Raw genomic sequence first — 60948 nt, 5'->3', positions numbered from 1 at the left:
GTTAGATGCTAGTGCTACAAAATTTTAGCTAAATCTCTGTAAGTCAAAAATACATCAGTGTTATGATAAAAGAGACCTTTTTTGTCAAAGATTTTATTTGCAGAAACTTTGGTTTGGCTGGTTTGTATTTTGTTTGTCAATTTGTTGCTTTGATGGTTACTTTACCAATGCCAATATACAGGATTGAAGGTAAACATATATGCATTCGTATGATTATGAATAGGGTTGTGTGTGTGTACATGTGTGTGTGAGTGTGTGCATTTGTCCGAGTGTTTGCATTTGTATGTATGTATAATATGTGTGTTTGTTTGTGTGTGGGTGTGTGCATGTGTGTATGCATGTGTGTGTGTGTGTGTGTGGGGGGGGGGGGGAGTATGTGTAGGTGAGAGTGTGTATATGTGTACATGTTTATGTACTTGTCTGAGTTAGTGTGTGTATGCACATATGTATGTGTCTGTAGATATGCTTGCTTCAACCATTCCTGTTTGAACATGTATGATGATGTAGTGATAATAACCAAAGTTTCAAATCTTGTTCTCTATTAACATTTTGAAACACTTACAAAGAGACAAAATTGTTTTCAATACACCAGAAAGGATTACAATGATGTACAAACAAACAAACAAACAAATTGACTTTTCTATTTTAATACAATGTTCTACATTTTCAACAAATTATCTATCAATGCCCTGAAAACATAGTTCTCATTTCCCCGGTACTTCATATCAGAAAATGATTACACATCTTCCAAGCGTTCACTTTTGACCAATTTCTTGCTGGTAATAAAGTGTATCTACTGTCTTTATGTGCTTGGTTTGTAAATCATTCAAAAGTAAACTAATACGTATTTCATGACATGTACGACAAGAGTGCCATGAGATACTACTCAAATCTTCACTGAAAATATTAAAATGAGTAAATTTTCCTAAAAATATAGTGATTGGAGGCACGAACTACAATCAAAGAATTCTTTGAGCTAAAATTTATACAAAAAAAACTACATAGTGTAGTTTGTAAATGGTGAAAAATGACAATGCAAAGTGACATTAATACACTGTAAAAAAGATCAAGGAAGAGCATTGTCAGAGACTTTGAAATCCCAAGGACCTTGATAGTTCTTAGAAGATTTCGTTGTCAAATTTCCATAATCAACATCATTTTGGCATATTTTTGTTGGACAAACACATCAGCTATTTGAATATGAGGCCCTTATCATCAATTTTCCTATATCACTGTATCAGAAATTTCAATCAATTTATCCAATATGAAAAGTTATTGCATTCCACACCCATAGTGTCTGTGGGTACACAATAAGCTGAAGAAATCCACAACTTTTCCTATGAGACACTGGTTGAAATACTGGTCCCAGATAACTTGGATGCTTTAGTAAACTTTAAGGGCATTGTTAAAGTAAATAAAACGTACTTTGGGAACATTTCTCATTTCTGTACAGTTATGTATAAGATGATGAACAGGGCATACAATGTCAGGATATTTTGGTCAAGATCTCTTCCAAGTGAGCAGCTACATTTTATCTGGTGTTATCATTAAGTCTGTCAAAATCACATAGTTTTTCATGGAGATATGATGATTTTTCTGATTGTGGACTGAAAGACTTGTCACTGTAGACACTCCTTATCACTTTGTGTAATGAGAAGTGCCAACAACAGTGAATCTTTCACGCTACACGAATTGGGGAATTTTCACAAATCTCTTACAACCAGGTAGTCTCAATGCCAGACTCGTGACTATCATCCCTTAGCTTTGTAAGGCACACAAAGCTGCAAGAAATGCGGGACTAGTCCCTCTCTTCCCACAGCTAAGCCACTCGGCATAAATACAAAGATTAGGGACGATAGTCACGAGTCTGGCAGCGAGACTAACAACCAGGTAACATCTCAATAGGTGAATGGGTGAAGTTTTGTTTCAAGGGCCCAGGAATTCGATCTCAGGTTCTCACACTAGTGCTATCTTTTCAATACAGACACAAGGATTACATAGGATTATTTTTATGTTCTGGACCAACTTTCTCTATAGGTCAATGAGACACCTGTTTTCTTCTCAACTGAATTTACCTCCTAATCTAAACTGACATTATATTCCCCGTCTTTTACAAACGTGATTTACAACAGACAGTTTAGCATTTAACATTTTGACATAGTCGTACAGAAATGAGAAACATTAATACACAAGAATAAATTTCCATTCTCCTTCATTTCATTTTAATACTTTACCTTTATCATGAGGAGTCTCTGATCATTCTACCAACAACACAATTATACGGTGGTGTAACATTTGGCCAATTGACCCGGTCATCTACCCAGCCAGACTTCTCAGATTCCAGTTTCCATATTCTGTTTTCAACTTCTTCATCTCCTGTTTCTCCACTCATGCAATATAAGGCACTGCTGTAGGTGACCATCTGGCAGTTACATCTTCCTTCTGGTAACTCTGGGCCAAATCTCCACTCGTTCTTACTTGGGTTGTAGATTTCCACCGATTTCAGCATGTTGTCAGGTATCTTGTCACTCATCAACCCAACTGTACCCCCTACCACGTAGATCTCTTGGTTGAAGACAGCAACGCCAGCACTGCATCTTGGGAGTATCATATTTGCTGTATTGGACCAGGCATCAGTCCTTGGGTTGTAGCACAGGGAGGAATCCAGTATTGTGTCTTCACACTCTCCACCTAAGACATATAACTGCCCACTAAATGCAACAACACAATGCCCTCGTAAAGCATGTGGTAATGGTGCTATTAGACGCCAGGAATTCGTCTGTGGCGTATAAACTTCAACACTGGATAACACCCCATCGGCACCCATCCCTCCTACTGCATATATCAGACCATCGATAGCCACAAGTCGGAAGTGCGTGCGAGCATATGACATGGGAGCACGAGACAGCCACTTCTTCTCAAACAGGTCATACTGGTATAGACCTCCCCCTCTACGTGTGTGCATGCGACGGGTGCTGAAATCCAAATGCTGCTTCCCTGCAGCAAAGATCTGATTTTCTCCCATGACAACAGTTTCTGGATGCTCTAGGAAATCTGGCAGTGTTCTCAGGCGATAGTTATCATTACCAATAGAAAAGTCTGATATCTCGTTTCTTGTCATGAACATCACCATATCTCTGAATGGCATTCCTCGTCGTGTGTTTGTGTTCATGTTGCTCAGTAGTTTGAGATTGGGGCGTCGATCTTTCAGTAGGTGATACTGGAGTGCTTCTTCAAAAAGCTGCTGGCAGGGTTTGTGGGAGTATATGAGGCGCTCTCGTTCCAGACAATCATGGATGAAGTATGGACTCAGTAATGCAAACCGCACATGCTTTATCACATCCATCAGGTCATCTTTTCTGGCTTCCAATTCACGTTTCACCCACGTCATGACTGCTTCATACACTACTTCTTCTCTATCCACATTGATTTCATCTCTTGATATAAGATCAATCAACTTTTCTTTGCCCAGATTGTAGAACTCTTCTTCTTTGCAGACGTCATTGAACTTGTCATAGATGAGTTTCCTCGCAAGATCTTGTAGTTTGCCACATTCATGTGCAGACGCAAAGAAATAGATATTGATACAATTAGTCAGTGTGACATGGCGCTCCATGTACGCTGCACAGGCATCACGAAGATTCAGCAACTGAAACATGTTAGATGCTAACATCAAGCCTTGAACATTTTCAACGTTGATTTCTACTTCTGAAGTGTATGCGTACTGGATGATCAACCGCATTGATTCTGATTCAACCCCATTTATGCGAATTTGGTCTTTGCGACTCTCTGTAACATCATGAGTGAACATTGCCCTGAAGTATGGACTGCTGGCTGCAAGCACCACACGATGACAAGGGTACTCATCTCTATCTACTAACAGCTTGACATCGACTAAATCTTGATCTTCATACATTTCTTTAAGTCCTGACAAAACGTTAGGCAGATGCTGAACATCAATGAAATTGTGTACATCAGGGAAATAGTCGTAGACATTGTCGGACGTCTTTTTAGGATTTGTAGTTGATGATTTTGCAGGTGAAACAAACACCGATGGTGTGTTGTCTAATTTTTCTGTTGATAATTGTGAATACAAGGACCTATCTCTCTCTCTTGGTGTCTCACGGGATTCTCGTAACTCGCGCTCTGCTGTTCTCGCTATTTCTTGTTGTCGTAAATTCCAAGTTACGTAGGCATTAGTAGCACCACCACCATAATCTTCTAGATCACCAGGGTCTTGTGCAAAGTTGAAGTTGAGTGGTTTAGTAAGAGACTTCCTTTTCAACTTTGGACTATGCGAGGATGCAGCAATAAGCTCTTGTAACTCAGCTCGGTCTCGTTCTGCTTGGGACCGTCGCTTAATTACTTTTGGACTTGGGGGAGGTTCCCGGTTCTCCGATGGCTGGTCATCTCCATCACCACCGGAGCCTCCAAGTAGTCTTCTTACTGACCGAATTTTGACTGTTTCTGGATGACCAATGTTCCGGGAAACTTTGTATTTGATGATGGATGATGGTCGGTTATGGTACATCAACTTGTATGCTGTTGTTTACACTTTAAATCTGAGGAAATCAAAAAGAAATAAGTGGTTATAGAGGGACATTTTAAAGTCAATGAATATTTACATAAACCTTGGTATATTCATAGTTATGTTAATATGTGTTTTAAAATGAGTTTTCAAATGAGTGTAAAAGTCTTCATATAGCATTGATAGGTTAATGAGTATGTATTTCTCCACAGTCATAATGTCATTGTCAATTTTTGGATGCATCCAAATATTATGTAATCCTCATAGCATCATTCAGTTGGTTTGCCTAACCAACTGCAATGTTGCAGACATCACGGTTGTATGTGAAATTATGCACCTGTTCAGTTTTCTCGCGATATAACAAAATGCCCAGGGGTGCGCGAGTGGCACCCGTCAGATATGCTAACAGGACACCTTTCTGAGGTGGAATCTGCAAAAAAATATCATATAACTCACATTTCAAGGTTAACCCCCCAAAACCACCTCTGGCAACTGGACTATGGTACAGATGCCCCAAAGTGCATGGCAGGTGAACGACACATCCAACCAGGGTTAGTTTCTCTTACTAGGATTTAAGTGATAGGGCTTTAGCCAAGACATATCATACTTTGAACTGTAAATCTTTTAACCTTTTATTATTCAATTGTATCCTTTTCATCTGTGTGTATCCTGATTTTAGTCCTATGTGGTCAGTGAGGACGCACAGTACAAGCTAGGATACTTAGATGGTATTCCCCAATATTTGTCTTAGTTCAGCCAAGGAAAGTACGAGTGACCTACAGGGTCTTTGTAACTACAAGTTGATAGACAAGTAGTGACAACCCTTAATAGGTCATGAGTATTTTCTGGCTGAATGAAGGAAAATATTGGTGAATAACATATCTATACCAGTACCAGTAATATCAAAGGAAAATCGGGGTAAATAATGACAATTTTGAACATTTTGACTCATATTTCGAACACAGCAGAACCAGTGACATAGACATGCGTTGTCATCACTGACATAGAATGACCAGAGTACATGTATATATTCCATATTTTCTGTTCTAAATGGCTCGTGCATGGTATAAAGATAGAGTACAAGTACATGGTAGATATCGGTACATACAAAACAGTCAATTTCTGCTAATGACGCTCCCGAGGATGTGAAAGGGTCTACTCACATCTGTACTATTTTATGGGACTATGCCTGCTAGATCAAAAAATGTAAGCCTCACCTTGAACTTGTGATCAGAAGTTCAAACAGAGGTCATTATGTTGATTAAAATCAAACAGAGAGAATAGTTTCTGCTTCTGATAATAAGAAGGACTGTTGTTATGGTGATATACTTGTCAATTGTTAGGATACAATACCAGACTATGGCGGAAACTTGTGTAATATTATATGGCTGGTCTTATAAATCTACATTAGCAGCCCTATAGAGCTGAATAACATGACATATCTTACAGTCTACAAATACAGGAAACCAACTCTGTATTCAATTGTTAATATCTAAAATTCATTCTCTAGACTATAATAAAGGACAAAATTGAGTTTCAAAATTTCTTCAGAAGTTATTAATTTTTTAGAGAACAATTGTAGATTCACTACCAAATTCATGCAGGTTTTAAAGAATCTGTTGAATTCCAGTGATTGTTGTCTTATCATCTCATTTTTAACAATATGTTTTGGAATGTTTCACCAATAATCTTAAAGGTCAGAGTTTCAACACCAGATTCTCACATACAATAGTGTAATCTTATCAATAGATCACAAAAATGATAAGATAATGATCATTCTGGACCAATAGTTGATTTTCCGGTTCCAAGATGTATTGCGCGAGATGACATCACTTATGTTGTTACATTTTAATAGTCTTGTTTTGTATTTATTACCTTTGAAATAACATTTTCATCAGGAAATGATGGAAAACATGTTGACCTCTTTGATTATGAGTGATTTTATATAATCAAGACTAAACAATATCAATGACAGACAGTGATTTTACGGGTGAACCCAGGTACAGTCAGGTGACAAACATCCCCCTGAGTAGCACATGCAAACCCCTCAGCGCGTACTCAAATGCATGGCATTGTATGGGGAGACGCACAATGCAGCTTGGAACCGGCAACAGGTCTATCACTTTCTATAGCTATGCTATATGACTGCTTTCAACACCTACAAATTCAATCCTAATCAAAAGTAGGTCTTAAACAGCAAATAAGAAACTAGAATGATGCCAGAAGAAATCTTACTCCTTCTCATATAATACATTAATTCCTCACAGACATACAGTCTAAAGGTGAACTCAGATGACCCCAAATCACATATGTTTCTAATCTTAGCCATAGTTTGTAAATGGATGACATTCCTAACTAGCTGATGTATACTGTGCTAGTGGGTCTTTAAGAAGATGATAGAATGTAAGTTAAGTACTATTTAATCTTAACTACTGAATGTTCTGTTCAATCAATTTCCTAGCATTGATATGTGGATTCACTTCATTGTGCGTTCCTGTCAAAACCACTGTCACTTGTGAACTAATATTCCATTCCAGGATAGTGATTCAAGTCTATGATGATCATAATACAAAATATTGACGTTATTATAGGTATTTACGATATTCAAAAATAAAGTACCGTTATCAGTGTCTGTGGTGAATATCGTAAATACCCATAATAACATCATTATTTTGTATTATGATCATCATAGACTAGAATATCACCATCCTGGAATGGAATATTAGTTCACAAGTGACTGTGGTCAAAACTGTATTTCAGCATATTATCATTACATTGTTGTTTTCATACACAATTACTCTGTGGGAGATGGAAACTTTCATACTGCTTAATAGTTTTAGTAAGTTTATTTCAAATTTATCAATACAACCGTGGTTATACAGTTGTATAGCCAACAGCTTTGACATGGTCTTACTATCTCTAGCTATATTTTATGGTACATGTATTTATTTATTGCATCCCTTTTGTATCAGGGACTCACTAAGCATGTTAGGAGCAGCACAGAAAATTAAAATACATAGCTATATACAATTATAGCATATGTATAGCTATATATATAGCTAGTAACAGAAAATAACAAACATAACTAACAGAAAACTATAATACATAGCTATATACAAATATAGCATATATATAGCTATGTATGTAGCTATATACATATCTATATGCAAATAGCTATATACACGTAGCTTGGCACTGGTTTGGATAGCATAAAGATAAGACCTGACATATGTCTCTCTGTGAGGGCTAACAGTAATGTATGGTTTCCTTTGTTCAAATTTACAATAACATGATTCAGACTATCATATCAACTGCATTGTCCTGAATCCATGCTGTGTTTGGTGGTTTATACTTTGGGAAAATGACAACATGAATCTTGCACTATCAATTAAAATATAAATCAGTGATGTACAGAAACATGCTGAATTTAATGACCAAAATTTCACCTAGAATAGAACACAGTGACTTCAAATGAAATACGTCTGTGTTGGTAATTGAACGTATTAATTTACATTAATTTATTAAAAACTTTTGTTTCACACACAAAATTGAAAATTTTTAGTACCTGAAATTTTTCAACTGCATACTTCAGTCTTTGTTAAGTGACTGACCCATTATTCAGAACACATGACCTTACAGACACAGGAAACAATTTCAAGTTTGTGTTTGTGTTTGTGTTTGTGTTTGTGTTTGTGTTTGTGTTTGTGTTTGTGTTTGTTTGTTTGTCTGTGTGTTTGTGTTTGTGTCTGTCTGTCTGTGTGTCTGTCTGTGTGTGTGTTTGTGTTTGTGTTTGTGTTTGTGTTTGTGTTTGTGTTTGTGTTTGTGTTTGTGTTTGTGTTTGTTTGTGTCTGTCTGTGTGTCTGTCTGTCTGTGTGTTTGTGTTTGTGTCTGTGTCTGTGTTTGTGTTTGTGTTTGTGTTTGTGTTTGTGTCTGTGTCTGTGTCTGTGTCTGTGTCTGTGTCTGTGCTTGTGTTTGTGTTTGTGTTTGTGTTTGTGTTTGTGTTTGTGTTTGTGTTTGTGTTTGTGTTTGTGTTTGCGTTTGCGTTTGTGTTTGTGTTTGTGTTTGTGTTTGGAACAATGTAATACATTAGAGCACTGACTTGTGTGATAATTTAGTAAGATTATATATTGCTTTTTAAATAAAGTCAGTTCACATCTAACTTTATCAAAATAAGGCATGTGGGCTCTAAACCAATTAAGTCAAGATATTGTCAAGAGATTTTTTGTAAAACAGTCAAATTCTCCTGTAATGACTCCCCAGTGATTATAGCTGTCGCCATCCGAGTATGGTGCATTTGATACCAGAAAACTATTTCTCCATTTGCCTCACCACTGTACAGTAAACTTGAAAATAGTAGGTCAAATAATTATCCCACCAACAGCTAAATGTATGGTTCTAATTTAAAGGTAACATGAGTATTGAGTTCTCTCATAAATTCTAAGTGTCCTCTAGATTAAAGCAGAATTTAAAACCACTTACTGTCAAAATGATATTAAAATAGTAATAGTCACTCATAAACCTTTCACTTTGTTTTATTTCCCTACTATCTCCAGCTTCACTTTCGGGAGAGGTGCTCCTTTCCCAAGCCTAAAATCAGTGTTAAATGGTGTCTATTGCCCAAATTTGTGACTCTGCTACACTCATTCTTGTTATTTTCCTACTAGCTTCTGCTTCACTTTCAGGAGAAGTGCTCCTTTCCAAGCCTAAAAGCAATCTATAATAATGGTGACTTAGTGGCTAAATCTGTGACTCTGTTTCTCTTTTTTTTGTTATTATTTTCTTCAGGTGAGCAATAGAGCATATCATTCAAAGATTCAGTCAGTAGATAGACTTGTAAGTTTTCGGAATTAATTCCAACACAGATTTGACTTATTCAGCACTAGATTTTAGGTTTATAGTAAATGTGAAGGTTACACCAGATATCTATACAATTGTGCATTATGTCCTCACATTGTGGCATTTGCCTGACTATTATCTTTTCTAATTTAGCTTAGATCGATGAGTTCGAGTAATAATAATTTGTATATTTATAATTATTATCATTCTCATATTTCAAAAAGGCTGTCAAATTTGTAGACTGTACTTGGCTATACAATTTATGATGAAGTATTTTGAACTAAGAGTTCATTACACCATTAAGTTAGCTATGGAACTCAGAAATTAAGAATTACAAATCAATAGACACCTTAGAACAAATCTTTGCTTTTATCAGCTCTTCTTCTACTCGTACAAACAAACAAACAAACAAACAAACAAACAAATTAAGAAGTAATTTATACTAACATTTCTTTATGTAGATTTCTTAAATTTTTTAAGCTCCGTTTATTTCAGACTTGGTTGTCAGTTTTAGTGATTTTAAGTCAATTTAAAATTCTTTAAGAATATTCCTCTACATTCATTGAATTTGTAAAGGAAGTTCATTGACTTTAGCATGTTTTTTTAAATACAAAAACCATTTGTCATTAGTGTTTTTACATAATATTTGTCATTTTTGTATGTTTCAAAGCAGACATTTCAGTTTCTCCCACTAAGGGTAATGAAGGGTATTGTGTTGTGTTGTGTTGTGTTGTGTTGTGTTGTGGTATATGGTATTGTATGCATAATCCTCCTCATTAGGAAGAGTGGTTCATGTTTGTTATGTTGTTGTTGTTGTTGTTGTTGTTGTTGTTCTAAACATCACCATCAACACCAACAACCCCGACGATTATTGTGGGGAAAAGCGATAGGCTTACGATTTATATTTTTCTTGAATACCACACGTGGAGACACTTTTGGTACAAGTGACTCATAAGCCAATAACTTGGCTGGGGTTTCACATAATTACTACTTGTATATTACAAAGAATTTTCTCTTTGAGTACTGTATGTACGTGTATACTTTTGTATGTGAAACTGTGTCACTATAATAAATAATATCTATCTGTATTGTATTGTATTGTATTGTATTGTATTGTATTGTATTGTATTGTATTGTATTGTATTGTATTGTATTGTATTGTATTGTATTGTATTGTACTGTATTGTATTGTGTTGCGTTGTGTTGTATGGTATTGTATTGTGTTGTGTTGAGTTGTGTTGTATGGTATTGTATTGTATTGTGTTGCATTGCGTTGTGTTGCGTTGCGTTGGGTTGTGTTGTGTTGTGTTGTGTTGTGATGTGTTGTGATGTGTTGTATTGTATTGTATGGTATGGTATGGTATGGTATGGTATAGTTTTTCTTTTCACCGAGATGTAATTTGAAAGCCTGTTATCTCAACCCTTCTTTAGCCCATGATGAGTAAGTATGGTGACATTTAAACTAAATGTCAAAATGTCTTTCTTTAGATCTGGATGACATTTCATTTTGGCAGCCAGCTGTGATTTGTCAAAATATACAATACAAAAGTAAATCACAAGATAATGATTCAGTGAGTTGTGGCTCAATAGGAGATTTATACAAATACATGCAGTCATCTTTATGTCAATACCAGTTACAACAGCTGTTATCTACTGAGCTGTCTGGAAAAGTGAGTTCACTCAAATATCTTACACTGCAACAAAGTGACAGTATACCATACAAATTATAATGAACCCTAGTCATTTGAAACTTGAAAGATCATTCATCAAAATTATGAACATTTCTCTTTGTAAGTTGTCGACAGACATACAATCTAATCATACCTTAAATACCACCTAAAAATCCTAGCTGTGTCAAGGGATATCGCAAATTGTTCCCACTTTAAGAAGAAACAAATATTCTAGAATTGAATAATTATGTTATTTTGCAATATGTTGGAAAGGGAACTCAAAATGAGTGAAACGAACACACTAAAGTGAAACAAACATACTAGTTGGTAGTAAGTTCACGATCATGCAGTTAGTATGAAAACAAATCCTATACATGATCATAATTTAAAGTTTGATCATAACTGAAATTGATACTTTCATGAAGGAAATATTTCCTATAAATTACACAAAAGTTGAAGTGTACTCACTTTTTTTTGTATTTAATAACATTTTTATTGGACTTATTACAAAGATACAACTTTTTCATGAATGGAAATTTTTACATTTTGTATTCAAAAACTTTTCTTAAGTTATCAATTTCAAAAAACTGTCCCCATTTCTTAACATGTGCATTTAATTTACTTTTTCTAACCTCAATATGAAACTCTGAATATTTTGCAACTATAAAAGCTTACACACTGGCTATAAACTTCTATTACTGAGAACATTTAAAATCCACTGTCTAAGTTTTCCCTTTTTGATGGCCCCTTGTTTCAAACATGTACTACTACCCTATCATAGAAATTCTTCTCTGTAATTGTTTTGGCATCCACAAAGGTCAGCTGATTCTATCTCAATCTCTTGTACGAACTACATTTGTCATGAACACATCACTGACTTCTAAATATAAAGGCAGTGAAAGTTCAAAGCTGTATATTGTACCAATCATGTGATGCTCGTTTGGTGATATATTTTGGACTGAGTTTTTAAAAGTTTCTAATCTGGAGGTTGCATTCCATGGGCGTGAGATAAGGCAACATTCCATTTCTAACACAGCCTGGATATATGTTTGCAACGTGGTCTATCTTTAGCTGAGTTTCTTCAATGACACTGAGGTACTGAGCAGGGAATTCCCTCCTTCAGCTAGTTCATCATTTTGAGTGTATATCTTTATCAAATACTTTCCGGATGTAGTTGCTTGTAAAATGTAAACACAAAGGTACACAATTTATGATGATAAAGTCAGATATTTTTACTTCTACTTCCACTTTTTCTGTAGCTTTTACAGAATTATTTAAAATTAAAGCAAAGCATACTGAAATTTCTAAACATTAAGAATTAACTAACTAATATATTTATAATAATGTTGGTCAAAAGCTGTTGAATTTGTGATAGGAGAGACGTATTTCCTTTAAGTTTTAAACCAGTTTCTCATAAAAAATGACTTCACAGTTATTTAACCTCATAAATTGTAATGTATTTATTTAGTTTGAACTGCTAATACAAACCATCAAATGATGGTAAAGATTCGTCTATTTTAGGAAACATTTTATCAGTTTATTATGACACTGTAGGGGACTGGTGTAATTCAATGAGCAAGCTACCTAATTTAAAATAAGGTACAACAAATTTCAAAAAGGTATTTCTGGTGAATGTATTTTAAGTCTGTACATGCATGATACAGGGGTTGTAAATGGGTTTTTTCAAAAGTACTACTAGAGGTATTTTTAATATCAGTCACATTTCTTATAAAAGGTCATACAACCATGATGTACAAAACGTCCTTGAAACTTGACAAATTTATTCAGATAAATATTTCCAACTGAGAACCCTTTAACCCAATTTGTTTTGTCTTTCTTATAATTACTGTACTTATTCATCTATTTATATTTCATAAATACATGATTGCGAAATTGCGTCATCACATGATATTTACGTTCAGTATAAATGTCACATGTTTATGATCCTTTAGTCATAGAGAGAGAGAGAGAGAAAATAAGGTTGTAAATAGCATCTATATAAATAGTCATTCATGATGAATTGAGAGGACATCAATGCAAGCCTATCACTAGTATGTGAGAAGTAACGTTAGATGATAAGGTAGAACACATTTTCCTCCACTCAGAGTCATAAAGATGCCTTTTTAACGTAACATAATAAAAGTAACCCCCACTACCACCACCACCACCACCACCACCACTACAGTCATCACCACTACAACTGTTAACAAATCTATGCACCAACTACCTTTACTTGTGATTTTTAACTCAGTGTGTCATACTTGTTTCAGTGACATAAGTCTAATGTATATTGTAATGGATATTAAAAACAATGACATAAGAAAAAGTCATGAAATCTGTCATGAAAATAAACTATTATTAATAGTGTGACACAAATGTTGGATCTCACGGACTATTATTATTCAAAGTAACTTTGTTAAGTAAGTTGTGACTTTCTACCTTGGTTTATTTTTTGATAACCAAATTCAGACTTGTAATATAAAATGAGAATAAAGATTCTTTTTTAACAGGGACAAATATTGGTTTTGATGTAAGCGATACAAGTTAAATAGTGATCACTATGGACATGTGTAATGTCATCATCACTGTAATGAGAGTGTGACATTTACACTATTCATTTACACTGCAGTCACGTCCTATGACATTACCTCATGTCATGGATGACACACTGGCAAGATAAGCCCTTGAGTCACAGACAGATTATTGGATAGAGACCAGCTGACAACTTACAAGCTTCAATAATTATGGACTCTCATGACTGAAAAATCATAGTTTACTTACCACAGTTGATACAAGCTTTGATTTTTCAGGAGAATTTCTAGCAGTGGAGTTTGTTTGTTGAAAAACTCCACTTTGATGGTGACACTGCAAACATTCCAATCTTAATGATGTTACTCAGTCGTTTAGATTTTCTTCTTGAATTTCTTGTGTTCAGCATCTGCCTTCAGAGTCAGAAAAGAGGCAAATTAATGAGCGCTGACACAAATGTTGACTGTCCACATGATCCAGGATATGATGTAGACAGCAAATATGGCAGAACAGATGTTAAAAATTAAATAATTACGATGTCAGAAGATATTCAGTACTGTGGCATCTTCACTTAATCAATGATTCACTGTGACTGCTCAGATCTGTGGTGCAGTTACTTCTATTTCACAGTCTCTAAACTAATGTTTGGTTCTTAGCCAAATAGTTCTTAACTCTTGATAAACACGTCTTACCAAAAATTGTCAGTCAAGAATCAAAGTCTACAAAAGCAATTAATATGCCTCTTTTGTTTAAAATGTTGTATTTAAACTCTGAAAATGTGGAGAGAATTTTTCAGACGAGGATCCAAAGTTTGCTGACCAAAGCAAAAATATGGGTATGGCACAGTTGCAATGCTAGAAGTTGATGACGCATTAAAAAATGTTGAAACCTCAACTGCTTAAACACAAAAGTTCCTCTTCCATTCCATTCACATAAACATGTAATGTATTCAAATATACAGACCCGATACATTGCGATGACATCACATCAACAAACTGCTTCATTAGTTTATACAAAAGCCTACCTATTTCCGACAAGTTTCCTCCGATGTTTGACCAGTAATGATTTGCAGTGCGTTTGCTGTGACTATCTGAAAAGGTCAAGTACCAAACACACATATTCAGGTCTTAAACTAGGGAATGTCGTTGCACATGTCACTTGAACAAAACTATTTGGCCTTTGGACACCCCAGTATGACCATGAGGCCAGAGAGATAGTCCCAAGACCACCATAACAAGGAAGAAAATGACTGACCTGATGGTTGGCTGCAAATTCTCTCTGCCTGTATAGTCTAGCTGCCCTATCCATAGATGGTGAGATGGAAAATTGATACTCCAGTGAAAGGCCTGACGTCATTTGTTACTTGGAGGTCTTGAGAGGCTAGAAAAGGGTTGCGAATACATTGAAGCAAAACAGGGCACAGACACCACATAGTTTCACGTCTGACTCTGTTGGAGATACAGCTGGTGTGAAGTCTTGAATTGTATTTATCATAGATTCACAATACAAAGTAAACTAACTGCTGTAGATTTTCTCACAACTATTTGACATTGCAGTGAATGAAGATAAGATCTTAGATTAATTTTCTTTTTGACTCAAGTATGAAATTTCAAATTTGACAAGGAAACTACAGGTTAGATTTTTATAACTATAAGCCTAAATCTACAACATATAGTAAACTAAATTGTTAAGCTTAGTTGGACTCTTGATAAAGTCCTTTTCTTATACACATATAATTCTGTACTTATTTCAACATTAAAATACTGATTTACTTTTTAGAATGTCAATGCTACAACTGTAAACCCACAACTCTTGTATAAAAGCGTGAGAACTTCCGAGAGTTGCCATAAAGGTGGGAGATTCTAAAACACTTGACATGCACAGTATGTCATTGATAATAAACAGTAAATTTAGAAATTTACTGATGAACATTTATTTAAAATTGAGGATGTGATGTATTAGTATTTTGAGGACAACATCTAAGATTTTTGACATAATGAAATTGCCTTGGAAACCAGAAAATTATTGTTTATATGTGGGCTATGTAAATTTGATTGGAAGCTATATACTCAATAAGTTCCTGTTACAGATCAACTCTCGAGTTATCTAGTAATAGTGATGATAACAGAAAACATATGACCTAGAACGCCACTTCACAATGAACAAAACATGTACATCACCACTAGTCATAACAGACACACATAAATCATGCACATGGATTTGGTTCAGTGGTTCTCTTTTTGGAGAATTTGTTGGTCCTGAGAAGGACTGCACATGGTGTAGTAGGGAAGTCCTACTTACATATTACTTAGTGCATGTCCCATGTAAAGAATATCAGGTAAGTTCGGGTACAGATCACGGACAAGTACAAAACATAGTCTGGCATAATAATCTAACGCTTGGTCCCAATCAGGTCAAAATGTGATATAGCTATTTACTTCATTCGTTTATTGTCACCTTTGTTTTCAATATTATTGTTCCAGGAGTGATTGCCTGCTTTCCAGAAGATTTTCATCAGATTGGCTTGGTCCACAACGACAACATGTCTTCCTCCTTTTCAGCAGTATCATTTTCCTCTCAATGTACTCAATGTACTGTGAAAAGTTCCATATATATATTTATATGTAAATTTTCAAGAAGTATTAGTGGAAAAGCAACAAGGGAGGGGACTTTATAAACCCTAAGGATTAAAATTGATGTATGAAAGTTATGAAAAACAGTTGACTGGTAAAGATTTTGGAAAAGTTGGTCTTGCACAAAAGAATGATCGTACGCCACCTATGGCTTCACTGATAAGATAAGAGTAATACGAGATCCAGGTATTCAATCATGGGCCTTTAAAGTCTTATCAATGCCATAAATAATTTCATATATTATATACTGGCCAAGTCTACAGGTGTTTTAGTCCCTGTTACACCAGTACACACTAGTGCTTGAAAAAAATCTAGCAAGAATACTTTTTAGAACAAGAAACCAGTTCCTGAAAAAACCCTGCCAAATCTTGTATGTTGAAAGATGGAGTAAGTATATGACCACAGTGAAATAGCTTCAAAAGTTTCAGTTCCTGGTGATGTCTCAGTTGGAATGTTTCAATAGTCAATTCATTGATCTGTGAAACCAGTCATGCAACACATGAAAATAGCGCCAATGGCATTGTAGCTTGACTGTACAGTTTTTAAATTTATTTATCCACACGCTCATCCATGCTAGGTATAGGTGTTCATTTGCTGAATGATTAAGCAGTTGCCTATCCAGCTCTGTTGTTATCTTTGCAATATACATGATCATTTGGCTGTTGCTATGGGCGTGGTCATGTTGCTAGACATATTTGCATACATTTTTTGAATGTTCATTCACTCGTCTATGAGTCCCTGATGTTATCTGTTATCATTGCGATATACATCATCACATGGCTATTTCAATGGGTGTGGTCTTGTTGCTAAGTATATTTGCATACGTTTTTTGAATGCTAATTCATTAATCCCTGTTGTTATCTTTGCAATATATGTGATCATTTGGCTGTTGCTATGGGCATGGTCTTGTTGCTAGGTCATTTACATACATTTTTTTGAATGTTTACTCACACTTGCATACCAGATGTTATTTTAGCAATATATACTGGCATTTGGTTGTTGCTAAGGGCGTGGTCATGGTTGCTAGGGCCAGTTGTGTCAAAATGTTTTGAAAAAAAATTCTGCAGGATAACAATGCTAGAAACATCTCACCAAGTTTCAGTACCAAGTACTTTTTGAGATATATACTTTTGACCAAAATTCACATTTATACACCTAATTTGCATATCACTGATGAGATCATTAATGCTTAATATTTCTTCATCTATACACCCCCAAATGCATCCACATTAAATTTCATCCAATCTGATCAGTAGTTTTGGATTTAAAGATTTTTAACCAAAAAAGAATTTTTTTTAGCCCTAATTTGCATATTACTGATGGAATCATCATACATTGTCATATCATGAACAAATCTTAATCTACACACTCCTAAGAACGTTCCCACCAAATTTCAGACCAATCTGCCCAGTAGCTTTTGAGTTTAAGATTTCTGACCAAAAATGACATTTTTGACCCAAATCACACACCTGTGATGCGATCATTTTGCTTTGAATAATTTCCCAACTAGACACCAAAAGTAATGTCCCAAGGAAGTCCAAGGCAATCAGTCTGGTGGTTTTTGAGTTTAAGTTGCCCCCCCCCCACACACACACACACACACAGACGGACAGACACCGCACCATGCACTACTGAACCTTAGCAGTTCAGTTGTGCTAATAAAAAAGACATGGTGGTTAGTTAGTTCTTTACCTACAGCTGAAAAGTAGAGACATGCACAGCAACTAGTTTCAAATCCCAGAAGCAGACGACACTTTGGGTTTGACCTTTCACTTCTGTTGCATGATGGGGCAAAGTAGTTTGCAATAAAATTATGTACAAATCATCTAACGTGCTCTGTCAGGCAAAAAAATATTTCCAGAGGGGCCACACTTCGGCGAAATATTTTAGTTTTTTATAGTGATGATAGAATGAGTAAACAAGTAACGACCAAACAAAGTATAAATGATGACCTGACTTCAGATTTATATTGAGTAGTTACGAGGTGATCAGTTTGGATTGTGTTTGTAATGAAGACTTTGTAAGATTAAATTTCCACGATCCATAGTAATAGATAAAAACCTTTTTAATCAACTTCGTTGGACCGGGGATATTTTATTTTTCGAAATTTTCCCGTGTACCGTGTTCACGATGAGAAGCTGTTAAAGAACGAATCGCGTCCAAATTCTGAATTTGAATCTGAAACTGTGCCACGACGCATCGCTCATAATGCATCGTGTTCGTTTGACGTGAGCACAACAACAACGAAACTTTGGCGTTTTATGAGTTTATGTTATCACTTTCCCCCAGACACGTTATTTTGACACAAAGTTTCAGAGGTTTGTATGTCAATGATTTGTGATTTCTCCGTACATTATACACTACGGAATTATCGCCAGCCTAAATATGCTGTGGTAACGTGTTTCGCAACGTCACAAAACACGGCCATATGTGTAACGTTGCTGGTTTCGATGTACGACTATAGACTAGCGACTACGAGTACAATTTACTGTAGTATTTAGATATATTTTCGATATTGAACCGTTTTGTGTTTTATAACGGGTCTATGTAAATGAAACCATTCGCTCATTTCTTGTCATTATGATTTTGAACGCAGTAAATAATGAGATGTGATTATATCTAGAGAAATCGACCTATTTAAACTCGGCCAGCCTGTACTATAGTATTAGGCGTAAAAAAATGTGTGGTTTCGATTACATTCAATTTTAAAATAGGTGGGGTAGGTAGATTTTTTTTCTATTTTATTATATTTTATTATATTTTTTGTGTGTGAATGTCTAGTTCAGGTTTTCTATTGTTTTCCAAATGGTCTCTGTGTTGTTTATTTCTTCCTATCAGATGTACAGCCATTACAGATTGGAAGAATAGTTTTACATTGTCTTTTTAAGATGATATCAGTTTCCGCATCCACCATTTCTTGCGAGACTTCACGTGATTTTTGCAATTTTATTATTATTTTTTCCTCAAATATGTGGGGTAACCAGAACCAAACAACTTTTTTTATTTGGCCTAATACAGGAGAACTGGGTCACTAAGGAGAAGTGCTACAATGTTATGGTATTTTAGCATTAGTTCAATCATGGAGGTATAAAGGGATATCTCCCCTTATACCTCCATGGTTCAATGGAAATATAATAAGTATGTATGGGTAATGTCTTTACTGAAGGCAGGGTGTAAGTTCTGCTGTTTCTTATATATATAACACGTTTATGGTATCAGATTTTACATGTATGTACACACAGAACATACATTTGTAACAGAGGTTGCCATGGCACAGACAAGACACAGTGTAAGGCATTTGGTATTGTTTTACAGAAGGACAGTTTTGCTCAGTGACAAATTATCATTAGATGCACACTTGAGAGGGCTAATTTCATGAATTCTGGGTAATTGGAATTAATATCATTCATGTATTCAAGTTGGCTGATTTCATAACTGGTTGAGTTCACAACTGGAGTCAAGCTCACAACTGGGGTCGAGTTCTTGTGTACAACCAAGTTCACAACTGGCTGAGTTCTCTGGTATTCAATAACCAAATGTATGATAATACACCATTGTTGCATACAGAAGGCATCAAGTTACTCACTCAGATTGGTTGTCACCTGGTAGACAGAATTGTGACTTCATATTCTTCCATTACACAAATTTGTTGGTGTTCTAGAAGTTTTTTACTCAGAGTGCTGCAATTTCACTTCAACATTTTGTACCTCTTGTTCAAACATCAGTGTTATGTTTACTATTCCAAATAAGTCATCCAAGTGTCTAACTAACCTGGGACACCAAACAGTTCACATGACATTGTATATCTATGTGAGAAGCATGTACATATGAACAGTGGGTGATGTAGACAATGTGTGATATGAAGTAATGGAGCGCTGTAATGTGTGTTGTCATACCAAAACCTCAAAGAGAGTAGATTCATTCTTACAGACCTGCTATAAAGAAAATTTTTATTTTTATTTAACAAGTGTTATTGTTCACATCATACCAGTGAACTATTTTTCTGAGAAAGAGTAAGATCTTCAGCAATACAAACAAACAAACAAACAAACAAACAAACAGACTAGAAAATCAATCCAGTTCCAACTAAAGTATAGTGGATGTATTATGGTAGTAGAATGACATCTGCAAAGTGTACTTGTTAATTCATTCATTTTCACAAAATGTAATCATGGTTCTTCAACCCTGTTCATTTTTTATATCTGCATATTAAAATGTTTGTCATGACATCTCTACTAAATTCTCGACTACACCAACTTACATAAATTCCTCCTCTTTCTCGCCAGGGTCTAAACAATGGATCAGTTTCTTGTTGAAAACAGTTCCTCAATTGATGCCAGCCCTCCAGAAGTCAGTCCCAGATTTGATAGGGGAGAGTTCCAGAATAAAAAGCATGCTCAGCTACTAATGGAAGGACTACATGAATTATTTGAAAGCCAACAGTTTTTCGATGTGACTTTGGTTATTGAAAGCAGAAGATTTGCATGTCATCGTAACATCCTGTCTGCATGCAGTTCATACTTCAAAGCCATGTTTACAAATGACTTAGCTGAAAGTCGACAAAATCAAATTGTAATATGTAATGTGAATCCACAGGCAGTGCAGCTCATACTGAATTACATTTACTCATCGAAATTAAAAATTACTGAAGAAAATGTGCAGTCACTGCTCTCAGCAGCACATCTATTTCAGATACAGGCCATTGTTGATGCTTGCTGTAGATTCATGGAAAACCACCTCCATCCAACAAACTGTATCGGAGTCTATCACTTTGCCGATACTTATACCTGCAATGGTTTGAAAAACACTGCAAATTCATTCCTGAATGATAACTTTAAAGATGTCTGCAAACAGGATGAATTTATGCAGCTCTCTGGTGAAGAACTAATAGAGATCATTTCAAGAGAAGAACTCAATGTTATCACAGAAGAAGAAGTGTTTGAAGCTGCCATGACTTGGATTAAGTATGACATTGAGAATAGAAGTCAGTTTCTGTACCGCATTTTATGTAAAGTACGGCTTGCATTGATTGATAGCAATTATTTCCAGTGTAAAATTCAGTGCAACCAGTTGATAGCCAATAATGATGATTGTCAGTATCTAGTACAGAATGTAAGGAGGCTGCATCTCTCACCAGAAAAGAGTTCTCAGGATACAGATTTGAATGCCACACCTAGATCTGGTATGTGGACTGAGGAGATGATAGTATGCGTTGGAATGGATTGCGGTAATGAAAAGAGTCGCACTCAGGTTCGGTTATATGATCCAAGAACAAATCGGTGGCATGCTGTTCAGCCACTGCCAAATCCCCTTGGACTGCCTGCATGTACCAGTACATCTGATCATGTGATTTATGTGGCAGGAGGGATTCTATACCCATGGGAAGATCCAACAGAGCTGTGTTATTGCTATGATCACAAGCAAGATAAGTGGCTACAGAGAAGTCCACTGCATGAACCAAGGTCCTACTTCACATTGGCATCTGTCAAAGGACTTGTTTATGCCATTGGGGGTTTGAATACATTGAGTGATAACGGGAATGTTGTAGTATCATCAGTCGAATGCTATAATCCAGTACGAAATGAATGGCAGTTCGTATCGCCACTACCTGAACCTGTCTATGGCCACACCTCAGTTGTGCACAATGGACTGATCTATGTCATAGGTGGTGTCAGAACTGGAACTCTGATTACCCCAAAAGTCATGCGCTATGACCCCCAGAAGAATGTATGGAAGGAAATGGCACCTCTAAAGAATGCAAGGGCTCTTTGCAGTGCAACTGTAAGAGATGATACCATTTTGGTTGTAGGTGGGTTAGATCGAGTGTCAAGGTGGAACACTATCGAATCCCCTGCAATGTGCTTGTCTAGCTATGAAAGCTACAACATCAAAGACAATGTATGGACAGAACACCAACATATCAGTGGTGCCGGACTGTTCTTTCCAGTGGTTGTATCTGTAAATGGCAATACCTATGCATTTCAGAATGGTCTTGGAGCAGATGGCAATGATATAATGTTGGTATGGGATGATGAAAGCAGCACATGGGTTTACCATGACAGTGTCCTTCCCACAGAAGACTGTCGGTTTGGTGTCACTGTTTCCAGGTTCTTGAAACGACAAAAAGACACTGCATCAAGAAAGAAATTAAATATTTCACACTGACATTACCTCTACCTCTCAAGTCTTGAATAACAGTGTCTTTTTGAGTGGTAACATACAATGTACCAGGTCAACCAATTGAGTCAGTCAATGTGTGCAGTGCTTCTTGGCTCAATGGGTGTATATATAACATTAAATGCATTCCAAATATATACAAAATGATGAACAGTGTGCCCTCTAAGCCAATTTGACATGATTGACGTACACAATTTCTAGTGGTGCACCAAAATTTGGTGTTCTCCTATGTTTTATTATGGGGTGACTCACAAGAAATGCCAGTTTTTATCATTTTGAATCACAACAACAAAATTTGGCTATTATGAGAGGGCACGCTGGTGATGAAAACAGTGCTCTGTGTCCAGAGAGTACATGGACATCCATATTGAGGTGCCACCCTTCAGTTCAACACAAATTAAAACTACATTATGCATATTGTACCTGAAATATTGTCACCATGATGGCAACCAATAAAACAATATTATGTGAGTATCAGGCTGAAATGTAGCTGACACATCACCATATAGTACAAGAAAGACATTTACGCTATCATCTGAGGCAAGTAGACCTCATAAGGTTAGAATTCTTACCTATTGTTTTAAAGATTTGTTGAAATACTTCTAGTTTTATTTGAGGCATTATCACAGCAGTTGAGAATATTTGATAAAAAAAAAATTTATTTGTGAAGTTCTTCATGGCTGATTTCGATGTTTTATCTTAATAGTATCTCCATGGAATATATTTGCTCTGGTAGTGTATGAACCACACATCAGTGCAATGAGGGAGTCTTGTATCTCCATTTGTATAACAAATCAATGCAAGGCAGTGTTGCCGTTCTGTAATTCTTGTGTTTTATCTTAGTATCTCCATGGAATATATTTGCTCTGGTAGTTCGTAAACAACACTTCAATGCAATGGGGGAGTCTTGTATATTTATTTATATAACATACCAATGCAAGGCAGTGTTGCCGTTGTGATTCTTATGATATTATACATTTGTATACCAATATAAAAAATACAATGCGGCATTAAGGGCTTGAAATTAACTTTTTGTCTTGGTAGTCTAGTGGGCTACAAGTTTCAGAAAGTGGTAGCCCAAGGATGTGGACAATAGTTCTATATTTCTGAACTGAAAACAGAGTTCCTCTAGTAGAAATATGTGTGTTATTAAAATACTTTTATGATCATAAATCTTCCCTCCTTTAAATCATCACATAATCAGTGGTAGCCTGAGTTGGCTACTAGCTACAAATTATGGTAGCCCAATGACAAGAATTGGTAGTCTGTGGATATGGGACGACTGTTAATTTCAAGCCCTGGCATTACAGTGCTGTACAACATGAAAATAGTGCAGTACTGCAATGCTGCATTACAGTTCTGTACAAAATGAAAATAGTGCAGTACTGCAATGCTGCAATTACAGTGCTGTACAAAATGAAAATAGTACAGTACTGCAATGCTGCATTACAGTGCCAACACTTCAACATACAGAGTATACGGTCCTGTAAATTATTTAGCATTCACTGTATATTTTTAAAATTATTTTTCAAAGTGTTGTGATCATATATTTATTGCAGCCATGCTCTAGTATTATATATAACTATTTTGATCATAGTATATTTTTGTACGAGATCATATATTGAGAGCTGATGATATGAATATTTTTCTCATATTATGTGAATATTTCTGGCAAATATTAAACAAAAGAGTATTTAATAGTATAATTTTATATAAATAGTGTAGGTTTTAGTTTTAGTAGTTACATGTCTAGCCTGTTTACCGCGCTTACAATATGTTCCATTCAATCTCTCATACCTAAGCTTGCATGGAACTAGAATTGGGAACTTGCAAACCCGCCATGTTGAATGTTGCATCATGGGAAATGTGATAATAAATACTAATCAAATAGTATTGTAAACAATAATTTTACATTGTTTGTAACCACAAATGATCAATTCATAGTCACCCTGACCATTGTGGGAGGTTTATTTTATCAGTAGCTCCTGATTAAGTATTACGAAAACCATAGATAATCCCATAGTCCTTTGTATCTGAGCATGCTCAGTCTGGTTTGCAAGTTCCCTATTGCAAAGAGCTGTTAACACAGTTTGAAAATCTCAATGTATAATGCCCAATCAGCTTGTCATCACCATGGAGTATTCAAATATATGCAGATGAAAAACATGCAAATGAAGTGTATGCAGATGAAGACATCTCATCTGCATGTGTTCATCTCCCTACATAGTCTAGATGCCAACTGTGGTATAACCACAGTATAAATTGTAATGATACTGTATAGGAACTAGACTACTACCTATAAGGCAATTCATTTATTTCAGTGCCACTGCCCATTATACATATTATAATTACAAAGTAAATACATAGCGAGGTGGAGAGTGACTGAAAAGCATTTTGACAACTATACTAATGGTAAATAAATATACAAAATGATTAAAGTGCATGAATACAAGAAAATAAGATTAACAATATTAAACCCTTGTTACAACTTGAAGAGAATCTCTCTGTTTGAAGGCCTCTAATAAGTACATCAACATACACTTCATTTGTGTGTGATCTACATATATTTGAATACTCCATGGTAAAGATAAGCTGATTGGACAGTCATGTTTTGAGATTTTAAACTATATTAACAGCTCTTTGCAATTCTAGCTACAGGCTTAAGTATGAAGGAATGGGTTTGAACATTAACAGAATATACTATTAAGCACCATAAACAGACTACTGTATAACATGAATGTACATGCATTGATATGATTATCAATATTGTCAGTATTCACTTCATAGTGTGGTCATATTTCATGTCGGGTCTATAGTGTGATGAAGGTGGAAGGTCTGTCCAGGATGTAACTTGAAGCTCAAAAGTGGCAGTTCAGTTATTCTTTGTATAAGGAGTCAATCACTAGTGCACCGGTTTGAAATCAAACCATATGACTAAGGCAAGAATACATTACAGTGCAGGGTATGTTAGCAGTGTCACAAAGAATGCTGAGGGTGGAGAGGTGATATGTTAGCAGTGTCACAAAGAACGCTGAGGGTGGAGAGGTGATATGCTAGCAATGTCTCATAGAATGCTGTGGGGAAAGGGATGTGTTAACAATGTCTCCAGAATGCTGGGGAGGGAGGGAGGGGGATATATTAGCAATGTCTCTGCTGAGGGAGGGGGATATGTTAGTAATGTCTTGCAGAATGCTGAGGGGAAAGGGATATGTTAATGTTTCACAGAATGCTGGGGGAGGGAGGGAGGGAGGGGGATATATTAGCAATGTCTACTGAGGGAGGGGGATATGTTAGTAATGTCTTGCAGAATGCTGAGGGGAAAGGGATATGTTAATGTTTCACAGAATGCTGGGGGAGGGAGGGAGGGAGGGGGATATATTAGCAATGTCTCTGCTGAGGGAGGGGGATATGTTAGTAATGTCTTGCAGAATGCTGAGGGGAAAGGGATATGTTAATGTTTCACAATGCTGGGGGAGGGAGGTAGGGAGGGGGATATGTTAGCAATGTCTCAGAATGCTTGGAGCGGGAGGGAGGTGGATATGTTAGCAATGTCAGAATGCTGGGGGAAGGGACTATGTAAGCAATGTCTTAAATAATGCCTAGTGGTAGAACTACATGAATGGTACTCTTTTATTCACACCAAAAGTCACATGCTGTTTCAAATGATTTTAGTCTGAAGTGAAGGTGATGTAATGACTTATTTTGAATTATATTTATGGACTATTTTTTTATACAATATTCTATGTTTCTGTTCTGAATAGGTCAATGTAGGATTCAAAAACTAAATTCTTTTTAGTTTGGGTTGGGGTTATTTCAATCATTTTAGTTCTCATCAGAGAATAACATTTTTTACTTTTAATGGAATCTGCTTTGTACCTCTTAATACAAATATTTCTTTAAAAAAATGTCCAATCTAGAAATGTAAGAATTTTCCCTGTTGTAAATGCATGGCGCTAAAAATATATAAATGTGTCAATAAAAGCATTTTTCTTCATTGCTTTCGTCTATTTCTGTTTTGTCAAATGAGAAAAGTTTTCTGTCATATTTGAGGACATTCACCTAAACTGTTACAAAAATTCAATAGATAGCACAGTCGTGTGTGTGTGTGTGTGTGTGTGTGTGTGTGTGTGTGTGTGTGTGTGTGTGTGTGTGTGTGTAAATTTCTTGTCTGAAATAGCCCAGCCAATTGCAAGAATATGTGGTGGATATGTTATTCTGAGTGATATGCAATTGAGTAGAAAATTTGATAGTTTAAAAGGTGAATTCACTGTCATTGTATATTTGCATTGAAATACATGGTTCGTAACATGAGAGCACACAGTTAGTTTTCTGTGGGTTTGTGTATGCATGTTGTTGATATCGGCCTGATTAACTAACGAGAAATTATGATTTTCAACTAAGTGCAACACTGAATTTCTTTGACATGACATTTTAAGAGTTTGATGAATCAGGAAAAGTTGGGTGCTATAATCTTTTCATTAAAAAATCTATTAATTTTGCGATCATTGTCTTTTTTGTGATCAGTAAAAGATGGTTTAAAAGTGTACAGTATAGCAAAAGAAATATCGCCTATTAATTAAAGCAAATCTGTTTTGTGGATAAAGTTGATGGAGAGTCTCAGGAAATCAGGAAAAGTTTTTAGCTTTAGGTTTTTTATATTCAATGATTTGACTTTCCAAACCGTATTGTGTATCTGTCGAACTCAGAGATCTGAGTATCCTTAAGTCTTTGATAATTATCGCCCTGACGTATTATTTTTAGCAAGCTAGCTGGGCAATACTCGTATGACCTTTAACCCAAAACACTGCATGTAGTGTAGGCAGCTGATCGGAGATCTTTCCACGAGAACTACAGAAATAATGGCTCTCGCATCGAATTCAACACTAGCTAGGGATTTCGTCAAGTTTACAAGCTTAACAGATGGCCGTGATAAAATATACAGGTTGGTGCCTGATTAATTGTATTGTTTTAAACGGTGTTTGCGAGTGGGATGGGTTTGTTTTGGTTGGGGTTGCTCCTGATTGAACCGTGTAAATAATGAAATGCCTACCTTCAAATTACAAGAGACATTTACAGTTTGTACCAGAGATCCTTTCATAATGAGTAACCCAACCTTTAAAATACAGCAGTCACTATAGTTTGCTGTTGTATATGAAAAGTAGAGTGTGGACAAGTGTGGATTTTTCAATGTGTTGACACCCCACATGATTTCTAGCCTACCTGTAGACTTCAAGGGCTATCGTTACATTCACTAACTGACATTTTTATTTTTTTGAATATACTTTTAATTCATGTTCTCTCTTGTAACGATAGCGAAAATTCAGAAAAATCAAAATGTCAGTTAGGATAGCGAATAATGTGTAGTAGCGATAGTTGTTCAAGTCTATAGATAGCATATAGTGAACTGGTGGTCCCCGGACCAGTGCTTTAAAAAATCCAGTGGTCCTGCTGAAAGAATTAGTGGTCCCGCTAATGTGAAACATTAAATCTTGCCTATGAATCTGTATATTCAGACGACTTTTTAACATAGTTATTAACAGTAAGGTACTGGTCCGACGGACCAGACAAGATAAAATTTGTGTGGTCCGCCCAAAAAAATTGCAAGTCCCGGACCCAGGACTAGTGGATTTGTTCACCACTGAAAGGTATAGCCACACTACAGGTACATGTATTGTGTATAATGTGCCATTCAGTTGTATTTTTGGTACCAAAGGTAAAGCATACACAAAACTGTTCAGTTTTACATTAATATTACAGACAAATTACTGACACTAATTAACTTTCTCAAAAAGTAAATGAATAATTGAAAAAAATGAAACAAAACAAAAATTAAACAGCCCACAAATGTTGAATTGTGAAAAATTATTTGGTTTGAAAGAGAAATTAATGGAAAGAATACTGAGAGAATAAATGCTACAGAAAAGAATATAGTTTTGGATAATAGTATCTGTGTGACCCAGAACATGTATGAAAAGTAAATTGTTGAATAAATGAAACCAAGTTATACCCTTTCCCAAATAAAAGGGAAAACCCTAAGGCCACTGCCTACCAAAAATAGACTTTGTACTGGCAGCAAAGTGTTGTGACCTTGTTACAGTTCAAAAGTCTGGGCAGCAACAATCTAGGCACTGTTGGTGATGCTGCCCTCAGTGTTGAAATGTAGAATCGGTATTGTAGGTTTATATATCATGTATATTGCTTGGCCATACCAAATTGTTGTTTTGCTGCATGTCCACCATTAATGCTAGTTTTTTTTACTACTGACGTACACATAATCTGATGCAATTTGAACATATCCAATCAAATTGATTTTAAACCTCAAATTCAGTGTCCCCCATTGAATCATGATTTCAGTGTATCTATACTACATATAAATAAAATAGACCTCTAACTGATATGTACACTGTATAATTATAGGTATTTTGATCCACTGGAGCTACTTGATTATTAAGATTGTTGGCCTTATCAGATATACTTTACTACAGGATTACATGTACAGATTTGGTCTTTGAACCTTAGTTTAATATTCAAGAGGAGTAGAGTTTGTTAACCTGTTTTTCTAAAAATGTGACAATGCATTTGATTATTGTACATAACAGTATCTTGAACTTGTGATTAGCTTCACCCCTTGGTAGGCTGTTGTTGATTAATTCTCACAAATTTGTTTGATATACATACACAGTGGAATGGGCCACACACAGATCTTTACATATGGGTCAGGGGTGAACAAATCATTTTGTGAACTGGTGGTCCCTGGACAAGTGCCTTAAAAAATCCAGTGGTCCCGCTAATGTGAAACATTAAACCCTGCCTATGAATCTGTATATTCAGATGACTTTTTAACATAGTTATTAACAGTAAGGTACTGGTCCGACGGACCAGACAAGGTAAAATTTGTGTGGTCCACCCAAAAAAATCGCTAGTCCCGGACCCAGGACCAGTGGATTTGTTCACCCCTGTGGGTAGATGGTAGTCCTACTTGCAGACAATGTATGGGACACAATTTTGACATTGTCCCTTGGGGAAGGAGAGGAACAATGTCAGAATTGTGTCCTGACTTATCCAGTCTACAAGCAAGGCTTAGTAGATGGATAACCTCCATTCCTTATGGTGCAGTGACTTTTTGTGTATACAGAAATTATAAGCTACTATTAGAAATTGTAAGCTATTATTAGAAATTATAAGCTATTATTAGAAATTATAAGCTATTATTAGAAATTATAAGCTATTATTAGAAATTATAAGCTATTATTAGAAATTATAAGTTATTATTAGAAATTATAAGCTATTATTAGAAATTATAAGCTATTATTAGAAATTATAAGTTCATTCAAAGACATAATAATATGGATATCAATTGTGAATCATTTGGTAAATTTTCAAAGGAAGGAACATATGTTTTATTTAACCCATGAGAACTGTTCTTATACATACATGTATGGCAATAAAGTATCTGAATCTGAAGCATCAATAATATAGAATGACCAGGTTATAAATCTGGTATTTTTTGTCCAAGCATGTTCAAGTTGGCTTGTATGAGGTAATCCTATGTGTGTTCATTTTTTAGAACTGCTCAGTACGTCTCAAGATGGCTAATATGGTACTCAGAGAACGGAGGAGAAACTTCATCCAGCGACCTTATGATCAGGATCAAGAATCTAGAAGCAGCTGTTACTTTATCAAGAAAATGTAAGTTTACACATTGTACAAACATCTTAGATCAGACTGCATTTTGTTGATTGTGTTCATGAAATTCATTAAAAAAAAGTAAAATCCCTGTTACAAAGAGTCTGAAATATTTAGAATAGTGTAACTCTTATTGAGACTGGGTGCAATAATATTAAATTGCTATTAATGACAAACCTGAATTTTCAGATTTCAAATCACTCTTCAAAAGTCTATGTATACATAGTTTTGCATGAAAGAAGTGGTGGAATTGTACAAAAATAACACAATGAACTGTTTCCAAGAAATGAATGCAAAATGTAGTTGCATTTGTATACCAAATATTCTATACTTAACTTTAGGTTTTTTTACTGTAATTATATCAGAAATTTTAGATGCAAGTACCACTTTTCCATAACACTTTTGTAATTTGAATTTATTTGGTTGTGTCGTAAGGCAACCAATACATAGAATAGTAATGAGCCCATATGGGGAAGTGATATAGTGTTATGAATCATGAGATTCATTCTTGTGTTCCCAATGATAATATTTATTGTGTTTGTATTTATGTATATGTCAGCATAAACAATCACTGAGAACAATTCCCAGCACAAAAAAATTAACTGAGGAAAATTGTAAAAAATTCTTTCTTTGTTTCTCTGATAAAACTGCATCTTCAACCTAGGCAGGCTTCTTTGGTGGCAGACGACGTTACCTTTGGTTGTTGTATCTCAGTGATCTTGGATGTTTTATATGTTTACATTTTTTGATAAAATAGAGCCATGCTTAGACTACTTTGACATCTCATTGACCTCAAATGATGATGCATTCATGTATGACTGGTAATGTTTTGGTTGAAAAAATAACATTAGTTGCTTATACTAAAATTTTATAAATTTGTGGAATGTTGCTGGGTTTGATCATTTGGTCAATGTACAAGCTTGAGCAAGTGCAACTAGAAAAGTATACTGAAAAAAAGAGAAATAACAAGAGAAAAATTATTCCCCATCATAGCGACTAGCTCTTTATTGTGTTATACCTAGTATTCAGAATGGCAAGATCCATGGAATTCCTACAGAAAGCATCGGATGCTATGAACATCACAGATGATATTCTGAAGACTTTTGAAGTATTAGGAATGCTGGGAAAAGCAATATGGCTGGTCTCTGATCATGTAATTTGGTTTGGCAAGGTCAAGGTCATAGAGGTGAGTTAAATACTCCTGACATGTCGTCCACACACACTCACACACACACACACACACACACACACACACACACACACACACACACACACACACACACACACACACACACACACACACACACACACACACACACACACCATCCCTTCAATTCCAAGCTGTTAATGAACAATTTATGACGATATCTTTTCACCAATTCCTAAAGGTTGGTCAAAATGTGTCCATATATATAGCTAACCTCAGTATTTACTGACCAACAGTTAAACAGACATATACATACATTATACAATATGTGTGTGTACCACTACAGAAAACCAAAGACTGCTTAGTACTTTATCCCAAAAGTTTACATGTAATTGAATACACATAATTACCTGTATGCAAATGATATACGAATGAGTGCGCAGTTGTTCCTAGTATGTGAAATTGCATGATTGCACCATCATCGCAAACCATGACCGTTTTACGGTACCGTTCTTAACGAACCGGTCCCTAATATTTCGAGGAAATAATAGCTCTAGTTTGCGAGAATAGATTGTACAGTAGGATTTCTATGGAATTTTGCTGTTTCAGATAGACATATGATAACAGAGCCCCATGACACAAGTGCCATTGTAACATATTGGGTATTATGTTTGCATGAGTGTTTGTGGTGTTCTCATCAGCTGTACTTTCATGAGTGTAAGATGTAAAAGTGTGGTCACAGAGAACCTTTCAAGTACTTGTGCAAATACTCTCCACACTTGCACTTGTGTGTCATGGGGTTCTGTCATTATTATGGTTCCATCACTACGAAAGACAACATGAGATAAGTTTTTACATTGTTCACATTGCACCATTTTATCCTTTTTGCACCCTTACAGGTTGACTTAGGCTGGTGGTCCAGGATTTCAGCATGGACATGGTTGCTTGGCATTGTGTCTCTCATTCTCAGAGATCTTCGAAAAATTCAAAACATTGCATTAAGAGCTAAAGCCATGAAAGATGGGGGAGACAGGGAAGACCCACTGACACTGAAGATGGAATATAAAGCTGCAAGAGTAGAATTGATCAAAAACTTTTGTGACATGTGGATTCCTCTTGGATCTTTAGGATATGCTAATAAAGGTTATGGCGCAAGTGGGGGAGTCATCTCATCTCTGATTGGCTTTAGACAGTTGTGGCATAAAACAGTCAAAAAATGATCAAATCGTCATTGTGTGATGCAAGATATATTTGTAATCTCTGTATCAAGTAATGATCAGTACTGGTTGTAAACCTTCAAACATATCACAAACTGAACAATAATTATTCACAAAATAAGAAATGATAAGGAAAGAAGTTTTTATTCAAAAAAACTCATGCACATTATAAGTATGGTGCAAATTGCGAAGAGGAATGGAGATGAAAAGATGTATTTGCATAGAGAAAAGGAGAAGATGGAAACTTCAGGCAAGATAACCAATCAAATGCTTTTTATGAGTCACATGGAAACCACATGACTATATGTTAATTGGTTTAGTATAAAGATATTGAATGAAATGAAAAGGAGAAGATGGAATATTTCTGGAAAGATAACAATCAGATGTTTTTTATGCGTCACATGGAAGTCATGTGACTTCACTCAATATTTGATGAATGTAACATGATTATATGTTGTCTTACTCAGTTTCTTTTATGATATTAAAAAAATAACAGCATAAATTACATTGTAGCATTGATCGAAAGGTGACACCCATCCTACCCCTATCCCCACCCCCACCCACTTCAAATTAATGTATACTGAAGAAATAGTATAACACTTCATAGTCTGAAGTGTGCAAAATGAGTGTGCAAGAATGTCATCAGTATAGCCTGATCCTCAGCTGGCTGTGTGCTTGTACTACTTGGAATAGTGCTGCACTCAAGCAAATTGTTACTACTGGGTCAATTTCTGCAAGAACTGAATATATATGTGTTTGTAAGTATAAATGTGAACATCCACACATACCTACATACATACATACTTACATACATGTATACATATACATACACACACGCACACATGCACGCACACATACACACACACATACATACATACATACATACATCGTACATACACACATACATACATACATCCACATACATACATACATACATACTTACATACATGCATACATATACACACACACACGCACACACACATACATACATACATACATACATACATGCATGCATGCATGCATACATACATACATACATACACACACACACACACACACACACACAGACATGGTGATTTTTTATATATCACTGCATGCTTATTAGATCATAAGATACATCGTGTTGTTCAGCCCCATCGGTGCTGGCTGATAGTGCGGTATGAATGTCTGTATCTTAGAGACTTCATGTTTATCAGAGTTGATTCTATTCAGTTGTCATCAGTTGCCCACTCATACTGTAATGACATAGTCGCCCATTCATAGTGTAGTGACATAGTCACCCATTCATAGTGTAATGACATAGTCGCCCATTCATAGTGTAATGACATAGTCGCCCCTTCATAGTGTAATGACATAGTTGCCCATTCATAGTGTAATGACAGTCGCCCACTCATACTGTAATGACATGGTCGCCCATTCATAGTGTAATGACATAGTCGCCCATTCATAGTGTAATGACATAGTTGCCCATTCTTAGTGTCATGACAGTCACCCATTCATAGTGTAATGACATAGTCACCCATTCATAGTGTAATGACATAGTCGCCCATTCATAGTGTAATGACATAGTCGCCCATTCATAGTGTAATGACATAGTTGCCCATTCATAGTGTAGTGACATAGTCACCCATTCATAGTGTAATGACATAGTCGCCCCTTCATAGTGTAATGACATAGTTGCCCATTCATAGTGTAATGACAGTCGCCCACTCATACTGTAATGACATGGTCGCCCATTCATAGTGTAATGACATAGTCGCCCATTCATAGTGTAATGACATAGTTGCCCATTCATAGTGTAGTGACATAGTCACCCATTCATAGTGTAATGACATAGTCGCCCCTTCATAGTGTAATGACATAGTTGCCCATTCATAGTGTAATGACAGTCGCCCACTCATACTGTAATGACATGGTCGCCCATTCATAGTGTAATGACATAGTCGCCCATTCATAGTGTAATGACATAGTCGCCATTCATAGTGTAATGACTAATGACATAGTCGCCCATTTATAGTGTAATGACAGTCACCCCATATATGATATTTATAAAGTGATATTTGTTTTCTACAACATTCTCTTGTACAATCGAAAGAAATTCCCTACACTACAGAGCATCGAACCCATATTTCAAGTACCAAATCAATTCTAATTACGTCATGAGAGTATTACCTATTTAACATTAAACCTAATAGGGAACTTGCAAACCCGCCATGTTGAATGTTGCATCATGGGAAATGTGATAATAAATACTTATCAAATAGTATATAAACAATAATGTTACATTGTTTGTAACCACAAATAATTAATTCATAGTCACCCTGACCATTGTGGAAGGTTTATTTTATCGGTAGCTCTGGATAAGGTATTACGAAAACCATAGATAATCCCATAGTCCTTTGCATCTGAGCATGCTCAGTCTGGATTGCAAGTTCCCTATTACACAGATTTATTTACAACCTCAATAAATGTGCAGAAATATGAGTTCTCTTAAATGTTTGCTTTGCCAGGATTCTTACACATCTACGGGAAGAAAGGGACGGAAAGTTACCGTGCAATACTGTACGTCTACAACAAATATGTTCAAGATAGTGGTGGTGAAAAGGCCATTTCCTTTGAGGTATGTGAAGAATGTAATTCTCATCAAAATTGGCATTTTTAAACATAAATTGTGGTATCAACAGAGTGCAATGAATACATGTGAAAATGAATTAAAGAAGCCTAGCCCATGATTGGACATTTTTTAACCAATCAAATCTTGAATGAATCACCCTTTGGTATTCCTCAAAATTCTATCAAACAGATGTCAAATAAACCAAGACATGTAATAAAGCTTTAGGTTAATCTTGGCCTGGTAAACAAAAATATGTTCTGAAGACAGTTGAACACCTTTCAGTAAAGACTTTCAGTCAGAATTAAATTTTTTTAAATTATTCATTTGTCAACCAGTCGGCAATATCTACTGTAAAATCTGAGACAATATAAACTAAGTTGGAGTATTTAAAACAGAACTTATAAAATGGACGCTCAAGAGACAATGCCATGAAGAAATGTCAAATCAAACTTTTCTCAAGGAGCCAACAACAGTGTGCCCTTTCGGCCAATTTAATTTCACAATTTCTAGTGAAACTCCAAAATTTGGTCTTCCACTATCTCTATGTGGTGATACAAGAAATGCCAGTTTTATCATTTTGACTGACAACAACAAAATTTGGCAATTCAGTAATGTGCTGATAACCAAGTTCATTGCACAGTATTGGTTGATTAAAACTGGGTTATCAAAGGATGTATATTTCTCTGAATGGGTTTGATGATATCTTATTACCACGCTGCTACAAACAAGGAAACAACCATGGCCCATAGCAGGATTTTATTGTACCCGTGAATGAAGGTTGGCACCCCTCGGCCTCGTAACTCGTGCATGAGCGTTCAAATCATGTGGGGGTCATTGACCAATCAGCGACATGATAGTTGGACTTGATGTAAGAGGTCAAAGGTAATTGTCAAATACCGTGTTCCATCCATATTTTATGACCGTCATAATGAAAAAGTCTCCAAAATTTAAACCTTCCCATGGAAAACTTGTCAATTGATGGTAGGTTTTATTATATATAAGTGTGTTGGTTTCTAGAAAGCAATGCGTTATCATCATATTTGTTGAATTTAACAGATAGAGAACGTTGAAATGTGCAGAAGATGGATAATGGATATTTTTTTGCTGTTGGGAGTTACATGCACACCTTTCCATATACTAGTAGATAGGCTAGTAGATGCATACTCAAGATATGTTCTTATGTTACATTCAAAGATAGACACTGACACAATAGAGGCGTACATTATACTGTTTTGTTCATATTTCATAGATATAGTCGGTTCAAGTACCTGTGTTTGCACCAGATTTAAATTTTACCATCACGCAATACAAAATATCTAAGGACTTTGATTTTGATATTAGACTTCACAATGACAAGATATCTCATGGATAGTTATAAGATCACATCATTTGTTTGAGTACAACTACTAACATTCTAAAACTCCTGTCAGTACACACAACTCAGAACCAGTGTTAAAGTGGCCATATGGATGAGAATTTGGTATTTATTTTGGATTTTTATTTGATAAAACAGCTTCACTATGTTTTTCTACTTGAAAAAATAATGTGAAATAACATATACCAAGTCCATGTTCATAACTCAATACATTGCAAAAAGTGCAAAAAAGTGCAAACATTTTACACATTGTTTAATGTTTTGCAGTTTATTGAGTTATGAACATGGACTTGGTATATGTTATTTCACATTATTTTTTCAAGTAGAAAAACATAGTGAGCTGTTTTATCAAATAAAAATCCAAAATAAATACCAAATTCTCATCCATATGGCCACTTTAAAGTATTGGAGTTGATATCTCATTCCTATCTACAGGTGGTGCTATCCATCTAAGTTACTGCTAGACTTTCTGAAGTGTTACACTTACAGTGTTATCTATCGTGTTATTTTCAGTTTATGTGCAGATTATGTAAGCATTCAAGTTTGACATGTCTATGTACAGTAAATAGAGGTTAAAGTTGTTACTTTGGAACCAAAGTGTTATCAGTTATTGTGAATGCTACTACAGTAACGATTCCAATAAAAACGAGACAACCGTAGCTTACATGAACCATGACAGGCAAAGACATCACAACCTTCTTTCATCAACCTGAACATCCAACTTTATTTAGCTTCTCCCATTGTATGAGTTACATCGATGATCCCCGCCCCCAACAAACAGTTCATCCCATCTTCCAAACCATAATACTTCAACCCCATTGTATGAGTTACACCGATGATCCCCGCCCCCAACAAACAGTTCATCCCACCTTCAAAACCATAATACTTCAAACCCCCCCCCCCCATGACCCACCTAACTTAAATTCTTTGCAGTTCCTCATCCGATATATCAAGTTCTCTGAATATTTGTTGAATTGAAAGAAATACAGTGCATACATTATGCAACAAATCATGTCCCTACCATCACCTCTCCCCACATACCCCCTCCAGTACTATGGTAGTGGTATTCATATCATTGATTTACTAGTCATTGTCTCAGGCATTCCAGGTAGGTTCTTGCTGTGGTATGTGGTTTTTCCCATTAGATTTCTCTGAAACTCCACGAATCGTGACCAACTAGACGTATGAGAAGCTATAAACACCTCAGATCCTGTCCGAACACAAAAAGAGAAATACATGTCATCGGTTGTATTTTTAATATTGCTGAAAATTACCATTTGTTGACAATGCCATGATAGATCATCAACGAAATATTTATCACAGACTAAGGTTTATCATTATGAATTATCAATGAAATTTATCGTTTTAGGTTAAAATATATTAAAGCAGAATATTGCAAAAAACTTACCATAGATAAATTCTTGTTCAATCAATGACAAAATAATGTATACTGTAAATAAATACTGTAAACAACTTCTTGCTCAATCAATGACAAATAAAACTTACTGTAGACAACTTCTTGTTCAATCAATGACAAATAAAACTTACTGTAGCCAACTTCTTGTTCAATCAATGGCAAATAAAACTTACTGTAGACAATTTCTTGTTCAATCAATGACAAATAAAACTTATTGCAGACAATTTCATATTGTATCAATGACACATATAACTTACTGTAGACAATTTCTTGTTCAATCAATGACAAATAAAACTTACTGTAGCCAACTTCTTGTTCAATCAATGACAAATAAAACTTACTGTAGACAACTTCTTGTTCAATCAATGACAAATATAACTTACTGTAGACAATTTCTTGTTCAATCAATGACAAGTAATAGAAATCATCAAAGTAATCTTGGTTTTCATTTCTCCCAGTTGTGAGATTTGCTGATATGAAGATATGGTCACGTGGTATTCTTTTCGCCAAATGGTCAATGATTTCCTTGTGAAATAAGAAAAAGCTAAATCAGTATTCTGAATGATATTGATTTAATATTTGTTTGCTAGTATTGATGAATGCAATATTACACCTCAAAGAGGTGGTGAAGTGAAAAATGCAATTAAAGTACAATTTAAACTGCAATGCATGCTGGTATGCTATGACAGCTGTGATGTACGTGTCTTTTTGCCTGTGGTGTCTAGTTGGGCGAGAGTTCAAATCGAAATGAGTGGCTTAGAAGTATGCAAATTAGGTCTAAAAATGTGATTGTTGGTTAAAAAACTTAAACTTGAAAAGTATTGGCAGATCGGTCTGAAATTTGGTGGTAATATTCTTAAGGATGTTTAGATTAAGAATTGTTCATGAAATGATGATCCCTTCAGTGTATGCAAATTAGGGCTCAAAATCTCAATTTTAATCAAAAACATTTAGCATGAAACTACATGGTTAAGAGGCTGAAACTTGGGGAGTTTGTGAATACTTTAATTCGTGTTTTATATTTGATTTTGACTTTGATATGAAACTATATTTTGCCCTAATGAAAACATTCTTAATTTGTTAAAATTGAAAACACCTGAAAACTGAAAACACCTTTATTTTGAATGCTTGTTTTCATGGTTTGTCATAGAAACCATAGTGTATGAAACAGACATGATAGAAATGATAAACGTACCAGTGACCATAATGGACATGCAACATACAAACACTTCAGTTTGTACTCCTTCATCATCTCAAATATCCCTGACGTGGCTATATCAGCCAGATTTGCTACTTCTCTTTTGATTGGTTCACATTGAGTAGTTACCCTCATTTCAAAAGCGCATGGTCTCTGTAATGTACAAAGTGTAAAATGACAAATTTCAAACTATGGAACAGTACCTGTATGTGTTGACTCATTACATGAACGATGATAAAACAATAAAGTGCTAACGAGTATTTGCTGCATACATATATGATACATGGCTAGACTGAGTCATCACCACATTTATTTACTGGGCGCGTAAGTACCAATGTACCTTTACCCTTGAATTTTAAAGCTTTCCCACAAACAAAACTTACTAATTGGCGCCATAAAGATTAGAAATAAGAAATGATTTGACACAAATACGCATGTTAATCCAAATCCGACTAGGACATTCATTCATATATATATATTGTCTCTCCGCTCTCCCCCCCTGTCTCTCCCCCCTGTCTGTCTGTCTGTCTGTCTGTCTGTCTGTCTGTCTGTCTGTCTGTCTGTCTGTGTCTGTCTGTCTGTCTGTCTGCATCTATCTCTCATGAATGATATAATAGTAGGTCAGACTCTTTAAATATATATAGAAGTAAAACCAGTTACCTCTGCAGTCTTATTTCTCCAATGAAGTGCTAAGTAAGGATCTCCATTGCAAATATCACCTGACAACACATCAACAATCTTTTGAACACGTGGCGCCCGGATAAGGTGTTTTGTAATGTCATCTTTGAGTGACTGAGTGGTCTGTTGATCAATAGCCAGACCGCTGTGACGATATCTGGCATATACGAGACACTGGGCATCATCCGTTAAACTTCGAAATCTTTCCAAATCCATTTTTTCTAATTTCATAACTTTCTCGACACCTTCCACCTCTATACCGACGATGTCGCGTAATACAATTTTTCGTGTATGCTCGTAGTTGGAACAGTCCGACCAAGTAATGATTTTTGTATTTTCCGGTGTGCAGGTGTTTATATATTTATCTTTTGTTGCTAAGGGAAACAACTGTGACAAATAATGAACGTCGAATGTGGTACTAAAGTTTCTGGCATGTTCCTTTGTGTAACCATATGTATTTCCACCATTTAGGAAAAACGGCATCTGGATTAAAGTTCGTCCGGTCAGTAATGCTAAAATGATAGCATTTTGGAAGTGAAGGTATTGGAAATTTGATCCTCCATCTCCAACATTTCCGACCGGTAGTAAATACCGTGGTTTCGTAAACTGACTGTCGATGTTTGTGTCTAGTTCCTTCAGGGCAATTGTTGTTGACTCAACCACTGGCAAAGTAGCCTGTTGATTCTTTGTTTTTGAGACAGATGGAGCCTCAACTTCGGGCAAAGTAGTCAGACGTTCCTCTTTCAGCAACTTTGTCATTTTTGGAGCTGTTATTGTCTCAGTGTCTTGAAAACGATCTTTATTGTGTAGTTCCTTGCCAAATCTTTCCCTGTGATTCCCTCTGGGGTTGGAATCTTTGCCATACTGTGACGATAAAAGAAAAACAATAATTATCGTAGTGTTTGTATCAATGAAACGTAAAGTTGTTTACATGTATACTTATCACACACCCTGTAAAATAGCAATAATAATGAAGTTTTGAAGCAACACAAGTACACTACAAGTAAAATAGTATATCTTTCCGAAATATATCAATGTTTATTTGTGACTGGAATGGATGATAGTGGACGTACGTACCTGTTCCAAATGTATCTCGCCAATCAAGTTATTTACATGTGAAAGTTGTTGATATACCATGATTAGCAGCACGGTCGATACTAGAACCGAGAAAACCGTTATCATATGAAAACTCTTAAAGTTCCACATCTTGCGAATTTCTCCAAAATCATACAGGTTATCAGAGACAGTAGATATAGCAGTTGTAGGGTGCTTAATGGATATAGGTATAGTGGCGATAAATGCCACGTATGCTTATGATATATATACACACAAAAGGTCCATCAGCATGCTTTATTAAAAGAATTAAATCCACTGAAGAACCTAAAATGACATATTAAGGGAACGAGCAAACTTTACACGGGGGGGGGGGGGGGCTTGAGGAAAAAAAGGGGGGGGGGAGAACGTGCGAAGGGGACCAAGAAAATTCTGATCGTCATGGGGGGGGGGGGCGAAAACTTTGCCCATGATTTGAACAAAATGCAACCTCAGGAGCGGTCGTTTACCAAGTACAATGCAACCCGAAATGGCACCCTATATGTAAGTATGGGGTAGGTAACTGCCATGTTTGTTTATATATGTCGTGAGAGAAAGAGAGGGAGGGGAGGGGGGGGAGAGGGAGAGTCGACAGCCAAGCGAATGTGTGTGTTTACCTCAATATCTCTTTATTACGTTAACATATAGACAATATAGCCATATATTAATGTACTGAGAGTAAAATTGAGGTATTGATGACAAGTTTTAAGCACTTTATGGCTTTAATCATGTTTATATGGTTTGAAATTTTAAATGGCCTCCTACATGTCCTTAATTTTATATACATGCTCACTATACGTGGAAGGACACCCCCTCGCCACCAGCGATCATGGTGATGCTGTTTCTCCCCCAAATCAATATTGAAGAGAAAAACCCTGCTGGCAAAGAATCTCCAAGAATAGGTTACAGTAAGGCTCATATCTATTTGTGAAGAAACCTCATTATGTATGAGGGATGCTGAAGTCGACCGCCACTGTTATGTTTATGTAGTGTACCAAACAATAATTGTACATCTCCAGAATGCGGGGGCAGGGGAGGATACCGTATAATTGCACATCTAAGAATCTCTGTGTAGCCTGGTGGGGGGGGGGAGACGCTACGAAAATTCTTCGTTCATTTAGGGGAAAATGAAATATTTGAGAACGCGTAGGGAGGGAGCTGCGAATTTTTTTTTGACCAAAATATTTTCTTCTCAGCCCCCCCCCCCCACCGCCGTAGATTCTGCTTGTTCCCTTTATGTTTATCATAATAAGTTTGGTTGCGAATTTTGTGTTCGCAAAACACTAACTCTATATAATGATATCATCAAAACTAATTTAATGAAATATTTAAGCCTATTCAGAATCCATGTAACAGCTTACATTATATAATATTAAACCAGTGCTGACATTTTATTAATAACTATTGTTGCGAGTATCAATTTCAGTCTGTCCCTGTTTAGAAGTTGGAAGCCTCTGTATGTATAGGTAACAGTTCGATAATCTTCACTGACAAGTTTTGGGAGGAGCGAAGCACTGCCTAACTTATCCATTCAGATAGTCTCTATATCCCATCACTACCACCACGTTGATAATTTGAATAAAATTAGTTGTTACACACTATTACCACCACAGTAAATATTGTGTGATCTAAATTGTCCTTTGTACATTTGACTGTGAGGGCGCTGTTCTTCCTGTCTGTGTGTCAACACTTTCAGTGATGAATAATCAGATTGCCCCTGTGTAATTCATTATACCATTACGTATTCATCTGTTCCTTTATCTGAAAAACTGATCATTTATAGGAAAAGTCAAATCGGTCCATTATTCTGCCTTTACTATACTTGTATTGGTCACGTCTATCAATAATGTTTGGCATGATACAATAACATCTCCGATCTTCAAGGGTTTCTCTAAAAACCTCACGAATACCCTAATATATATATTTATCTTGACAATCTTTACATTTGATATTAAAGATCATTAATGTACTCATTTTGCAGAGTAGACAACTCAATGTGTGTACAACAATTTCAAAACAAACACGTTTAGTCATAGCTTACACAAAATACGGTGTCCACGTGTAATGTATTGTGATAAAACTACATACAACATCCGAGATCTTCCTGGAATGCCGAAAAAAACTGATTGTGGTTTTACAGCATTCCAGGAAGATCCTGGATGTTGCATGTAGTTTTTCGAGTCTGTTCCCCTGCATCACCACATATTGTGACCAATTGGACAATCCAGCCGATATGGCGAGGGGGGGGGGGAGATACCCCATTCGATTGCCATTCAACAGGAAGCAAAAGTTTTAATTCATCATTCACCAGTATCTCCTGATTTAGATTCACGTTCACCAAGTATTATTGTAATTCACAATCCTCCAATATCTATTTTGTTAATTCCACTCTTTCAGTCCGATAATATCGTATATTATATATTACGTTTACTGTATACCTGGAAACTTGTGCTATAGTCGTATCGAAGTAGTGACTTATTTTCATTACACCCCTTGTAGTACAGATCTGAATTCCTCTATTTTCCTTCTATTGAGACAAGGGTCACCTTTGAGTGCGTCATTTGGGACACGACCAGACGAAACGCATTAGCACACTGATAACTTTGTTCCGGGACAAATTGTAAACCTAACTATATATATAAAGCCAAGTCTTCGCTTTGGGACGAAATCTTGTCCGGGACTGGCTCGAACCAAACTGTTCGTTATTTTGTAAGCCTTTCCTCGGGCCTGGCCTGGCCTGGCCTGGCTCTCTATCTATCTATCTATCTATCTATCTATCTATCTATCTATCTATCTATCTATCTATCTATCTATCTATCTATCTATCTATCTATCTATCTATCTATCTATCTATCTATCTATCTATCTATCTATCTATCTATCTATCTATCTATCTATCTATCTATCTATCTATCTATCTATCTATCTATCTATCTATCTATCTATCTATCTATCTATCTATCTCTATCTCTCTCTATCTATCTCTTTCTATCTCTCTCGCGTTCTCTCTCTCTCTCTGCCCCCCCTCTCTCTCTCTCTCTCTCTCTCTCTCTCTCTCTCTCTCTCTCTCTCTCTCTCTCTCTCTCTCTCTCTCTCTCTCTCTCTCTCTCTCTCTCTCTCTCTCTCTCTCCCTCTCCGTCCCCGATTTAATTATGATGTACACACCTGTTCCCCTATTGCGTTATACTTTCCAATGTATAATTTTAGAAATTTGCAATGTAAAAAGAAGAATATAAACCTATTACAAGTACATATACTGAGAACTCATATGCAACCAGTTCATTTGTTTACAGTGATCAGTGATTGTATAAAGAGTTGTTTAGTTATGAATTATACGCAAATTTGCTGTTTCATATGAAAACATATGTAATAATAACAGAATTCCATGCCACGTGAGGAGTATTTGCTCTCATGATTGTGGTGTTTCTGTTGCACTTTCACTCCCTACGCTCGTGAAAGCATGGCTCTCTCTCTCTCTCTCTCTCTCTCTCGCTCGCTCGCTCGCTCGCTCTCTCTCTCTCTCTCTCTCTCTCTCTCTCTCTCTCTCTCTCTCTCTCTCTCTCTCTCTCTCTCTCTCTCTCTCTCCGATTTCTATTTTACTACGTATTTGGCGATGAAACAAATTTATTTATTGCCAATAATGTACGCACCTGTTCCCCTTTGCGTTATATTTCAATTTTAGAAATTTGTAATGGAAAACCGATCCCAAGTACATGTACTGAGTACTCATGCGTAGCCAGTCACGGTGATCAGTGATTGTGAGAGTTTTTTATTATAGTAAAATGTGAATAGACTTTCTTTCTTTCTTTTTTCTTTTTTTTTTACAAATTACCAATACAAAAAACAGAAAGTTAATATATCACCTAGCGCATAGGTTTTTATTTGTCACTGTGATATTAAATAAATACTCTAAAGAAACGAGGAAATGGAAAGAGTATAATCATAACAAGTACAGAAAAGTAACAGTACTACGATGAAACATACAGATGATCACATCTTGTGGTGTACATGTGTATCACCCCAATATGTAATAATCAACCCAATATGTAATACTAACCCAATATGTAATAACACCTTAACCCAATATGTAATACTAACCCAATATGTAATAACACCATAACCCAATATGTAATACTAACCCAATATGTAATAACATTGGGTTAGTATTACATATTGGGTTAATTATTACATATTGGGGTGATACATACATGTATGCTTGTTCAATAAAATTTACTAGTTGCCTTTAATAGGCTCCTTCGTCATTATAAAGTTCCATTTGTCAGAGTCATTAAAGTTTGCAAATTTGCGAAATATGTCGGGGATTCTTTACCCATGGATGCGGTGCACGCATACTAGTGGTAATTGCACTGCCGTGCATACCTGTATGCAAATGATATGCAAATGTCAGCGCGATAGTGCTTTACCTACATACTTGCATGAATATGAATTATACGCAAATTTGCCGTTTCAGATTAAAAGATATGTAATAATAACAGAACTCCAAACCACATGAGTGTCAGTATGGATAACCAAGGGTATTTGTTCTCGTGACTGTAGTGGGTTTTTGGGTGTTTTTTTCATGTGTGAGTGTCTAGTTCAGGTAGTTATGTTTACTGTTGTTTTCCAAATGGTCTCTTTATTATTGGTTTCTTCCCATCAGATGTACAGCCACTACAGATTGGAAGGACAGTTTTATATTGTCTCTTTAAGTTGATGTCTGTTTCCCCATCCACTATTTCTCGCGAGACTTCACAATTTTCGACAGCTGTTTTTCTCAAATACGTACAACATTTTTTTAGGGTCGGCAGTGAAAAACTAGGTGGGGTCGGGTAACCGGAACCACACACCTAACAGAATGTCTCCCCAAAGGTTATTATATTATCATTCTATAAGTGTTGTTATTCGGCATCCCAGGAAGATCACGAATGTTGTATGTAGTTTTTTCAGCCAGTTCTCTCTGCCTGACCACAAATTGTGACCAATTGGACGATCCAGCCGATACAAACACTTCGGCTCCTGTACGAACACAAAACGAAATACTTGTTATAGGCCACAATAAAACAGCATAGAATTATATATTCTCTACATACAACGATATAGTAAATGATTGAGATGATGGTAATAGTCTCTCACAGGCAGAGTCAAGGCACAAACACAGTTTCAAATACTTATCTGAAAATTAAAACTTATTTTACATAGTTAGCCAACAGCTGCAAGTTCATCTGTCATGTACAAAGATAATTATATACTGTCATTGGTGATAATCGTTTTCCACACATTTACATACAATGTAGGCGAACCTTTAATATTGATATATTTCAATTATAGTGAAAGACACTAGCTTTCTTTTTCTGTCAAGAAATGGCGATATATGGATACTTCCCATGCTTCTTTGGACGCTAGTTTCACAGAAGACATGTATCTGAGGAGCATCATCAGAGAGTCTTTGACTGAATTGTTGTATCTTACCGGTAATCTTAATCTGACTTTGAAAAACCTTAAAAATGTCTTCCGGTTTAGTTGTACTTGAAGGGAGGGAACACAATGTGATCTAAGGAGGTTTGTGTCTGTCATAAATTGTGTTGCTTTATGATATCAGATGTATGAAGAACATGGTATTTTACGTGTTCTGCTAAAAAGGTATCGTATACATCTATTTTGTTCAATCAATGACAAATAAAACTTACTGTAGACAACGTCTTGTTCAATCAATGACAAATAGAACTTACTGTAGACAATTTCTTGTTCAATCAATGACAAATATAACTTACTGTAGACAATTTCTTGTTCAATCAATGACAAATATAACTTACTGTAGACAACTTCTTGTTCAATCAATGACAAGTAAAACTTACTGTAGACAATTTCTTGTTCAATCAATGACAAATATAACTTACTGTAGACAATTTCTTGTTCAGTCAATGACAAATATAACTTACTGTAGACAATTTCTTGTTCAAACAATGACAAATACAACTTACTGTAGACAACTCCTTATTCAGTCAATGACAAATAAATCTTACTTGACAACTTCTTGTTCAATCAATGACAAGTAAAACTTACTGTAGACAATTTCTTGTTCAATCAATGACAAGTAATAATAATCATCAAAGTAATCTTGGTTTTCCGTTCTCCCAGTTGTGAGATTTGCTGATATGAAGATATGGTCACGTGGTATTCTCTTCGCCAAGTGGTCAATGATTTCCTCATGAAATAAGAAAAAGCTAAATCAGTATTCTGATATATTATTAATATTGGTTTACTTCAACTGAAAATTGTTGCCAAACTGGATTTTGACACTATATATAGCTCACACACACAAATAACTGTTCGGCATTGAAATAATATACTATCGGCTATGTTACCAATATGTTTATTTAATTTTTGTAATTTCTCGCCAAAAGTACCCTACCAGTATACACGATAGTTTAATTAAATGTATGATTGCAGTTAATTTCTTGGGTTAATTCTTATACGAAATGACCGATCACCAACTAAAGCCATGCTTAGAATGTAATCGCATGAAATTACAATTGGTTATGTGAATTTGTAAGGGAAATTAACAAGGTTAGAAAAATTATATGGGTTTATGAGTCAGATATTGCGTTACTGTAACACGTATTTTATATAATTTAGTCATATGAACTCCTGTCGATTTTTGTTAAGTTTTCGAACTGTAGTTGCATTTGTTGAATTTTGAGTTGTTTTTCCTGAAGTTTATTAATATTACGATTAGGATTTTCAAAACGTGTTTCTAAAATTTGTATAGTACCAGTCAACCCGCCAACTTTATCAACATACGTACAGAACATTTTAAAGTCACGTTATTCCAATCTTTGTTTATTTCAATTACAGTTTTGTCTATGTTGTTGTTAACAATCTTCTTATATTACTTCGATATACGTAAAGTCATAATTCGAGCCATCTGTAATCCCAACATCACCATTTGATATTTTCATTCAACTTATGAAGGCATTCGTATTATTATATTGTATTGAACACCAATTTTAAATATGTGATCAGTCGGGGTTTTTGTACATATGGTAACTTAATAAAGGAACTTACAAGTGACCATAATGGACATGCAACATACACACATCCCAGTTTGTATTTCGTCATTAGGTTAAATATCTCTGAACTTGCTATGCCACCTAAGTACGATGCTTCTCTTTTGATATCTGTGCATTCGTCACTTTCCTTCCTGCTACCAGCACATGGTCTCTGAAATGCATAGTGTGTGAAATGTTGCAGTGATAACAGCTGACAGATTGACAACTATACTTCAGAACAGTACAGGACAGAATAAGAATACACATTTGAAACCTGTTCTGAAGGGAAAGTGTTACCAGAGATTCAAAAAATAGAGGAGAAATAAATGTGTTAATCATAATACTAATCACACCAAGCTGTTCGCTTCAAAATCTATTACACAATAATTCACTCAGATAGTATTCATCTGTTATTCTGTTATCAACACAAATTCTTCTTTTATATAGAGTTGAAATATATGATGGAGAATATATTGTTCATGGTTCCAAGAATCAATACGACAGTAGAATATGGTTACTCTGGAACACATTATTCCGCTAGTTGAGAGATAAACATTAACACTGAATAACTTAAATCATTGCGTGATCAAGCTTGAACACCGTTGTAGATGGATTGAAATGTCGCATTCGTTTCCAATTTACCACCGTTCCAAAGTAAATATATTGTAAAGTTCTATGAACTACGGCGATGGTTCATGCAATACTTTATTAAATTATTGGACAATGTGTACTTTATTCAGATATTGTAATTTGAATCTAAAAATTCCACCTATTTGCTTAACTTGTTAAGACTTATCTATCCATTATTTAACATAACCAGACCATTTGGTTATCTTGTGAAATGATAATTGATGATGATGATGATGATGATGATGATGATGATGATGATGATGATGATGATGTTAAGAGTAAACGTACTTACCTCGGCTGTTTTATTTCTCCAATGAAGTGCTAGGTAAGGATCTCCATTGCAAATGTCACGTGTCAACACATTAACAATCTTTTGAACACGTGGCGTCCGGACAAGATGATTTGTAATGTCATCTTTGAGTGACTGAGTGGTCTGTTGATCAATATCCAGATCGAAGCGATTGATTCCAACATATACAAGACATTGGGCGTCATCAGTTAGATTTTGAAATTGTTTTAAATCGATTTTTTCCATTTTCATTACTTTATCAACACCTTCCAACTCTATACCGATTTTATCACGAAGCATTACTGTTCGCGTAGTCTGATATTTTTCAGTATTTTCCCAGGTAAAGATTTTTGTATTTTCTGGTTTGCAGGTGTTTACATATTCCTCTATTGTTGCCATTGGCAATAACTCTTTCACATAGTTAAGATCAAAGGTGGTATTAAAACTTCTCATGTGCTCCTTACTAAAACCAAAGCTATGTCCACCATGAAGGAAAAAAGGCATTTGGACTAAAGTTCGTCTGGTCAACAACGCTAACATAATTGCGTTTTCGAAGATGATATATTGGCGATTTGTTCCACCACCTTCAAGTGTTTTCACCGGTAGCAAGTAACGAGATTTCGTAGATTGAGCTTTGATATTTGTTTCTGATTCGTCCGCTACGTCTGATGTTGCCTGGCCAATGGGCAAAGTAGCCTTGTGTCCCTCTGTGTTCTCGACAAATGTCGACTTTATTTGGGGTGAAGCAGCTTGGCCTTCCTCCGTCATCGATATTATCGTACTTTGGGGTGTCGACTTACTAATAGTGTCTTGCAAACTAACCTGAATCTGTTGTTCCTTGTTCTGTAAAATCGGACACGAATGAATATTGTAAATGTCTTTTCCAATTTCAAATACATATCTGGACGTGTGTGTAACTTAGGTTATCTTCAATATTTGTGTATTACTCTGTAATGTTTTCACTGAAGTACCATAACATGATAGATATGTGTCTTTCCTCCTAAATATCAAGTATATTTGACAGGAATTGACGATCATTGATGTACTTACCTGTTCCTCTATCGCTTGAGTATTCTCACTATATAATGTATTCAAGTTGACACGTCTCTGATGTATCGAGATAAGCAGCACGGTGATTACCAATACCGGGAAAATGGTCGAGATGCGCAGACTTTTTAACAACCTCATTTCTACTAGTCTCGGGACAAAATTTGGACAATGATCACTGAGAACAAAATATATGTAATGGCTATAACAACTAGAATGGCCACGTACGCTTTGTTTGATTATTAGGTTTCCATCACAGCTTGCTTCATTGAAACATACTTACTCCACCGAGGCATTCAATTTAATACATTTTATTAATTTTTTTCTATATATACGCAAAACATTTACTATAGCCATGTATGTAGTGACTGAAGGAATGACACCATTTCCCGCTCTATTCTTATACGTTGCATTGTCAAGGCCTAACCTGACTCTATTGTGAAACTGTCATAGAAAATAACTGTATTTGGTCCTGCAGGAATTTTAGAGTGAGAATCGTCACACTTGTAATGTCACGCGTCATGTCGTGATAGTATTTGTATGACTTATGGCCATGACGTTATCCCCATTCAGCGCATCTACCAATTCACAGAGAAGGGGAAGACTGTGGCAAAGCTTGTATTACCAGTTCGTTATTGTGTTCACCTTTAACATTGTTTATTTGGGGTTGAAATAAATTGTGCGGTTCCAAGTTTTAGAATGGGTGGGGTAGTAGATTTTTTTTTCGTGTGTGAGTGTCTAGTTCAGGTAGTTATGTTTTCTGACGTTTTCCATATGGTCTCTGTATTATTGGTTTCTTCCCATCAGATGTACAACCACTACATATTGGAAGGACACTTTTATATTATCTTTTGAAGTTGATGTCTGCTTCCGCATCCACTATTTCTCGCGAGACTTCACAATTGTCGACAGCTGTTTTTCTCAAATACGTACAACAGTTTTTTTAGGGTCGGCAGTGAAAATCTACATGTGGTCCGGTAACCGGAACCACACACCTAACAGAATGTCGCCACAAAAGTTATTATATTATCATTCTAGAACCGTTGTTATTCGCCATCCCACTAAGCGTACGAATGGTGTATGTAGTTTTTTCAGCCACCTCTCTCTGCTTGACCACAAAGTGTGACCAATTGGACGCTGCAGCAGATATAAACACTTCTGCTCCTGTACGAACACAAAACGAAATACTTGTTATAGGCCACACATAAAACAGCATAGAATTATATATTCTCTACATACAACGATATAGTAAATGATTGAGATGATGGTAATAGTCTCTCACAGGCAGAGTCAAGGTACAAACACAGTTTCAAATACTTATCTGAAAATTAAAACTCATTTTACATAGTTAGCCAACAGCTGCAAGTTCATCTGTCATGTACAAAGATAACTATATACTGTCATTGATGGTAATCGTTTTCCTCACATTTTCAATGCAGGTGAACCTTAATATTGATATAAATATTTGCAACTCCATGTGATATTTCAATTATAGCTTTCCTGTTCTGTCAGGAAATGGCGATACATGGATACTTCCAATCTTCTTTGGACGCTAGTTTCACAGAAGCCATGTATCTGAGGAGCATCATCACAGAGTGTTTACCGAATTATTGTATCTTAATCTTCATCTCACTTTGAAAAACCTAAAACAACGTCTTCCGGTTTAGTTGTACTTGAAGGGTGGGAACACTATGTGTTCTAAGGAGGTTTGTGTCTAACATAGAATGTGTTATTTTATCATATCAGGTATTTAATGTTATCTGCTCAAAACGTATCGTATACATTTTTTCAGTCAATGACAAATAAAACTTACTGTAGACAACTTCTTGTTCAATCAATGACAAATAAAACTAACCGTAGACAACGTGTTCAGTCAATGACAAATAAAACTTATTGCAGACAATTTCATATTCTATCAATGACAAGTAAAACTTACTGTAGACAATTTCTTGTTCAATCAATGACAAGTAATAATAATCATCAAAGTAATCTTGATTTTCCTTTCTCCCAGTTGTGAGATTTGCTGATATGAAGATATGGTCACGTGGTATTCTCTTCGCCAAGTGGTCAATGATTTCCTCATGAAATAAGAAAAAGCTAAATCAGTATTCTGATATATTATTAATATTGGTTTATCCAACTATTATACATTGTCAACAATAGGTTTTCCCAGTGAAGCTGAATTTCAATTTTGAGTTATTTTTCCTGAAGCTTTCATATATTATATGATTATGATATGATTGTTTGTAACATTTCATTGTACTAGTAAACCCACCAACTACAAATAGTCCATGTTAAACCATGAAATAAATTGTAAAGATAACTTTATTAACATACATACAGAACATTTTAAAGTCATGTTATTCCAGTCTTTGTTTATATCAAATACAGTTTTGTCTATGTTGTTGTTAGCAAAATTCTTATATTACTTCGATATACATAAACTCATAATTCCAGTCATCTGTAATCCCAACATCACCATTTGATATTTTCATTCAACTTATGAAGGCATTCGTATTATTATATTGTATTGAACACAATTTTAAATATGTGATCAGTCGGGGTTTTTGTACACATATGGTGACTTAATAAAGGAAACTAGATCAACGTACCAGTGACCATAATGGACATGCAACATACACACATCCCAGTTTGTATTTCGTCATTAGGTTAAATATCTCTGAACTTGCTATGCCAGCTAAGTACGATGCTTCTCTTTTGATATCTCTACATTCGTCACTTTCCTTCCTGCTACCAGCACATGGTCTCTGAAATGCATAGTGTGTGAAATGTTGCAGTGACAACAGCTAACAGATTGACAACTATACTTCAGAACAGTACAGGACAGAATAAGAATACACATTTGAAACCTGTTCTGAAGGGAAAGTGTTCCCAGAGATTCAAAAAATAGAGGAGAAATAAATGTGTTAATCATAATACTAATCACACCAAGCTGTTCGCTTCAAAATCTATTACACAATAATTCACTCAGATAGTATTCATCTGTTATTCTGTTATCAACACAAATTCTTCTTTTATATAGAGTTGAAATATATGATGGAGAATATATTGTTCATGGTTCCAAGAATCAATACGACAGTAGAATATGGTTACTCTGGAACACATTATTCCGCCAGTTGAGAGATAAACATTAACACTGAATACTTAAATCATTGCGTGATCAAGCTTGAACTCCGTAGTAGATGGATTGAAATGTCGCATTCGTTTCCAATTTACCACCGTTCCAAAGTAAATATATTGTAAAGTTCTATGAACTACGGCGATGGTTCATGCAATACTTTATTAAATTATTGGACAATGTGTACTTTATTCAGATATTGTAATTTGAATCTAAAAATTCCACCTATTTGCTTAACTTGTTAAGACTTATCTATCCATTATTTAACATAACCAGACCATTTGGTTATCTTGTGAAATGATAGTTGATGATGATGATGATGATGATGATGATGATGATGATGATGATGATGATGATGATGATGATGATGATGATGACGATGATGATGATGATGATGTTAAGAGTAAACGTACTTACCTCGGCTGTTTTATTTCTCCAATGAAGTGCTAGGTAAGGATCTCCATTGCAAATGTCACGTGTCAACACATTAACAATCTTTTGAACACGTGGCGTCCGGACAAGATGATTTGTAATGTCATCTTTGAGTGACTGAGTGGTCCGTTGATCAATATCCAGATCGAAGCGATTGATTCCAACATATACAAGACATTGGGCGTCATCAGTTAGATTTTGAAATTGCTTTAAATCGATTTTTTCCAATTTCATTACTTTATCAACACCTTCCAACTCTATACCGATTTTATCACGAAGCATTACTGTTCGCGTAGTCTGATATTTTTCAGTATTTTCCCAGGTAAAGATTTTTGTATTTTCTGGTTTGCAGGTGTTTACATATTCCTCTATCGTTGCCATTGGCAATAACTCTTTCACATAGTTAAGATCAAAGGTGGTATTAAAACTTCTCATGTGCTCCTTACTAAAACCAAAGCTATGTCCACCATGAAGGAAAAAAGGCATTTGGACTAAAGTTCGTCTGGTCAACAACGCTAACATAATTGCGTTTTCGAAGATGATATATTGGCGATTTGTTCCACCACCTTCAAGTGTTTTCACCGGTAGCAAGTAACGAGATTTCGTAGATTGAGCTTTGATATTTGTTTCTGATTCGTCCGCTACGTCTGATGTTGCCTGGCCAATGGGCAAAGTAGCCTTGTGTCCCTCTGTGTTCTCGACAAATGTCGACTTTATTTGGGGTGAAGCAGCTTGGCCTTCCTCCGTCATCGATATTATCGTACTTAGGGGTGTCGACTTACTAATAGTGTCTTGCAAACTAACCTGAATCTGTTGTTCCTTGTTCTGTAAAATCGGACACGAATGAATATTGTAAATGCCTTTTCCAATTTCAAATACATATCTGGACGTGTGTGTAACTTAGGTTATCTTCAATATTTGTGTATTACTCTGTAATGTTTTCACTGAAGTACCATAACATGATAGATATGTGTCTTTCCTCCTAAATATCAAGTATATTTGACAGGAATTGACGATCATTGATGTACTTACCTGTTCCTCTATCGCTTGAGTATTCTCACTATATAATGTATTCAAGTTGACACGTCTCTGATGTATCGAGATAAGCAGCACGGTGATTACCAATACCGGGAAAATGGTCGAGATGCGCAGACTTTTTAACAACCTCATTTCTACTAGTCTCGGGACAAAATTTGGACAATGATCACTGAGAACAAAATATATGTAATGGCTATAACAACTAGAATGGCCACGTACGCTTTGTTTGATTATTAGGTTTCCATCACAGCTTGCTTCATTGAAACATACTTACTCCACCGAGGCATTCAATTTAATAAATTTTATTAATTTTTTTCTATATATACGCAAAACATTTACTATAGCCATGTATGTAGTGACTGAAGGAATGACACCATTTCCCGCTCTATTCTTATACATTGCATTGTCAAGGCCTAACCTGACTCTATTGTGAAACTGTCATAGAAAATAACTGTATTTGGTCCTGCAGGAATTTTAGAGTGAGAATCGTCACACTTGTAATGTCACGCGTCATGTCGTGATAGTATTTGTATGACTTATGGCCATGACGTTATCCCCATTCAGCGCATCTACCAATTCACAGAGAAGGGGAAGACTGTGGCAAAGCTTGTATTACCAGTTCGTTATTGTGTTCACCTTTAACATTGTTTATTTGGGGTTGAAATAAATTGTGCGGTTCCAAGTTTTAGAATGGGTGGGGTAGTAGATTTCTTTTTCGTGTGTGAGTGTCTAGTTCAGGTAGTTATGTTTTCTGACGTTTTCCATATGGTCTCTGTATTATTGGTTTCTTCCCATCAGATGTACAACCACTACATATTGGAAGGACACTTTTATATTATCTTTTGAAGTTGATGTCTGCTTCCGCATCCACTATTTCTCGCGAGACTTCACAATTGTCGACAGCTGTTTTTCTCAAATACGTACAATATTTTTTTTAGGGTCGGCAGTGAAAATCTACATGTGGTCGGGTAACCGGAACCACACACCTAACAGAATGTCGCCACAAAAGTTATTATATTATCATTCTAGAACCGTTGTTATTCGCCATCCCACTAAGCGTACGAATGGTGTATGTAGTTTTTTCAGCCACCTCTCTCTGCTTGACCACAAAGTGTGACCAATTGGACGCTGCAGCAGATATAAACACTTCTGCTCCTGTACGAACACAAAACGAAATACTTGTTATAGGCCACACATAAAACAGCATAGAATTATATATTCTCTACATACAACGATATAGTAAATGATTGAGATGATGGTAATAGTCTCTCACAGGCAGAGTCAAGGTACAAACACAGTTTCAAATACTTATCTGAAAATTAAAACTTATTTTACATAGTTAGCCAACAGCTGCAAGTTCATCTGTCATGTACAAAGATAATTATATACTGTCATTGATGATAATCGTTTTCCACACATTTTCAATGCAGGCGAACCTTAATATTGATATAAATATTTGCAACTCCATGTGATATTTCAATTATAGTGAAACACACTAGCTTTCCTGTTCTGTCAGGAAATGGCGATACATGGATACTTCCAATCTTCTTTGGACGCTTGTTTCACAGAAGCCATGTATCTGAGGAGCATCATCACAGAGTGTTTACCGAATTATTGTATCTTAATCTTCATCTCACTTTGAAAAAACCTAAAACAACGTCTTCCGGTTTAGTTGTACTTGAAGGGTGGGAACACTATGTGTTCTAAGGAGGTTTGTGTCTAACATAGAATGTGTTATTTTATCATATCAGGTATTTAATGTTATCTGCTCAAAACGTATCGTATACATTTTTTCAGTCAATGACAAATAAAACTTACTGTAGACAACTTCTTGTTCAATCAATGACAAATAAAACTAACCGTAGACAACGTGTTCAGTCAATGACAAATAAAACTTATTGCAGACAATTTCATATTCTATCAATGACAAGTAAAACTTACTGTAGACAATTTCTTGTTCAATCAATGACAAGTAATAATAATCGTCAAAATAATCTTGGTTTTCATTTCTCCCAGTTGTGAGATTTGCTGATGTGAAGATATGGTCACGTGGTATTCTCTTTGCCAAGTGGTCAATGATTTCCTTATGAAATAAGAAAAAGCTAAATCAGTATTCTGAATGATATTGATTTAATATTTGTTTATCCAACTATTATACATTGTCAACAATAGGTTTTCCCAGTGAAGCTGAATTTCAATTTTGAGTTCTTTTTCCTGAAGCTTTCATATATTATATGATTATGATATGATTGTTTGTAACATTTCATTGTACTAGTAAACCCACCAACTACAAATAGTCCATGTTAAACCATGAAATAAATTGTAAAGATAACTTTATTAACATACATACAGAACATTTTAAAGTCATGTTGTTCCAGTCTTTGTTTATTTCAATTACAGTTTTGTCTATGTTGTTGTTATCAACGTTCTTATATTACTTCGATATACGTAAACTCATAATTCCAGCCAACTGTAATCACAACATCACGATTTGATATTTTTATCCATTCAAGTTATGAAGGATATGAATTGGTATTATTATATTTTATTGAACACCATTTTTAAATATGTGATCAGTCGGGGGTTTTGTACACATATGGTGACTTAATGAAGCAACTTACAAGTGACCATAATGGACATGCAACATACACACATCCCAGTTTGTATTTCTTCATTAGGTCAAATATCTCTGAATTCGCTATGCTAGCTAAGTACGATGCTCCTCTTTTGATATCTCTACATTCGTCACTTTCCTTCTCTTTACCAACACACGGTCTCTGAAATACATAGAGTGTGAAATGTTGCAGTGATGACAGCTGACAGATTGATAACTATACTTCAGAACAGAATAAGAATACACATTTGAAATCTGATATGAAGGCAAACTGTTCCCACAGATTATTTTCACAAAAGTCTGAAAATTCCTCATGGAGGATAAATACATTTTTAAAGTCATAATACTAATTACGCTAATTATGTGCACGCAGTATGCTTCAAAATCTTTTACAAAATAATTCACTCAGATAGTATTTATCTGTAAAGCATTCTGTTATTTACACAAAGTTTTCTTACGTAAATATACGTAAAATATATGTTATGCAAATTAATATTAAATCTCATTCTACAAATATGAAAAACACGTAATTCCTTAAGCAATATGTATATGTGTTATCAATGTGCAGGCATGTAGATATAACGACATAAAACACGTGTTCCATATTGTTGAATGTAATTTTAACCGTCGGTTTGTATATAATGTCACTATCAAGAAATGCTTTAGTGAGAATGTTAATTTATGCAAATTCATGTAAAAAGTGTCACTGAAACATTTATCGCAATTTCATCATCTAAATAATGTAAACATACTGTTAGTTCACATAATCAGATCCTTCTTGAGATCTAAAGAAAAGCAGCTAAATTTGACAAATAATATAATCAAATTAGAATAATATGCACGAATTTCGCACCAAAACTATCAGTTCTTGGCATAACCACATAGTCTAAGAATATATGTACCATTGCGTTTGAGCACGTGAGTACTAAAATAATCACGACACAGACAGACGCATAGACCTACACAGACAAAACAAAAACAAACACCTAACAAATACGGTAATGGTTCATGCAATAAAAAAATCCACCAGTATGGATAACTTGTCAAGACTTAACTGTCCATTATTTAATATAACCAGACGGTTTGGTTATATTGTGAAATGACAGTTGTTGTTGTTGTTGTTGTTGTTGTTGTTGTTGTTGTTGTTGTTGTTGTTGTTGTTGTTGATGATGATGATGATGATGATGATGATGATGATGATGACGATGACGATGACGATGACGATGATAGTAAAAGTACTTACCTCAGCTGTTTTATTTCGCCAATGAAGTGCTAGGTAAGGATCTCCATTGCAAATGTCACGTGTCAACACATTAACAATCTTTTGAACACGTGGCGCCCGGACAAGATGATTTGTAATATCATCTTCGAGCGACTGAGAAGTCCGTTGATCAATATCAAGCTCGAAGCGTTTGATTCCAGCATATACAAGACATTGGGCGTCGTCAGTTAGATTTTGAAATTCTTCTAAACCCATATTTTCGTCCAATTTCATTACTTTATCAATACCTTCCAACTCTATACCGACTTTATCACGAAGCATTTTTGTTCGCGTACTGTCATATTTTTCAGTATTTGCCCAGGTAAAGATTTTTGTATTTTCTGGTTTGCAGGTGTTTACATATTCCTTTATCGTTGCCATTGGCAATAACTCTTTCACATACTTAAGATCAAAGGTGGTATTAAAGCTTCTCATGTGCTTCTCACTAAAACCATAGGTATGTCCACCATGAAGGAAAAAAGGCATTTGGACTAAACTTCGTCTGGTCAACAACGCTAACATGACAGCGTTTTCGAAGATGAGATATTGGCGATTTGTTCCGCCACCTTCAAGTGTTTTCACCGGTAGCAAGTAACGTGATTTCGTAGATTGAGCTTTGCTATCTGTTTCTGATTCGTCCGCTTCGTCCAATGTTGCCTGGACAATGGGAAAAGTAGCCTGGTATCCCTCTGTTTTCTCGACAAATGTCGACTTTATTTGGGGGGAAGCAGCTTGGATTTCCTCCGTCGTCGATATTATCATACCTGGAGCTGTCGACTTGGTAATAATGTCTTGAAACCTTTCCTGAATCTGTTGTTCCTTGCCATTTCTCTCCCGATGGATCAAAGTGGGATTGAAATACTTGCCATTCTGTAAATTCGAACACGGATGAATATTGTAAATGTCTTTTCCAATTTCGAATACATATCTGTAACTTAGGTAATTTTCAATATTTTTGTATTACACTGTAATGTTTTCATACTGTAAGTACCACAACATGACAGATAGGTGTCTTTCTTCTCAAATATCAAGTATATTTTACAGAATTGACAATCATTGATGTACTTACCTGTTCCTCTATCGCTTGAGTACTCTCACTATATAATTTATTCAAGTTGACACGTCTCTGATGTATCACGATAAGCAGCACGATGATTACCAATACTAGGAAAATGGTCGAGATGCGTAGACTTTTCATTAACCTCATTTCTGCTAGTCTCGGGACAAAAATTGGTCAATGATAGCCGAGTACCCAATAATGTAATGGCTATAATAACTAGAATAGCCACGTACGCTTTGTTGTATTGATTAGATTTTGAGCACACCATGCTTTATTGAAACATACTTACTCCACTGAGGCATGCAATTTAATATATTTTATTAAATTGTTGGATCGGACACCCTAGATTTATGATTTTATGAACATTCTATTTGCACACGCATATATATATATATATATATATATATATATATATATATATATATATATATATATATATATATATATATATATATATATATATATATATATATATATACTTGCCATTTTTTAAGTTGCTGGTTTTCTTGATAGTGTTCTGGTATTAGTAAGCTGAAGTTTATATTTTAGCATTAGTCCTTCTCATGTAACAGGGTTATCTTTGTTGATGTGCAGAGATTTAGAACATAGAAAGATATATGACCCCTCCCAACCCCCAACCCCTCGCCGCACCCGTTGGTATGCTGGATTCCCCTTGTGTATCTGGCGCTGTATTCATTTTTTCTTCCATAAGGAAGAGATGTATTTAGTGGGTGGAAGTCTCTGTGTGTGTGTGTGTGTGTGTGTGTGTCTCTCTCTCTCTCTCTCTCTCTCTCTGTCTCTCTGTCTCTCTGTCTGTGTCATCGTTTTCTCCATAACGGCTTGCTCAATTCAAACAGAATTTTGTACACATGTTCTGTAGGGTTGAATAGGTTTTGGTAAAAATCCCGTGAATAGTAATGAGCAATTTACGTAATTAATGGTTTTCGGTAATTAGGCTATATCTCCAGAATGCACTCTTCAAATTCAATATAATTTGATACATGCATTTGCGATACCAAAGCGCACTTGTCCTGAAAATATTATTGATTGATTTAGTGAGTGCTATGCTACAACGTTCTATAAAGCTTCACATTACATGTTGTGGTTGGCCAGGAGATCACTAACAGCAATGAGCAAATAGCAATCTATGAGAAAAAATAACTTATTGCATATGTTCTGTTGTATTCCAATAATTGTCTGTAGGAACGACAATCTCAAAACTTTGCCCTTACGGAAGGCATTCAGTTTAAATCTGGCAATTTATGTACCAACAATGGTACCAACGACTATCATGTGTTCGTTTGTACACAGAATTGAATACAATGAAGACAACTATAGACATAGCTTACATTGATGTTGGAGTATGCCACTCATATATATAAGATATTACTTCATTGACCCTGCCACTCCGGCTTTATTTCATACCTCGTCCCGATTAATGCTTAGCCCTATAGCATTATGATCACAGTACAGCTGATACCGATCACCACCTCTCCCCTATAAATCTAATCTCATTGTCCGAGTGCCACTCATAGGTATTACTTCAATGACCCGGTCACACCGGCTTTATTTCATACCTCGTCCCGATTAAT

At 35.6% G+C, this 60948-nt stretch overlaps 3 protein-coding genes across 4 annotated transcripts; 2 read left to right on the top strand and 1 right to left on the bottom strand.

The window, feature by feature from the left end:
• Positions 1-372: 372 nt before the first annotated feature.
• LOC144447345 (kelch repeat and BTB domain-containing protein 8-like) lies at positions 373-14877 on the bottom strand. 2 transcript variants are annotated; one of them, XM_078137314.1, is made up of 4 exons: positions 14818-14877; positions 14588-14653; positions 13816-13976; positions 373-4562 (listed from the first exon to the last, which is right to left on the bottom strand). In XM_078137314.1, exon 4 carries the CDS (start codon positions 4529-4531, stop codon positions 2240-2242), a length of 2292 nt encoding a protein of 763 aa, XP_077993440.1. In that variant the 5' UTR covers positions 4532-4562; positions 13816-13976; positions 14588-14653; positions 14818-14877; the 3' UTR covers positions 373-2239. The 2 variants fall into 2 exon arrangements, with proteins under 2 accessions (XP_077993440.1, XP_077993441.1); XM_078137315.1 differs by lacking the exon at positions 14588-14653 and having other exon boundaries at positions 14818-14848.
• Positions 14878-18412: 3535 nt separating this feature from the next.
• On the top strand, positions 18413-23852 carry LOC144447506 (kelch-like protein 41). The gene is made up of 2 exons (XM_078137549.1): positions 18413-18514; positions 20483-23852. The coding sequence occupies exon 2, from the start codon at positions 20493-20495 to the stop codon at positions 22359-22361; it is 1869 nt and encodes a 622-aa protein (XP_077993675.1). The 5' UTR covers positions 18413-18514; positions 20483-20492; the 3' UTR covers positions 22362-23852.
• Positions 23853-27232: 3380 nt separating this feature from the next.
• On the top strand, positions 27233-32426 carry LOC144447868 (uncharacterized). Its single transcript, XM_078137985.1, has 4 exons — positions 27233-27315; positions 29941-30062; positions 31082-31245; positions 32106-32426. The coding sequence occupies exons 1-4, from the start codon at positions 27233-27235 to the stop codon at positions 32424-32426; spliced, it is 690 nt and encodes a 229-aa protein (XP_077994111.1).
• Positions 32427-60948: the final 28522 nt, after the last annotated feature.

Source organism: Glandiceps talaboti, chromosome 16 (assembly GCF_964340395.1).
Source record: "Glandiceps talaboti chromosome 16, keGlaTala1.1, whole genome shotgun sequence".
Lineage (NCBI taxonomy): Eukaryota > Metazoa > Hemichordata > Enteropneusta > Spengelidae > Glandiceps > Glandiceps talaboti.
The sequence above is the reverse complement of the archived record's forward strand: the minus strand, read 5'-3'. Positions and strand labels throughout refer to the sequence as shown.

Excerpts from the sequence above, each read along its gene's own strand:
- LOC144447345 (XM_078137314.1), bottom strand. The coding sequence starts at position 4,531 with ATGTACCATAACCGACCATCATCCATCATCAAATACAAAGTTTCCCGG.
- LOC144447506 (XM_078137549.1), top strand. The coding sequence starts at position 20,493 with ATGGATCAGTTTCTTGTTGAAAACAGTTCCTCAATTGATGCCAGCCCT.
- LOC144447868 (XM_078137985.1), top strand. The coding sequence starts at position 27,233 with ATGGCTCTCGCATCGAATTCAACACTAGCTAGGGATTTCGTCAAGTTT. Across the intron at positions 30,063-31,081 it reads TGTTACTTTATCAAGAAAAT|TATTCAGAATGGCAAGATCC; the intron begins GTAAGTTTACAC and ends TGTTATACCTAG. Across the intron at positions 31,246-32,105 it reads GCAAGGTCAAGGTCATAGAG|GTTGACTTAGGCTGGTGGTC; the intron begins GTGAGTTAAATA and ends GCACCCTTACAG.